Source organism: Leucoraja erinacea, chromosome 8 (assembly GCF_028641065.1).
Source record: "Leucoraja erinacea ecotype New England chromosome 8, Leri_hhj_1, whole genome shotgun sequence".
NCBI lineage: Eukaryota > Metazoa > Chordata > Chondrichthyes > Rajiformes > Rajidae > Leucoraja > Leucoraja erinaceus.
This window is the reverse complement of record NC_073384.1, coordinates 44,425,086-44,497,174: the sequence shown is the minus strand read 5'-3', so window position 1 is coordinate 44,497,174 and position 72,089 is coordinate 44,425,086. Positions and strand designations below refer to the sequence as shown.

Below are 72,089 nucleotides of genomic sequence, written 5' to 3'. Positions count from 1 at the left end.
TACTGTCTCCAACTACATTCTATCTTTGTTGCGCCCCCTCCCCTGACATCAGTCTGAAAAAGGGTCATGGCCCGAAACGTCACCCATTCCTTCTTTCCAGAGATGATGCCTGACCCTCTGAATTACTCCAGCATTTTGTGTCTACCTTCGATTTAAACCAGCATCTGCAGTTCTTTCCTACACAAAGTAATTTGGAACATCAGTTTGAAGAAGGCCCCCGACCCGAAACGTTATCCATTCCTTCTCTCCAGAGATGCTGCCTGTCCCGCTGAGTTACTCCAGCACTTTGTGTCTATTTTCGGTTTAGTTTAGTTTATTTTAGAGATACAATGCGAAGACAGGCCCTTCAGCCTACTGGGTGTGCACTGAGCAGAGATCCCCTCACATTAACACTACCCTACAGACACTAGCGACAATCTTTACATTTACAAAGCCAATTAAACCTACAAACCTGTATGTCTTTGGAGTGTGGGAGGAAACCGAAGATCTCGGAGAAAACGTACAAACTCTGTACAGACAGCACTCGTAGTCGGGATCGAACCCAAGTCTCCGATGCTGCATTCGCTGTAAGGTAGCAACTCTACCACTGCGCCATCGTGACCGCCCGCATGTGCAGCTCATTCCTACACAAAGTAATTTGGAACATGCTTTGATTTTCAATACATTACCCGCACTGTTCAGTTAGAGTTCATTTTTAACTGTAAACACCTTGGGAGTCGATGGATGGATAATAGCCCAAATTCCTTAAAAAGGAGTAAGATAAGATCAGTTATTTGCTGGTGGTAGAAAGAAAGATGAAGATCATCAACGAACCAGCCAGTTACCTGTTTGATCATACTGGTTAATTACTTCCATATTTTGCTTATCCTATTACATAGCAGTCAGGCTCAAGACATCAGAACTAAAACTATGCTGGTTATCCCAAATTATTGCAGTGAATTGTTACCAGTTAGTTTCATCAGTCATCAGCCCAAATGCTATTTAAAATATGGCTGAGAATTCCGCCTCTGGGTCAATCTTACTTTTTGTTTCTGGAAGCCGAACATCAGTGGAAGCAAATTAAAGTACCAAGTACCAAAGCCTCAAGCACCAAAGCATGCAGGTAACCGTTTTGCTCTGATAATTGAAATAGAGAAAATAATTACTTTTGTATTTCATGGGGCGGCACAGTGGCGCAGCAGTAGAGTTGCTGCCTTACAGAGCTTGCAGCGCCGGAGACCCGGGTTCATTCCCGACTACGGGTGCTGTCTGTACGGAGTTTGACGTCCAAAGACATACAGGTTTGTAGCTTAATTGGCTTGGTGTATGTGTAAATTGTCCCTAGTGTGTGTAGGATAGTGTTAATGTGCAGGGATCACTGGTCGGCGCGGATTCACTGGGCCGAAGGGCATGTTTCCGTGCTGAACCTCTAAACCAAATAAACTAAAAAAACGGGTCAACCAGAACATCAACTAGAGAGAAAGGGAGAACAAACAGGAATCAGCAGAAGCAAACATGTGCAACAATAACAGCTAATATTCATGTAGCCTCGGAAAAACATCCCTAGGCACCTCAGAAGTGTATTACCAAACAAGAGATGGCACTGAACAAATGAAAGAGAAGGCTTTAGGAAGGAACTGAAAGAAGGAATGTGAGGCAGAGAGGGGTAAGAATGTAATTCTGAGCTTAAGGCCTTAGAGCTGAAGGCATGGTCGCTGATAGAGATGCAGTTGAAGAAGGGGATGCAGAAGGAATGCAGATATCGGAGGGCTTGAGGGCTAGAAAATGTTGTCGATATGATGGACGGTATCATGTTCAGCATAAACATTGTGGTTTGAAGGGCTGTGTTCCTGTGCTGTACTGTTCTATGTTATATATAGAATATTTGGTAACAAATTTTTAGGCTCACCCTCATATAAATAGATATTTCTCTCTGTACACATACATGCACCTTGTTTATCTGTCGCTTTCATTGTTTGCATTTCCTTGTTGTAAATGTGAGTTGGTTGGGTTAGGTTGAGCAGTAAAGGCTACAGACAAGATCAAGCTTGAGAGATGCATAAACGGGATAATTAAATTAAAGTATATAGAAGGTTCACGCACAAACAACCACCCAGCCGCATTCTCACAGAAACAATTAGAGCAAATCCAGGTGTTTGCATGCACACAAGTACAGACAACCTGTTTCAGATAAAGTTACAGAGAGAAAAAAAGGAAATGCAAACAATGAAAGTGACAGATAAACAAATTGCATGTACGCATACAGAGAGAAATATCTAAGTATTTATGAGGGTGAGCCTAAAGATTTTTTTTCCAAATATTATCAAGAGAGAAAGGATGCATAAAGAGAAAGCAATAACGCTCATTAAAGCAGACATAAATTTAAGCTGACAAATAATACTTAATAAAACAAATAATACAATTAAGAAAACGTTGTACTTTCTGTAGAGGCTCTGCTCTTTTAATGTCTGCAGTAAGATGCTGCTGATGTTCTATCAATCGGTGGCGGCCAGTGCCATCTTCAACGCTGCCGTGTGCTGGGGTAGCAGGGCGAAGGCCGTGGGTGGCAACTGAATCAACAAGCTCATCAGGAAGGCTGGCTCCGTCCTGAGATTAGAGTTGGGTTCATTGGAGGTGGTCTTGGAAGGGAGGATGCTCCTCAAACTGCATAGCATCTTGGACAATACAGCTCACCCCCTCCATGACACACTGGTCAACCTGAGGAGCATTTTCAGCAACATACTGGTTCCACCAAGATGCAGCACAGAACACCACAGAAGATCCATTTTCCTTGTTGCTATCAAACTGTACACCTCCTCCCTCTGTCGTGGGGTAAACTAACTCTTTCCCGCCTCTCCCCCCCCACCGACCCCAGACTATCCACTCGTCACTTTAATTTCATGTTTCATGTATTTGGTTGTGTTTTATGACTGTTGGCAGACCAATTTCCCTCCTGGGATAAATAAAGTCCTATCATATCGTAATATTTTTCTGACGAAAACCTGTGTTAATAAATTGTACTGCATGCAAAAATAAGGGGAAAAAATGTGGATCTGAAAGAACAGTGAGCAGAGATATCTCTCTCTAGACTTCCTCTGAAACTCTAAACGGGGTAGCAAGAAAAGAAGTCACGACTTGGGCAGAACGCATCAGATCCGCCCTCCTGTTGAAGAAATTGTTGCCTGAACTCACATCATTTTAACAGTGTTCCTTCAGCTCAATGTTAAGAGCTTAACAGTGTTAACTGTATGTATTTATTAGTTTAAGGCACTTTCCAGCTTCTTCTCTGGTAAATAAGCTTCCAAGGCTGATGCCAGGCAAACATGGAAAATGTAACCATGATGTCAGGGTGGCTCAGGGGACTAATTATCCGCCTGGTCTCAAATCAGAAATGTAACCCTTTCACAACTATTTCTCCCTGAATGACTTATATAGCAAACAAAGTCGATTCGGAACACTGGACTACTGATACTTTGTAGGCCCGGTATCAGCAGCCACCATGTCCTGATCACCATGTTATAGGAAAGATGTTGTCAAGTTGGAAAGGGTGCAGAGAAGTTTTATGAGGATGTTGTCAGGACTCAAGGGCCTGATCTATAGGGAGAGGTTGAGCAGGCTAGGACTTTATTCCTTGTAACGTAGGAGGATAAAGGGTAATAATATAGAGGTGTACAAAAAATCATGCAAGGAATAGATCGGGTAAATGCACAGAGTACTTTGCCCAAAGTAGAGGAAGCAAGAACCAGAGGACATAGGTTTAAGATGAGGGGGGAAAAATTGATAAGGAATCTGAGGGGTAATTACACAAATGGTGGTGGGTGTATGGTATGAGGTAGTTAAGGCAGGTACTATCGCAACGCTTAAGAAACATTTGGACAGGCACATGGATAGGATAGGTTTAGAGGAATATGGGCCAAATGCAGGCAGGTGAGACTAGTATAGATGGGGCATGTTGGTCGGTGTGGGCAAGTTGGGCCGAAGGGCCTGTTTCCACTCTGTATGACTATGACACTATTAAAGTGATCTCAGGGAGGCCCTTATATATAGAGAGGCCTTTACATGGAGTCAAAAGACAAGAGTGTTGAATAGTAGGAACAAGAAACTGCAGGTACTGGTTTACCAAGGAAAAACACAAAATGCTAGGGCAACTCAGTGAGTCAGGCAGCATCCTTGGAGAACATGGATAGATGACATTTTGGGTCGGGAACCTTCATCAGTCTGAAGAGAATTTGCAAAGAACTGAGAGATATGGATCCTATCCAGGCATATGAGAATAGTTCATCATCATTGCCACCTACCCATGTTCTCCAGGGATACTGCTTGACTGCTGCGTTACTCCAGTGCTTTATGTTTTCCCAAGAGTGTTTAATAGTAAGATTAAACGAGAACTTACCAGTTTGAAGTTTGATCTGTATTTTATGAAGAGTTACGATGAGGGATTACGTGAAGAAGCCCGCAACGACGCATGCGTGTCATTCTTCAAAGCAGCGGTGTGAAATCACAGATAACTAATGACTAAACATAGTAAGATTAGAGAAGAGATACCAGTTAAGTATATGATCAAGGGTGGGAGCGGAGGGCACATAATCCCTCATCGTAACTCCTCATAAAATACAGATCAAACTTCAAACTGGTAAATTCTCGTTTAATCTTACTATTTTACTTCGGAATCACGTGAGTGACTACGTGAAGATTTTAAAGCTCTGTGATTTCATGCCGTGGAAACGAGTCCATGCATCACGTCTGCCTTGATGACTGTAGGAGGAATTGTGTTAACATAATTTGGACATGAATTCGACATTGAAATCATAACATTTATTAACACAAAATTATAACCCCTTTTTATGGGTTTAAATTAATTTACAGAACTTAAAATTGTTTCTGCAAACGTTCCAGGTTTCATTACTGGTTTGTTGTAAAATAATTGGAATGTTTTTTCCCCAGACCATCCTGCAGCCTTGAGGATTTGGTCCATTGGTACATTCAACTGTATCGCTGCCGATGTAGCTGCAGCCCTGGTGGAATGAGATTTTAAAATATTAGTATCCACCCCAGCCTGTGTTAGCACCTGTTTCAGCCATCTTGAGATGATCTGGACCGTCACTCTTTTGTGTGGTTGCTTGTGGCTGACCAAAAAGTGCCTTCTCATTGCCTCTTAGGATTTTCGTTTTCTCCATGTATAACAACAGATGTCTTACTATACACAGACGGTCATCTGTTGGGTATGACCTAAATTGTATATTGAGGCCTGCTGATCCCTGTCTGTTCTGCTTTTCTAACTCATAGATATGAAACATAATATTTTCTGTTGAGGAAGTTATGTTGTCCAGTCTTAGTTTATGCAGTGACTATCCTCTGTGCCGTGACCAATGCCATTAGCATGACTGTTTTTAATGTCAGTCTGTGTAGGGACAGAGCTGTTGCTGGATACCAATCCCTGAGCATCTTCAGGACAATACTTACATCCCATATTTGGGAGTACCTGGTTCTTGGGGGATTAGTATTAACATTTCCCCTCATAAGTTTTGTTACCAGTGGGTGAGTCCCAACAGTGTAACGCTCTGTCCCCTGTCATAGGTAAGTCGATAGGGCACTTCTGGTGCAGTTGATGGCACTGTAACTGAGCCCCTCATCATAGTGGAGGCCTGCCAGATATTCCAGAACAGACAGGATGTTCATGTCTCTGTAGGTGATGTTGTTTTTATGGCAGTACATCTCCCACTTCCTGATATAGACCAGATACTGTTTTTTGGTTGACTGTCTTTGGGCCGCCGAGATCATGTTCACTGTTCGATCCGTCAGTCCCAGTTGTAGTAGAGGTGTTTTTAAACTCTACAAATTAATAAGTTCAAATGTTTATGGCATGGGTGGCTATCCCTTGTTACGGGATGTAGCAATAAATCTGGTCTATGTGGGATGGTGATACATGGTTCTAATACCATGTTTAATACCACTGGGAACCATGGTTGAGTAGGCCAATCGGGTACTACCAAAATACCAGACGCAGAGTCTTGGTGTATTTTCCTTAATACCCGACTGATGAGGCAGAAAGGAGGGAATGCGTAAATAAACAATTTCCCCCAATGCAGTGAAAATGCATCTTTCGCCGCTGCCCCAGGGTCTGGTTCCCATGAAACATAATTTGATTAATGGTGGTTAAGTCTGGATGCGAATAGATCGATATCTGATGTTCCATATTTTGCTGTAATATCAGCAAATACCTTTTTATTCAACATCCATTCGGTGTTTTCATTAAATTTGAGTGACCTGGTGTCTGCCACTAAATTTAGTCTTCCTGGAAGGTAAGTGGCTGATATCCAAATATCTCTCTGGATACACCATTGCCAAATTATATTAGCCAGATTGTCACATGATGTCAATTTGTTTACACCCATGTGGTTAATGTATGCTACCACGGTGGTATTGTCTATCTGTAGTCTAACATGCTGGTGATATGACCCAGTACAATATCACTTTAGGCCATGGAATGCACCCAACATTTCCAGGTAGTTTATGCCCAGTGTGAGTAATAATGATGCCTCCTGAGCAGTCCATCTACCTCCACAGCTGGTGATGGTATTGGTGGCTCCCCACCCAAGTGCACTGTCATCAGTTTGTAGTACCATAGAAGGGTTACTGACAATGATTGGATTGGAACAAAGCAAGGTGTTATCTATCCACCATTTTAGTTCCATTTTAGCTTTGATTGGTAGTTTCATAGGTCTGTCAAAGTGACCTGCATTAATTTAGAGTGCTTGTATTTTTGCTCTCTGTACATTTTGGTAATGTAGAGGTCCAAATTGTGTGGCTGGAAAGGCAGCCACCATTTTGCCAATTACTTTTGCTACCAATCTGATGGATGGTTTTCTGATGTCAATGAGGTTATTGCAAGCCTCTATTAAATCTCTAGCCTTTCCCTTGGGCAGAGTCACCGACATGTGAACTGAGTCAATGGTGAACCCCAAATAGTCCATAGTAGTGGAAGGCGTTAGTTTAGATTTAACTGGATGGATAATAAATCCCAGTTTTTCAAATAACTGTTTTGTGGCTGTTACAGTTTGTTTGGCCAATTCCAAAGTTTTGCCCACAATGAGTATGTCATCTAAATATGCCATGACCATGTGTTTACGTTTCCGTAGAAACGCTAGGGCTGGTTTCAAAATTTTTGTGAACAGCCTGGGGCTGATGATAATGCATTTGGCAGTGCTTTATACTGCCAGTGTTGTCCCATCCAGTTGAATTTTAAGTAACATCTGTGGTCACCTCGTATAGGCACTGAATAGTAAGCATCTTTTAAATCGATGCTGGCCATGAAGTAACCTTTGGAAATTAATTGTTTAGCAGTAACAAAGGTTTCCATTTTGAAGTGAATATATTGTACAAATGTATTCAATTTTGTCAGATCTATGATGATGCGACAACCACCATCTTTTTTGTTTTTGGTAAATATATTGGACACAAATTCTAATGGTTCGTGTTGAGTTTTCTCAATTACACCTTTTACGTAAAGCCGCTCCAGTTCAGCTTGCGCTTTTGATTTTTCTTTATCAGAAAGCACGAACATTCGGTTCGGTATATGTTGAACTGGAGGGCTGTACTTGTGTATAAACTCTATTGTATATCCCTGGATACTGCTTAAGATGTAAGTATCGGTTGTTAACATGCTCCATGCATTCAGAAAAGAGTGTAATCTCCCCCCAACCTCCATGCTCCCTGTATTTTGTAGGGAACCAGACCCACCTACCTCCATAGTTACCAGTGGCAAGTTTACTTCTTTTTGTAGGTTCGTCACTGCTGTTGTTGCGCTGGTGTCTGGATTTTCGGTTTGGTTGGCGTTGGAGGTCCCCGCATCTTCCAAGAAGGCCGGCCTGGGCCATGGCCTAAAAAAGACTCATGTTTTGAGTACCGGGCCTTCGAGCTTTCACCAGTTCTGCTGGTGGGTGTGTAGAGGTGCTGTCTTTGGCTGTAGTGGGTTTTTGTTGGAGTCCCTTTTATTAGTCCAGTAGGTTCTCTCGTTCCTGCATCCCTTGCACTCTTGTCTTTCCTTCTGCGGACCCCTCTTCCAGGTCAGCCCAGAACTGACCCGCAGTGCTCCCCTCTGATGAGGTAGAAGCACTGTGCAGCCCTCAAAGAGGTACTGCTGTGGGTTTATCATAGGGCCCACAGTGACCCGACTCCATCTCCTGGAGTCTGTCACGTTGGAGCAAATGCTCCACACACCGCTCCATCCGGCTCCAGCGCTCTCGGTCGCTGGCCGCCCGTGGTTGTTCAAAGTCGGACTCCTCTGAGTCCACGACCTTGTTTGTTTTTGTGTCTAGCCTTACCGCCCGGCCGCGTGGATCTGGCCGGTGCGAAGGCGACATCAGGCACAGCTGATCCCACTATCGGTGATCCGAGTGCCGCTGGCTGCTGCTGGCTGCCCGCTGCTCCGCGGTCCTCCCTCACCAGCTTTGTCGCAGGCCTTGTCTTCTGCACCTGTAATCAGCATGGGAAAACACAAAAAGACCGCAGTTCTTACCTGCAGGTCCTGGTTTAAATTGTCGCTACGGGGGAACGTCGTTCCACCCCGCCTTCTGCCGTTATCGTCAAAAGTCGACGGCCCCATTCTGAATAGTCTCCCGGCCGTGGTGTTCTGGCCGGCGCAGGATCAGAAATCGGCACAGCTGATCCCTTACGGGGCTTGTGCCTTCAGCTGCTGCTGGCTCCCTCAACTTCGCAGTCCTCCCCAGCACTTGTGGACACTATTTAGTCCAGCTTCCCCCTCCCCTGTGTAAAACAGCATGGGACCAAAAACTACCGCAGAGTAAATCACTTACCTGCAGGTCACGATTTCAAACTTACCGCTGCGGGGGAACGCTCCACCCCACCTGTCGTTTCGCAAGCGTGAAAGCGATATGACATGCATGCGTCATGGCGGGCTTCTTCACGTAGTCACTCACGTGACTCCGAAGTAATATTGTCATGTATGCCAAAACGGAATAATTAAATTCTTACTTGCAGCAGCATAACAAGCAAGCAAACGCATTGCTCAATAGACAACATAATAAATAAATAAACAAAACAAAAGTTCAGTAAATTAAAGAATGATATTAGTGCAAACCAAAACAAAAGCACTAAGTGCCTAGTGCAACCAAGACAGTTAGTAGTTGTAACTTTAGTTAGTGTTTGTAGTGTTGTTGGGAAGAAGCGGGGCAGTGTCCACCATTTTTTGTAATCTTCTTCTTCCTGGGCATTCGAGTTACTGACCAGTCCATGATGCAACCTGTTAGGGGGCATTAATTACAAGGAGAGATCAGACAAACTTGGATAGTTTCTCCAGTATGCTGAAGGTTGAGGGGAGATCTGATAGAAGTATATACAATTATGAGAGGCATAGATAGGGTAGGCAGTCGGAACCTTTCCCCAGGCTGGAGATGTCAAAGACTAGAGAACATCATTTTAAGGCGAGAGAGGCAAATTTTAAAGGATATGTGCAGGGCAAGTTTTTTTTTTAAACATGGGTGCCTGAAACACGTTACCAGTGGTGGTGGCAGAACAGATTCAATAGTGATGTTTATAAGGTTTTTAGATATGTGCATGGATATGCAGAGAATTGAGAGATATGGATCATGCGCAGGAAGATTAGATTAGTTTACCTGACCCAAAACATCACGTATACATGTTCTCAGAGATGCTGCCTGACCCCCTGAGTTACTCCAGCACTTTGTGTCGTTCTGCTTGTCACAGGTGTTCCCTTCAGGAGGTTTTCTCTGTGATTCACTTTTATTGCTTTTCAGAATGTGCTGTACTTTACAGCTCATTGGAGAGGTGATGTCAGCAAAGTAAAGTAATAAAAGAACAAAGTCCAACACAGTAATTGTCAGTCTGTACTTCTGTGAGGGTTCTTACAGATTTTAGATGCAATCAGCAGAAAAGCCTGTTTATAGCCAGGATACATTAATTTAAGCAGCGAAAGTCAGTGTGCAAAAAAGATCTCAAGGAAATGAATGGAATCAATGTATTATTTAGGTTGGGGTTTTTTTGGTCTGCTTTAATATTAATAGCCAAGGACCAGTATTGAGCAAAAATGCACTTTTGGTGAAACTCAATCAGTAATTTGATTTGTATAATTGCTGGATATTTCATGCTGTTCCTTCATTGGTCTGAATCCTGGAATTCTCTGCCCCTAATCGTTGCATGTTCTGTCACATTATGTTTAAGTTGCAGTGCAGGTAACCAGAACACATGAGATTTGATCTGGACATGAGTTCAAATCCTACCATTGCAGCTAGAAATTTTAAATTCAAGTAATTAAATAAATGAATTAAAAGTTGTATATGTACTAGTGCAGTCCAGTTTAGTTCAGTTTAGAGATACAGCGCTGAAACAGGCCCTCCGGCCCAATGAATCCGTGCTGACCAGCGACCCCCTATACTAGCACTATCCTACATACTAGGGACAATTTACAATATTTACCGAAGACAAATTAACCTACAAACCTTTATGTCTTTGGAGTGTGGGAGGAAACCGAAGCACCAGAGTAAAACCCACACAGTCACAGGGAGAACGTACAAAATCTGTACAGACAGCAACTGTAGTCGCCATCGAGCCCGGGTCTCTGGCGTTGAAAGACAGTAACTCCACCGCTGTTCCTGCCTTATGCTGTGTCACCGTGCTGGTACTCATGAGGATACTAGATCTGAGAAGATGGAACTGGGAGATGTGACTCAGTTGCTGGATTAGCTGATATTCGATTAGAAAAAGGGGGTACTAGAAAGGCTAATGATACTTAAAGTACATTGTTTCAGATATAGCAATATATCATGTCTCCTCATTACTGAAATGTAGCACCTCATATTTTCCTGCATCAACTTTTATTTGCAATCTGCAATGAAAATGTATGTATCCACTTAAGTTTTCTAAAACAACCTTCCTCACGGTCCCATATGTTTCCAGGTTTTGTGAACCCTGCAAATTTGGACATGGTGCTTTGCACATTCACGCCCGAGACATTAATGTATATTCAGTACTACAGTAGCACATGTAAGGTCTTCAGCAGTAGCACTAGCTCTCATTGGACTATTTCTGTACACTTTGCTAATCGGGGATTGTGCTTAGGTATGGCAATATTTAACTGAACTGAATGTAAGAAAAGAATTACACAGTGCGTTTGCACATGTGATAAATAAAGCACCATTGAACCATTGGATTGCTTGTACATAGTGCTGGCACAGACTGAATGGATTGATTAGCCGTTTTCTGTGCTGTGATCTTTCTGTGATTCTACTCCACAGACAGCACCCGAGGTCAAGATCGAACCCAGTTCTCTGGTGCTGTGAGGAAGCGGCTCCACCAGCTACATAACTAGAAGATGAGAAAAAGACCAGGTGAAAGAATTTCCATGGCACCTTGCACTATATGTTAAGGTAAACCCCATAAAGATTGTTATGCCATGGAGGCTGGACCGAGCAGTCAAGCCCTGCAACGCCGCCAGGACAATGCCAGGCCTTCGTGGTCACGTTAAGGATTCTGCACAACCACTGGGAGTTGAAAATAGCGCCAATCTGGTGACTCTGGATACTGTCTCAGTGTACTACTACTATAGCGGAGTCAGGGGATTATGGGGAGAAGGCAGGAATGGGGTACTGATTGAGGATGATCAGCCATGATCACATTGGATGGTGGTGCTGGCTCGAAGGTCCAAATGGCCTACTCCTGCACCTATTGTCTATTGTCTATACACCTGTGCTGTATCTGTGAAGCTTATCCAAGATATATCCAAGTGGTTGTGTATAGTGATGCATACAAACATGAACACCAAGTCCACACCGACCAGCGATCATGCCACACTCTAGCACTATTCCACACACTAGGGCCAATTTACAATTTACAGAAGTTTATTAACCTACAAACCTGAACGTCTTTGGAGTGTGGGAGGAAACCAGAGCACCCGGAGAAAACCCAAGTAGTAATAGGGAGAAAGCAAACTCCATACAGGCAGCACCCATAGTCAGGATCGAACCCAGGTCTCTGGCGCTGTAAGGCAGCAACTCTACCGCTGCGCCACTGTGCCACCAACTGACGTGGGGGTACCCAAAGGATTTTAAAATGGCACATGTGGCAAATAAATTGACCATTGAAAATGCAATTTGCACTCTACAGTAATTCAGAAACAGCAATAACCAGATGATGCAGGAAGGTTGAGATGTACATATTGGCCCACACATTAGGGGAAAACTGCAGCCTTTTACTTCCAGCTAGGGGGGTTGTTAGGGCCTCAGTTTACTCAGCTGAAGGATTGCATTTCTAACATTCTCTCGGTATTAGATCATGTGCTCCACGCAGTGACTCAGTAAAAAGTAATGAAGTGATGCAGAAACAGAGAGAGGTAAAGAGATGAAGAGATATGTGGAAATGGTGAAAGGACAAAGGTTGCTCAGCTGTAACGCTCGACTGGGGAGTGATGATAGTACAATAACCGACATAAATAGTACATTGTATTTCAGAACTTGTCTGGGGTAATGCAACATGTGTGCATCCAGTGAAGTACGTTCAGCCTGTTTAGTATTTGGATGGGAGGCTACTTGGGAATACCTGGGGCAAAAAGCTTGAAGCCTGGGCAAACTGATGATTTGAACAGCAAGGAAAGACTCAAAATCCTAGAGTACATCAGCAGGTCAGGCAGTATCGCTGGAGAACATGGAGAGGTGATGTTTCATGAAGGGTCAGTCTGAAGAAGGGTCTTTTTCCTATGGGGAGGTCTGAAACATTGACCACTCCGTGTTCTCCAGAGATGCTACCAGACCTGCTGAGTTACTCCATCTTTCTGGGTCTTCACTTGGTATACCAACGCCTGCAGATCCTTGTTTCCAATCTGAACAACAAACAGATTGTTCATATTCTAGCATGAATTAGTCACACTGCACACCTTAAAACTAAGTGCTTGATTCCAGAAAAAATTGAAGCGCTATTTATAAATAAGTAAAGGGAACCCAGCCATCTTGGTTAGAGGATATTGTGATTTATTGGCCACGTTCATTCTTCCTTCTGGAGTAAGATGCTTGTTTGATGACAGCCTATTTCAGTTGCCATGTGACTTTGTGTGGAAATTTGGCTGTAATACAAGCACGGCGGCTAGTAATCTTCATACCATTCTGCCACCCTATTAGCATTCATCATTCAAATAATATGAGATTTAATCTTCACAGCTCCAGTGATAAATAGCCAGAGAGATAGGCTTACATGTACACCCTGGTTTCCCACAGATAATCCTTGTTACGTGCAGGGCTGAAGCTGCTTGGAATGCCATGGAAAGGACAGGTGAAGCTTAATCTGACTGTCATGCAAGCAGAATGTGAAGTCTGCATCAAGCTGCCTCCCAAATGTTGTGACAAACTCAATCACAAACTCAGCCCAAAGTCAGGAGTCGGAAATAATTCCCGGAAATCAATGATGCCAACCCAAAATGTCGCCAATCCATGTCTTCCAGAGATACTGCCTGAGCTGCTGAGTTACTCCAACACTTCGTAGTTTTTTTTTGTGGTGAAATTATAAAGTTTGATTTATTCTGTAAATGGTGAGAACATGATGTTTCTTTGATACCTGGTGTTTTTATCTTCGGTTAGGTTTGGGAGTCCGGATCACAAAGTTACAAGCTTTTCAAGGAGTGTAAGATTTAAAAGACCACAAGTACTTCGAGGACTTGAGGAATGAGGGGGAGGTTGGATACAGAATGGTTGTTCGCAATTAATAAGGTGGTAAGAAGGGGTTCTTTCGAGAAGCAAACTTTTGGAGCATGGGGTTAGTTTTAAGGTACCTAAGGAAGTCATTCACAACATCCAATACCATGAAAGAGGAAAGAAAGTGGAGCAGTTCAATAGCAGGAAAAAGGAAGGCAAATGGAGATACTGGACTCAGAAAGAATGTTCATACATTCATGAGTTCATGTCATTGGAGCAGAATTAAGCCATTCGGCCCATCAAGTCTATTCCACCTTGTAGGAAGGAACTGCATATGCTGGTTTAAACTTGGAGATGGATACAAACTCAGAGTGTCAGACAGCATCATTGGAGAAAAATAGGTGACGTTTCGGGTCAAGACCATTCTTCAGAATTCAGACACGAGAAACATAAATCTGAAGAAGGGTCACCATAAGTAGAAATGCTCCCACTGTTTTCCCATTGCTATCACAACATTGACTTTGAAAATACATTTTTTTTTTTTTTTTTTTTTTTTTTTTTTAATGGCTGCATCCCGCAGTTGCTTACTTTCAGCAAACAATTTTATTAAATAGGATTTGGTAAAAATAAAATACATTCATAGAATGAAAAACCTTTGTACTTAAAATTGCAAGATACAACAGGTAAAAGCACAACATGTTGGCATTTATCATATACAACACAAAGGTACAGTAAAAATACAGTATTAACCTATCAATACATTTTCACTGCTTGATGGATAGAACGGGTTTTGAGGGAGTTGGGCCAAACGCTGGTAAATGGGATTAGTTTAATATGCAAACTTCATCGGCATGGACAAAGTGGGCCAAAAGGCCTGTATCATGCTGTACAGTTCTATTACTCAATGACTTCCTCCTGAGGACATGGATTGGTGATTGTGATGTGTCAGACCAGTTACTTCCTGGACCCCTGAAAATATCTCTGAGGTGTCAAATAAAAAATCCAACCCAGAAACCTCTATAAATGAACTTTTACTAGACAGTACATGTAATTCTGAATAATGGAGGCGCAAGAAACTGCAGATTTCTGTCAAAAAAAACCCAGACAAAATGCTGGAATAACTCAGCGGGTCAGGCAGCATCTCTGGAGAACATAGATAAGTAACGTTTCAAGTCAGAACCCTTCTTCAATCCACCTCAGCTGAACCAAGAGAAGATAATGATACGCCTTTGAGGTTTAATTAAAGGTATAACATCATCTTCCATGGTTTATGTGTATTTTGTGGATAAGGCTTCTGGCAAATCATTTGTGATCATCACAAGGGCACTCTCCTCCAGGATACAGAGCATAGAAAGTGGACTTGAACACAGTCAGTCTGCTCATGTTGCTTGCGACTCTGCGACTTATCCTGCAATTAAGGAACGTGTAGGAAGGAACTGCAGATGCTGGTTTACACCGAAGATAGACACAAAATGCTGGAGTAACTCTGCAAGTCAGGCAGCATCTCTGGAGAACAGGAATAGTAAGGGACGCGAGTGTGTTCCAATGAGTTTTGGTGATGTGCATGACCCCGGTGAACAGCTGGTACTGCAGGAAAGCAATGTGATGTGGGTGTTGGTCAAGGAATGGTGTTAAAAGTACCTCGATATAGTGCGAAATGCATGTATCGTATGTTGGACATTATTGCTAGGTGAACAATAAGAATACATGATATTAAATAAGGTGTTTCATGCACTCATACTAGATTTAGAAATGCAGATTAAACTGCCTTAGTTGACCTTGATTCTGTTTGTTATGAAGACACCTTAATCTGTTTTGGCAAGGTTATGGTACTTCTACCTGTACAAAAAATAGATTCTTGGTGTTTGCTTCCTAGTTTACTTTCTGTACAGCCATTTTCTAATATCACCTAACAATACAAAATTCTTAAGGGGTTGGACAGGCTAGATGCAGGAAGATTGTTCCCAATGTTGGGGAAGTCCAGAACAAGGGGTCACAGTTTAAGGATAAAGGAGAAATCTTTTAGGACTGAGATGAGAAAAACATTTTTTTCATACACAGAATCTGTGGAATTCTCTGCCACAGAAGGTAGTTGAGGCCACAGTTCATTGGCTATATTTAAGTGGGAGTTAGATGTGGCCCTAGTGGCTAAAGGGATCAGGGGAACGGAGAGAAGGCAGGTACAGGATACTGAGTTGGATGATCAGCCATGATCATATTGAATGGCGGTGCAGGCTCGAAGGACCGAATGACCTACTCCTGCACCTATTTTCTATTTCTATACCCCCCCCCCAAAGTAATTCCTGTTCCCCACCCCCATCCTCTTGAAGACATTGCTCCCCTTTTCCACCCATCCACAAATGCCTAAGGAACAAAGTCTATGGAGAGCCGGGTTAGGAGAGGCCCACTTCCATCGACAGTTGGCACAGTGGCAGGACTGGTAGAGCTGCTGCCTCAGAGTGTCAGAGATCCGGGTTTGATCCTGACGTCGGGTATTGCCTGCATGGAGTTTGCACGTTCTCTCTGTGACTGAGTGTGTTTCCCCCAGGTGGTCCGGTTTCCACACACCTCGCAAGAACGTGGGGGGTTGTAGGTTAATTAGCCTCTGTCAATTGCACCTAATGTGTGGGGAGTCGCAAAACATGGAACTAATGTGAATGGCAAGAGATGGTTGGTGTGGACTTGGTGGGCCGAAGGGCCTGTATCTGTGCTGCATCTCAGACTAGACTAGTCAGCCTTCAGATCAGCTGCAATATGTGGAACAATTGGCAACACACTTATTTAAGAGATATAAGATCTGACTAACCACCAAGGAATTAAGGAACATGAACGAGAGATAAGGAGAGCAATTGTGTGGTTTAAGCTATCTCTCAATTAGTTCTGAATGAATATCCCGGGCATAATTCTCTCCCTAAAACAGAGATTGTGAATCCCACTCCCATATCTAATGTTATCAGGTATCTCCCCATAGTGCCTCACTTATCAGTGAAGAAAGTGTTACCCAAAGTTAGAGGTTGGGCATACCATCCTTTCTAGCGAGATCGCACATCTGTTTTGCAGCACATTGGGTTACTAGCTCAGTCTTGCTCTAAATGGACTCTTGACAATTTACCTTGGTAGCCTTCAGCTCCGTTGCCTTTGGAGAACCAGGCAGGAGGAGAATGACTCATGGTGGCAAGTGCCTCATGCCATGAAGCATTGGATACTGTTAAAATGACTAATAACACATAATTAATATTCATGTTTCCCTCCGAAGAGTCTATCACCTGAGGTCATGGTCTCAAAATAAGAAGCCAACCATTCAGGATAAAGATGACATAAATCTCTGGAAGACAGTGATTCCTTGTAACTTTCTTCCCTTGAGGTCCATGGAGGCTCTGATGTGGATTGTCTTCAAGGCAGAGTTTGATATGAAGGGAATCAAGGGATATAGGATGCGAGAAACAATGTACTGCAGATATCAGTTTACAAAAAAACTCAAGGTGTTGGAGTAACTCAGCAGGTCAGGCAGCATCTCTGAAGGACATGATTATGAGATGTTCCGTGTCGAGACCCTTCTTCTGTGATTGTAGTGGGGTGGAGAAAGTTGGAAAAGAACTTGGGGTGGGACAAAGCCTGGCCACTCCTAGGCAGTTGCAGGTGAGGGGGATGGATTGGCAGATGAGTAAACAAAGGCTAAAGGTGAAGTGGAGTGAACTGTGAAGCCAGAGGAAGAGATATAAGATTAGTGTATGAAACTGGAGTTAAGATATCAGTCATGAACCTACTGAGCGGTGGAGCAGATGTTAGGGTTGAATGAGCTACTCCTGATTCTATATCCTACTTTTTAAAAGTCAGAACATACTGTGCCTCCATCTTAGGTCTAATAGACACAGGTTGAGATCAGGAGAAAAAGAAACAGCAATATCATATGCTGCTTAATATCAATGTTAAACTAGAATACAGAACAGTGCACCACAGGAGTAGGCCCAAAATGCTGGAGTAACTCAGCTGGACAGGCAGCATCTCTGGAGAGAGGAATGGGTGACGTTTCCGTTTAGCCTACAATGTCCGTGCCAATTATGATGCCAAGATAAACTAATCTGTTCTGCCTGAACATGATCCAAGTCCCTTCATATCAACGCTCCGATCCAAAAGCCTCATAAACGTCACAATTGCATCTGCCTCCACCATTACCCCGTTCTAGGACTCACCTGCTCAACACCATCCCAGTCCCAGTTTTTTAACTCCATCCAGTTGAGCTCCCTGGCTTCCTGACTAAAACTGACAGTTGTGAATCATTTCCAATTATTTTGTTTCCAAACTTCAGGCTTCCAGCACTTCTTAATCACGCCAACCCCTGCCAATCACCATGGCAATGTAATGCGAACAGCAATGAAGCCAGTCAAGCATGGCATTGAAGGCAGATTTCATTCGAAAATAAGAACGTCTGCACTTTCACTCTGGAATCTTTAAACATGACTTAATGGAAATTTCAGTTGTCGTGGGAATTAACGACACAATCGCAAGGGCAGGCCTGTGAACATAAAGTATGCAATTTGAGTGAAAATTGACTGTCAAAGTCTGAATACATCACTGGGCTACGCGGATGGGAGGACAGGATACTTTGTTAATTCACTCCCCTCTCCACTTACCACTCAATACCTCTGTTTAAATTGGGTCGAGAGAACATAGCCTATGAATGGCAGGTGAATACCGATTATGAAACACCCTGATTCTTTGGAACCATTCCCAAGATAAAGCCCCGTCCCTTACAAATGGCTGCTGCAGTCATCAGAAAAACAATAAGCGCCATAACTGTAGATAAGAGTGATCTCCCGAACCGCACTCACTCAGGCACAAACCCTGAATGACAGCTGGTTGACAAGCAAAAGGAAGAGATAGCGTGGACCATAAACCAAAAGCTAAGAATTTTTGTGATCATTCATTTCAACAGAACTCATGAATAAACACTGATTCATTAGTACCGAGATTGGCCAGGTAACCTTCTTTGTATAATCTCGTTACAGGCCTCGGTGACAATTTTTTGGATTTGCATTTCTTCAACAGAGTACAATGATTTCAGACTCAACGAAAATTCAAAGAATCAAAGTAAAACCATAAGACATAGCAGCAAAATTGGGCCATTCTGCCCATCAAGTCTACACTGCCATTCCATCATGGCTGATCTATTTATCCTTCTCAACCCCATTCTCCTGCCTTTTCCCTGTAACCTTGGATGCCCTGACTAATCAATAACTCCTCGCTTTAAATATATCCAATGATTTGGCCTCTGTCGCCATCTGAGGCAATGAATTCCACAGAGTACCACCCTCTGGACAACAACATTCCTCCTCATCTCCATTCTAAAGGTATATCCTTTTATTTTGAGGCTGTGCTCGGTGGTCTTAGACTCACCCATTACTCTGCACATCCATTCTATCCAGACACAGAACCTTGGAGGAGGCCGTCTGGCCTTTTTTACTTCTGACGATACCATGCTCCTTGAGTGCTGGACTAATATTTCTTTAAAGATATAGCAAGGAAACAGGCACTTCGGCCCACCTAGTCCATACTGACCATTGATCACCCGTTCACACTAGTTCGATGTTATCCTACTTGAATTTACAGAGGGCCAATTAACCTGCAAAGTCGCACATTTTTTGGATGTGGGAGAAAACTGGAGCACCCGGAGGAAACCCACGCAGTCCTTGGGATAACATGCAAACTTCACACGGACAGCACCCGAGGTCAGGATCGAACCCAGGTCTATGGCACTGTGAGGCAGCAGCTCGACTGTTGCATCACTGTGCTGCCCCTAAACATAGCTTACTTTGTGTAAATAGATTTTGGGCTTGAATGTCTGCAGACTTCACACCAAAAGCATGGCCCACAATTATGCGTCCAAAGTAAAACATAAAATGCTGGAAATTCTCATGTTAAGGAATATCTATGGAAAGAGAAAAAATAGTTAAAGTTTCCGGTTAAAGACCAACAGAACTGGTGGAGTAAGAAAATGAGGCTGACACAGTGGCGCAACTGTAAAGTTGCCTTATAGTGCCAGAGACCTGGGTTTGATCCTGACTACGGGTGCTGCCAAATGGAGTTTGTACGTTCTTCCTGTGACTACATAGATTTTCTCTGGGTCCTCTAGTTTCCTCTCACACTCCAAAGATGTGCAGGTTTGTAGGTTAATTGGGTTCTGTAAATTGTTACTCATGTGTTGGACAGACTAAGTGCATGATTGATTGCTGGTTGTCATGGTCTCGGTGGGCCATAGGGCCTCTTTCTACACTGTATCTCTAAGTTCGATTTAGGTTGCAGTTGAGTGATTCCATTGATGTTATTATATCAGATTTTCTGCACCTGGAGTTTTTGTGATTTCAATCTCTTTATGTTCAGGAGAAATATAATTGCAATGGAGGCAATGTGGATAAGGTCCACTTGATTGATGCTCGTATGTTGTTTTATCAGGAATGTTTGAGCAATAGAGGCCTTTGCCAATTGAAACAGAATCAAAAAATGGTTGCAATCCAAAGGTTTCCAAAAGTTTCTAATTCCCTTTTTGGATGTCATTATTTAATTTGTTTCCACTGCTGTGCTTCACGGCACAGTCCAGGTCCAAACCACTCCCTGGGTTTAAAAACAATTCTCAGTTAGGTTTAGAAGAATGAGGGAAATTTTAATTTTAATAAAACATAAAATTCCAAGAGGCTTGACAGAGAAGATGCTGAGAAGATGTTTCACTCCCCCAATAGAACTTTCAGAGTAGAAGCAAGGAACTGCAGATGCTAGTTTACACTGGTTTATACTGTACGGTGGTGCAGCAGTAGCTATATTTAAGAGGGAGTTAGATGTGGCCCTTGTGGCTAAAAGGATCAGGGGGTATGGAGAGAAGGCAGGTACAGGATACTGAGCTGGATGATCAGCCATGATCACATTGAATGGCGGTGCAGGCTCGAAGGGCCGAATGGCCCTACTCCTGCACCAATTTTCTATGTTTCTATTTGCTACCTTACAACGCACAGAGCCAGAGACCTGGGTTCAATCCTGGCTATGGGGCTGTTTGTATCGAGTTTGTACGCTCTCCCCGTGACCTGCGTGGGTTTTCTCCGAGAACGTTGGTTTCCTCCCACACTCCAAAGGCGTACAGGTTTGTAGGTTAATTGGCTTGGTATAAATGTAAAAATTGTTCCTAGTGTGTTTAGGATAGTGTTAATGTGCAGGGATCGCTGTCGGCGTGGACTCGGTGGGCCGAAAGGCCTGTTTCCGCGCTGTATCTCTAAACCAAACTAAATGGACACAAAGTCTTCAAATAGCTCAGTGGGTCGGGCAGCATCTCCGGAATAACATGGAAAGGTGATGTTTCATGTCGGAACCCTTCTTCAAAGCTTTAGAGTCTGAAGGAACTGCAGGGTCACAACTTGAAATGTTCTCTATCTATGCCCTTCAGGCTTGCTGCCTGAACCACTGAGGTGCTCCAGCATTTTGTGTTAAACTTACAGGACATAGCTTCATATAAAGGAGTCATTTATTTAAGGTGTAGTAAATGGGATTTTATCTTTTTTTGTTAATCTGTGGGCTTCTCTGTCCCAGAGATTTCCGGAAGCTGAAACATTAAATGCACTCAAGGCAAAGTGGAAGATTTTTGGACGACAGGGGACACAAGGGTTGTATCAGGTAGGAAGATGGAGTTCAGGTCAAGGTCAGATCAGCCATACCTTATCCTCTCACTTCTAAATCTTACATTCCCATGACTGGACCGATGCTTGAACCTGCTATGGTATGAGGTAGAAGCAAATATAGAAGTCATTTAATTGGGAATGTTTGCATTTAGCTGATGTTGGGGCCCTTAGGTCAAAAACTCCAATTAGTACAGGCAGAGCTGCCACATCAGGTCCATAGGAGAAAGGTAAGATAATGCTCTCCAGACACAAGTACATGCACAAAGGGATGTGTAATTTATCTTCAAGTAAATGTTTCCTGTCATATCACCACTATCCACCCCAAAACTGGTGGCCAACACACACTTTCATCATTCACTGTTGTCGCTGTTGAAAGCAAAAGCTTTCAGTTCTTGTGACCAATCAACTTCTGGGCAGCACGTTGGCGCAGCAGTAGAGTTACTGCCTTATAGCACTAGAGATTCGATCCTGACTATGGGTGCTTGTCTGTACGGAGTTTGAATGTTCTCCCAGTGATCAGCGTGGGTTTTCTCCGGGTGCTCTGGTTTCCTCCCACACTGCAAAAGCGTGCACGTTTCTAGGCTAAGGGGCTTGGTACGATTGTAAATTGTCATTAGTTTGTGTATTATAGTGTTAAATCATGGGACGGCATGGACGTGGTGGGATGAAGGGCCTGTTACCGCGCAGTATCTCTAAACTAAACTAAACTACAGCAGACGTTCTCCTGTGGTAGAGTCATACAGCTTGAAAACACGCCAACCAACATGCCCCAACTACACTAGTCCCACCTGTCCGCACTTTTCCCATATCCCTCTAAACCTATCCTATCCATAGATGAGAAGTAATTAAAAGTTACCTCTTTTATCTCTTTCATACCCATTTGGTTACACCATGGTAGACACAAATTGCTGGAGTAACTCAGCGGGATAGGCAGCATCTCTGGATAGAAGGAACGGGTGACGTTTCCGTTCATGACCCTTCTTCAGACTGTACACTATGCCGTTTTCTTCATGGTCCAAGGTCAAATCTAAGGCAACAGGGTTCTGGACACGTTTATAAATTATCAAAGAATCTGAACAAATCTGATGAGCACCAGGATCAGCTATAACGATTCAGCAAAACATCTTTGCTTTAGTACTCTGGTGATTTTTCCTCCTTAATCTTCACTGTGGTAGTTGAAGTAAGTTCACAGAAACTATTTTGTTCAGTTTAGCAACCAAATTGTTCAGTCTGTTGGCCATATCCTGGTCTCCACTATGGCTTCCTGACGGGCTCTTAAACCTGTCAGATCACGCTAAGGAATTCAAGAGGTACGTTGTATTGGAAAGTTTTATGTTTGCGAACTTGAATGAAATCTGTTGCAAGATTGTGTAGATTTAAAATGTTTAATTAGTAATAGAGGTAACGGGGAGAAGCTTTGGTCCAGCTTGGCATTTGTCTGACAGTCTCATATGTTCCTGGTCCTGGCGTTTTCTGTAAATACATAGAGAATGGATTAAGCAAAAGCGCTGGGCAGCCGTGCTGGACAGGGCCCGGCCGCCGGCAGAGCAAGGAGAGACGTTGGCAAGCGAGAGGGCGGTCAGCGGGCGAGCACGGCCGTGATAGAGTGAGAAGGGCAGCGGCCAAGTACATGTGATAATAAAGTAACAATCAATCGATCGATCAATCAATAAAACAATAATCTACCTTAACTCACTGTTTTATAAATTGTTGGGCCCGAATCAAAGATAAAATCTTTTCTCACTCTGCTGAGCCGGTCCGAATGTAACATATGAATGTAAGCAGTCAAGAGTCTTTAGAGAGATACATTGTGGAAACGAGCCCTTTGGCTCACCGAGACTGCGCCGACCAGCGATCACCCCGTACACTAACCTACACACACTATGGAGCACTCGGACAGACACACGCGGTCACAGGGAGATCATACAAACTCAGTACAGACAACACCCGTAGTTATGATCGAACCCCGGTCTCCGGTGTTATAAGGCAGCAACTCTACCGTTGCACCACCGTGTCACCCAGAAAGTCAAATGTTATGTTTAGATTGGGTAAATGCACAAGATAGGGGAATCAAGAACCAGAGGACATAGGATTAAGATGAGGGGAGAAAGATTTAATAGGAACCTGAGCAGCAAATTTTGTACACTGAGGGTCATAAGGTCACAAGTGATAGGAGAAGAATTAGGCCATTCGGCCCACCAGGTCTACTCTGCCATTCAATCATGGCTGATCTATCTCTCCCTCCTAACTCCATTCTCCTGCCTTTTCCCCATAACCCCTGACACCCGTACTAATCAAGAATCTATCTCTGCTTTAAATATATCAATTGACTTGGCGTGCACAGCCTTCTGTGGCAAAGAACTCCACAGATTCACCACCCTCTGACTAAAGAAATTCCTTCTCATCTCCTTCCTAAAGGTTAGTCCTTTAATTCTGACACTATGACCTCTAGTCCTAGACTCCCACTAGTGGAAACATTCTATCCACATCCACTCTATCCAAGCCTTTCACTATTCCGTACATTTCAAGAGATCTTCCCCTCATTCGTCTAAACTCCAGCGAGCACAGGCCCAGTGCCATCAAACACTCATCAGGTTGGTATCTGGAACCTGGTGCCAGAGAAAGTAGTTGAGGCAGGTAATATAACAACGTTACATAGATAGATACCTAGATAATAAATGCAGGAGTAGGCCATTCAGCCCTTTGAGCCAGCACCGCCATTCAATGTGATCATGGCTGATCATCCACAATCAGTACCCCGTTCCTGCCTTCTCCCCATATCCCTTGATTCCACTAGCCCTAAGAGCTCTATCTAACTCTCTTTTGAATGCATCCAGTGAATCAGCCTCCACTGCCTTCTGAGGCTGAGAATTCCACAAATTCACAACTCTCTGTGTGAAAACATTTTCCCTCATCTCAGTTCTAAATGGCCTACCCCTTATTCTTAAACTGTGGCCCCTGGTTCTGGACTCTCACAACATTGGGAACATGTTTCCTGCATCTAGCATGTCCAATGCCTTAATAATTTTATAGGTTTCTATAAGATTCCCTCTCATCCTTCTAAATTCCAGTGAATACAAGCCCAGCCACACCATTCTTTCATCATATGACAGCCCCGCCATCCTGGGAATTAACCTCATGAATCTACACTGCATTCCCTCAATAGCAAGAACGTTAATTAAGATTTTGGACAGGTACATAGATAGGAAATATTTGGAGCTGCTTATGTAGATGGAGTGGACAAATTGGGCCAAAAGGCTTTTTTCCACACTGGCCGACTCTATGACACCTTCCCTCTGTAATAGGATGTGCATGTCCCATTGATAATTCTGGGAACTAGCTCATCTCCCCTGCAGCCTCGGCCTTCTCTTTGAGTGGTGTTTCTGCTGTCTGGCTGCTTTGCGGCCTAAACATGGAGGCAATTTTCACACAGCCAGATATACAGCATGAGATGCATGGTTGAGATATTAATGTTAATAGGACACTGGGGAAAACTCTCTTTGCTCCTTTAGATAATGCCATAAGATATTATACATCCACCTGAGAAAGTAAACGGGCCTTGTTTTAACATCTCATACCTGATGCACACACTGTACTCTCTGTGTTGCTCTGGAGGGTCAGTATAGATTTTAGTTTATTGTTACTATTATTGTCATGTGTACTGAGGTACAGTGAAAAGCTTATTGTTGTGTGCTATCCAGTCAACGAAAAGGCTATGCATGATACAAATCAAGCCATCCACAGTGTACAGATAGAGGATAACGTTTAGTGCATGATAAAGTCCAGCAAAATCTGATCAAGACTGCTCTCAAGTTGGTGAGAGGATGGATTAGTTGCCTGATAACAGCTGGGAAGAAACAGTCCATGAATTTGGAGGTATGCATTTTTAAACTTCTGTACTCCTGCTCAAGTCCCTTGAATTCAATGTCAATGAAACTCATGTTCTGAATACCCGTACAATTTGGGGTATGTATACATTTTTATTTTGCCCCCATGAACCATTTCCTGGTCCCATTGTAATGCGGCCTTTTATTTGGTTTCGCCAATCCCTGCATTTGCCTTCAAGGCTGTAAAATATGCTGAAAATATCCAAAACTAGAAGAAATGTTGGGGAAAGAAAAAAATGTGGTGCTTTCTGTGTTTCTGAGGATATATCCCTTTAAGTGCTCCTGGCATCCTCCGTGACTTGATTAGCAGCCAGCTCATCTGAAAATTTCAGTTGGACTGACCATGGAAAACTCAGATCATTCAGTTGCAGATCAGCCAGCGTTGGCTCATTACAGCCCAGCTTTCTCTCCTCACATTGGAAAATGTGTCAAAAGTGTTCCTTGTCAGTGGCAACATGCATTGAAATATGACATACTCTGTGCAGGCTTCAGCCAACCATTTGCATGCTTTAGTAATCCGATTACACTTGCTTTTGAAGATGCCTTGTCACATTTTAGGCTTTCTTTTCCAGATCAATATGTAGAGCTGTATTTTATTTAGAAACAACTTAGAGGCTATCTTTTCATACTCACGCTGGTGCTAGGTAAAAACCGAGGCACTTTGGATTGAAAGGGGGAACTCATGATCTGAGTCAGAGTCTGATCCTTCACGTCGTAGTGTCCTGGTGCCGGCCCTTCTTTCTGCAGGGCAGAGAAGAGGCAATCAGTGAATGATCCAACTAAATGGCAGTCAAATTACTGGCTAATCAAAGGCCTCATGTGTTGTGGTACGGGCCCACAATTGTCAGCAACCCATATCAACACACTCAAGTAACCATTCTTCATTTGTGTGAGTCCAGATGGTCAATTATTGGCCGCATTATAACAATGCGGAGCTGACCAGATGTCTGGGCAAGGCATGTTACAAAGCAGTGCATAGCTCAGGAATTAGTCCTCTCAGTCTACAGTGCTTTCATTAATCCTTAAGAGGGACTGAATACAGAATATTTATGGATTCACTTTCTCAGTAAGAAAACAAAGAGCTTAATTTGTTATTCATGGCATCCTTTCTTATTCACCTCAAAAAAATGTTTTTCAATGAATGAGCCAAGAAAAGATCAAAAGAGTAAAAAAAAATGAGAAAGCAAGAAAATGAAAATCCAGACATGAAGATTTTATGGAGGGAGGAACCCATGAAAGATCAATCTTCAAAGATGAAAAACGTTGCCCAGACATGACAGATGCTGCCTCAACCGAGGGTCTAGGAACCAGTTCCTTCTTGAACTAAAAATCTTTAGTCAATCTTCAGTCTGAAACGGCACGGAAACATGCTCTTCGGCCAGAACGCCAACGTCAATCCCCCGTTCACACTAATTCTGCTCCGGCGCGACTCGTCAGCAGCGGCTCTGCCTCACCGCGTTGAGTTTTTCTCCTAGTATGTTTTTGTCTACCTTCGATTTTGGGGTGGGGGGGAGGGAGGGGGAAACTTTTTAATCTCTGCAGTTCCTTCTTAACGAGGAGTGGCCTCCAACTAAGAACCGGGGGACTTTAGTAAATGTTTGCCGATTCCGGAGTTTAGAGAGGAACGGCTGCTGCACGGAAACACGGCAGGTCTGTGGACTCTTCGGCCCGCGGGTCCCTGGAGGGAGACCGCTTTTCAGGGCTCCCGCAACGTGTCCGAAGAGCTCCTGGAGCGGGGCCAACCATCAAATCACCCCGTTCACGCCACGCCAATTCTGTGTTATCCAAAGAGTGCTTTTTTTCACCCCACTCCCTGCACACTAGGAGCAATTTACAGAGGCGAATTAACCTACAAAACCACACATCTTTGGGATATGGGCGAAGAAACTGGAACACCCAGAGGAAACCCAGGAGGTCACAGGAATAATGTGCAAACTAGGCACAGCCAGCCCCCAAGGTCAGGATCCAACCAGGGACTCCAGTACTGTGAGGCTGCGCACTGTGCACTCTGCTGCCAAATTCTTGTGGATCTCCAGTTCCCTGCACTTGATAAAAACAATATAAACATAAATTAAAGATAGAATTCTTTAATTTGTCTTTTGCTTTTATATCTCAAAGTGCAACATTTTGCAGACAACTATGCATGCACGATGATGAGAAGTCGCATGTCCAGTCTACCCGTAGATGCTGCCTGGCCTGCTGAGTTCCTCGAGCACTTTGTTTTGATCAAGGTTTCTATATCTGTAGGCTCTTGGGTTTAGGTTTATCATTGTCATGTGTACTCAGGTATAGTGAAAAGCATTTGTTTTCATGCTATCCAATCAAATCCGATAATACTTAAATGGAATACAATCAAGTATAAAAGATACAGCGAAGAGAAAGAAGATAAGATACAAAGTGACTCCATGTTAGAATCTTCACGATAGATTGTCTCTTTTAGCGATACATTTAATGGTTTACTTAAACCCCTAAAGAATGAATGGGATGACCCTGCTAGTTATTTTAGTGGGTAGTCATTGTGATCTGACCTTTGGCCTGAACCCCATGGCTAAAATCACATTTGCCATCTTTTTTCATTTGTGAAGCTGGTGGTCACAATATCTCTTCCTTGTGCAGTTCAACTAAACATCATTGAAGCCACAGGGTTCTGCTTTTGTGCAGTGATGAGCTTGTGGTTATTTATCCTATGCGTATCCTATAATTGCCTTATTGGAAAAGTGGGTAAATATGAACTGCATAAAAGTTATGTTTAGATGAAGGGTCTTGATGCGAAACATTGTCTGTCCATTCCTGTTCAAAGGGATTGTCTGATCCAGAGTTCCTCAAGCTGCGTTCCTTATTTGCTCCAGATTCCAGCATCTGCAGTCCCTTGTGCTTTGCTGAATATTAACTGCTGTTTCCCAGAATATATCTGATTCATCAAATGAAAACTTGGGAGCTATAGCAATGGAGTCATATAAGTGATGTGCAGTCTTGAGTACTCTGTAGATTTTACACCTGATATTCAGCATAAGCGGGGCAGGGTTCAGTGTGCTCTGGAGTGAAGAGATATTAACAGATAGCCACAACACTGCTGTGTATTGTAATATATTTCATTTTTTAAAACAATTTCTGTTATATTTTTCTTAAAGGTTGCCTCTATATGTAACTTCTCTGGCATTTGTCCAACCATCTGCCTATCAAAAAAGTCTCGTCATCTCCATCAACCTATTACCTGCAAGGCCTCTTCTCCCAAAATGAGTCTCAAGAAGGGTCCCAACCCTGAAACATCACCAATCCATGCTCTCCAGAGATGTTGCCTAACCCGCTGAGTTACTCCAACACTCTGTGTCTGCCTCCATAAGACCACAACACATAGGAGCAGAATTGGGCCATTCAGCCCATCGAGTCTACTCCACCATTCAATCATGGCTGATCTATTTTTCACTCTCGACCCAATTCTCCTGCCATCTCCCCGTAAATCTTTAACATCTTTACTAATCAAGAATCTATCAATCTCTGCTTGATACCCAATGTCTTGGCCTCGACAGCCATCTGTGGCAATATAGTCCACAGATTCACCACCCTTTGGCAAAATAAATTCCTTCTCAACTACATTCCGAAGGTACGTCCTTTTATTCTGAGGCTCTGTATATACCTTGGACTGGACCAAGCACAATAATATATTCAACAGCACAATAACATTCAACAATATCAAATACAGTGAGTAAATGTTTTATATTTAAGGAATTTTGATCCATTTGGCTATCCTGTCGGATGTCAGGACCTTCATTGAACTGTTGCTTTAATTCCCTGCCAATATTATTCTACAAATGGGAAACCAGTGGGTGCACAGTCGTGGTGCAAACTTGTGCCTGTTAACCTGAACAAGGGTTTCTATCTGCTGTGACACTGATTATTTTTCCAATGTTTTTTTACCTTGCCCCACTTACTACCATTAAATGCTGAACTCACAAGGTAATAACAGATTATTCACAAAAGTAAAGTGAGCCTAGAACATTAACCAAAACATTATTGTTTATAAAGAGACCATGTGCTGGTAAATGGGATTAATATAATGGACACTTAATGGTCTGCGTGAACAAAGTGGGTTGCAGGGCCTGTTTCTGTACTAGTCATAGAGCTATACAGCATGGAAACAAGTTCCTTGGCCCATCTTGGTCATACTGACCAAGTTTGCATTCTGGGTTAATCCTATTTGCCTGCATTTGGCCCATTTCCCACTAAACCCCATCCAAATATCTTCTCCATGCTGACCAAGATGTCATTGCGGGCTAGTTCCATTTGCTGTATACTGTATATCTGTCCAAATGTCTTTTAAGTTGTAAATGTGTTTATTATATTGTATGTAACATAAAAAAGTCGTACTGTTCAACTGTGTTACTTAGTAACTTGAACATCTATCTATAAAGGGTAAAAAAAATAAAGCAATTTCCTTACCTATAACAGCATCCTGCAAATGAATAAAACTCTATTCAAATGGCTGGAGGCGAATAGCTAACTCGTTATAGTGACTCACTAACCTCTTGCATTTTCCTGAATCAGGCATTTAAAATAAAACAAAGGCAGACAAAAATGCTGGAAAAACTCAGTGGGTGGGGCAGCATCTATGGAGCAAAGGAAATAGGCAACGTTTCAGGTCGAAACCCTTCTTCAGACTGATGTGAGAGTAGGGGGGGGAGGGGGGGTGCGGGAAGAAGAAAGGAAGAGGAGGAGTCAGTGGGCTGAGGGAGAGCTGAGAAGGGGAGGAGGAAGTAGGGACTATCTGAAATTAGAGAAGTCAATGTTCATATTGCTGGGGTATAAACTGCCCAAGCGAAATATGAGGTGCTGCTCTTCCAATTTACGGTGGTCCTCACTCTGGCCATGGAGGAGGCCCAGGACAGAAAGGTTGGATTCGGAATGGGAGGGGGAGTTGAAGTGCTGAGCCACCAGGAGATCAGGTTGGTTATTGCGAACCGAGCGGAGGTGTTCAGCGAAGCGATCGACAAGCCGACGTTGGGTCTCACCGATGTAGAGCAGCTGACACCTGGAGCAGGGGATGCAATAGATGAGGTTGGAGGAGGTGCAGGTGAACCTCTGCTGCACCTGGAAAGACTGCTTGGGTCCTTGAATGCAGTCAAGGGGGGGAGGTAAAGCGACAAGTGTAGCATTTCTTGCGGTTACAAGGGAAAGTGACAGGAGAGGGGGTGGTTCGGGAGGGAAGGGGCGAATTGACCAGGGAGTTACGGAGGGAGCAGTCTCTGTGGAAAGCAGACAGGGGAGAAGATGGGAAGATGTGGCAACTAGTGGGGTCAATGCTTTGGCACTGCATTTGTACCTACAACCTTTTGGCTGAGAGGTATACTAATCGGTGAAGGTTTTTTTGTTAATCGTGCACTCGAAAGAAGAGAAAATCCTTTAAAAATTAGAGATTGGAGCCTTACGCAAGTTGGTTGGAGGTTGCGAAAATGTCGGAGGATTATTTGTTGTATGTGACGGTTGGTAGAGTGGAAGGTGAGAACAAGGAGGACTCTGCCCTTGTTACAAATGGGAGGATGGGGAGTGAGAGCAGAGTCACAGGGCATAGAAGAGACCCAGGTGGGAGCCTCATCTATGGTAGAAGAGTGGGACCCCCGTTCCCTGAAAAATGAGGACATCTCCGATGCCCTGGTATGGAACACCTCATGCTGGGTGCAGATGCGGCGTAGACGGAGGAATTTGGAGATGGGGATGGAGTCCTTATAGGAAGCAGGGTGCGAAGAGGTGTAGTCCAGATAGCCATGGGAGTCAGTGGGTTTATAGTGGATGTCGGTCAGTAGTCTATCACCTGCGATGGAGATAGTGAGGTCAACAAAATGTTAGATAAATGTCGGAAATGGTCCAGGTGTATTTGAGTGCCGGATGGATGTTAGTGGTGAAATGGGTGAAGTCAGTGTGTGGGTGCAGGATGTAGCACCAATGCAGTCGTCTGCATAAAAATATAACATCTTGCTTAATGCTCCAATCTCTCATTTTTAAAGGATTTTCTCTTCTTTCGAGTGCACGATTAACAAAAAAACCTTCACCGTTTAGTATACCTCTCAGCCACAAGGTTGTAGGTATAAATCCAGTACCCAGAGCACATCATTCAGGCCTGCAGCCACAAAGGAGCATTGCACTGTCAGAGCTGCTGTCTTTATTAGATAGGGTGCTTAATCATAGCTCTGTCTGCTTTCGATCCCATGACAGTTCTACAGAAAAACAGCGGAGCTTCCAAACCCAGATGACATCGCCAAAACAAATTATTTGATCATTAACATATTACTCTTCGCTGGAGCCTGAAATCTGGACACAGGATTTACTATCTAACTGCGACCAATTTCCCTTCTGGGATAGATAACGTTCTGTCGTATCGTGTCCATGCTTCAAAATATATATAATTGGCCACAATGCCCTTCATTATGCCCTGACAACTTATTTGTACTTTTATTTCTTTCACTCGAGCAAAGTAAACAAATAGAACTTGAAAACATATTATATCAGTACAAAAAGTGAAGAAACAAATGAAATGTATGTAAGGGAGGCACAGTGGTGCAGAGGTAGAGCTGTTGCCTCACAGCACCATAGACCCAGGGTGGATCCTGGCAATGGATGCTGTCTGTGCAGAGTTTGTACATTCTTCTTGTGATCCCATAGGTTTTCTCTGGGCGTTCTGGTTTCCTCCCACATTCCAAAGACTTGCAGTTTTATAGGTTAATTGCCTTCCATATATTGCCCCTAGTGTGGAAGATAGCACTGTTGTATGGGTGATCGAGAACCAGTGGACTCAGTGGGCCAAAGGGCCTGTTTTCACATTCTAAACTAAAACAAACTAAATACATAGCATCCATTGTAACTAGTGTATTTTCTTCCAGAAGTAACTTTAATTTTTATCTGGATTTGAAGACAATATTTTCATGAAAGAAAGAATGTAAAATGAAGAATTTACCATAGGAAGCGATGGTGGGAACAGACTGAACACATGCTTGAGGGCATTCAGATTTTATCTAGCTGCACTGGTACAATACAAATTGATGTCGTCTGGATAATGAATCTTCTGAGCTTTCACAAGAGAGCAGACTTACATATTACATTAATAAATCTACTCAAATGTCAGGACTGACTTCTCTTGATGTAATACAGCTGCAAAATTAACCCTAACCTACAATACGAACATCACAAGAAGGTAAAATTCAAACAGTAAGTCATGGTCATGGAGCATGGATTCGGGCCATTCGGCCCAACCTGCCCATGTCGACCTATCTATACTAGTCCCACATGCTTGCGTTTGGCCATATCCCTCGAAACCTTTCCTATCCATGTAATTGTCCAAATGTTTTTTAAATGCTGTGATAGTATCTGCCTCAACTACCTCCTCTGGAAGCTCGTTCCATATACCTACCACCCTGTTTGTGAAAAGGTTGCCCTTCAGGTTCCCCCCCTCATCTTAAACCTATCTCCTCTGGTTCTTGATTCCCTTACTCTGGGTACAAGATTCTGAGCATTTACCCTATTCCTCTCATGATGTTATGCACTTCCAGAAGATCACCCCTCATTCTCCTGCACTCCAAGGAATAAAGTCCTAGCCTGCTCAACTTCTCCGTACAGATCAGGCCCGAGTGAAAAGATTGTAACTAGTACATTTCAGGCGTTCATCTTATGTTGCATTGCCATTCCTCCACAAGTAGGGAGATGATTCTGTGTCTGTGGAGGACAGTTGGCAAGAACATAGGATGAACGGCAGTAATTTACCAATTATGGCTCATCAAGAACTTTGCCAGAGGTCCAATGGGATTTTCTCAGAAAAATTACTGGATGATAGCTGTGCAGATCACTTGTTTAAACTACAATGTTCCTTTTAGATTTGTACTCGGGGTGTTGGGAAAATCAGTGGCATTTTCTGCACATTTGTGGTAACACTGAGAGCACTGGGGAGAAACCATACTGTGCAGAACTACAATCACCTTAAACAGACAGTAACACAAATCAGCTGGGGGTCGTGGTAATCAGGTTTTATGGTGGCCAAAGAATTTCAAACTTTGCCACGGTGATATTTGGATTAAAAAAAAGAGGCATAGTGTTAAAGAAAGTCAACATGTCAGGGCAGCATCTTTGGCGAAGATGGATAGGCGACATGTTGGGTCGGGATTTTTCTTCAGACTGATTATAGTAGGGAGGAGAAGACTGGAAGTGAGGCGGGTGTAGGACAAAGCCTGGCAAATGATAGATGGCTACTGGTGAGGGGAGGTTTTGGTTGGCAGATGGTTGGTCAAAAGGCCGAAGATGAAAAGACCTGGGGAAGGGGTGGTTTTGGAGGGAAGAGATGAGTAAACCAAGGAGTTGCGGACGGAGTAGTCGTTTTTTTAGAGATACAGTGAGGAAACAGGACATTCGGCTCACTGGTTCCACACTGACAGGCCTTCACCCCATACACTAACACTATCCTACACCCTAGGGACAATGTTTACAGAAACAATTAACCTAAAAAAGCTGTATGTCTTTGGAATGTGGGAGGATACCAGAGCACCCAGAGAAACCTCATGAGGTCACGAGAACATACAAACTCCATACGAACAGCATCCGTGGTCAGCGTCAAACCTGGGTCTCTGGCGCTGTAAGACAGCAGCTCTATTGCTGTACCACTGTGCGGAAACCTAAAAGGAGTGGGAATGAGAAGATGTGACTGGTGGTGGGATCATATTGAAGGTGGTGGAAATGTTTGAGAATGGAGAGTATTTGAATTCAAAGGTTTAGATAAATTGAAATCTTGCAGCTTCGTGGTGAGCCTCAGGAGTCTTACAGCTGGGTTTTCACATAGCTGCTGGAAAATCATAAACTGAAGATCAGCAGCAGCTGTTAGGTAAGGCAGTGACTAGGTTTCAGGTCTGAAGTATTAACTCTGCTTCTTTTCAGAAATGGAGCCGAATAGCATTTTGTGTCTATGTTTCAGATTTCTAACATTTACAGTTTTTTGTTTAAATTTGAGAGGGATCAGTCCAACATGGATACTGAACACCCCACCTCAGTCAGCATCATCTAGGACCGACACCACCATGGCCGACACCACTCATTTCACTCCTGCCATCAGGAAGAAGGTATACGAGTCTGTAAACCATGATCTCTAGGTTCAGACTCTAGAACAGCTTCTTCCCAACAACCATCAGGCTCTTGAACTATAAATATCAACTAAACTATGAACTACAAACTGTCTTGATTGCACTAGGGTTTGGGGGATTTTTTTAAGAAAGGAATATATATTTTTAATTTATTGATTTTTATTATGCCATCTATGTGTACTGCGTTTACAGACATCTTATGCTGCTGCAAGTAAAAATGTCATTATTCTGGTATTGGTGATATGACAACTAAACACTCTTGGCTCTTGAGATTATTCTTATGGCCCTATCATTTGCCAGTATCCACAGTCTGTTAAAGGATCCTGGTAAAACAGTAACAGACATCCTTTATTTGAAAATTACCCATTTGCCATCCCTGGAGAAGCTTTTTAAGGGTTGCCTACTCTCTGAAGTTGTAACAAGGATTAGAAACTGGAGTCATTTGACGGGACTTAGATAAAGCCCAAGTCTCTGGATCACTTTCTGGCTGGAAACCTGCTGACGTTCAGTCACTCTACAACTTCATTCCACACCAGGAAGTCCTTAAAGCACTCCGTTTCTTCCTCGACCGCAGAACCAGCCAATTTCCCATTACTAACACTCTACTCCGCCTAACGGAACTGGTCTTACTCGCAACAACTTCTCCTTCAACTCATCCCACTTCCTCCAAATCACACTCGCATGAGGCCCAGCTATGCTTGCTTCTTTGTAAGCTTCCAGGTCCACACTGGCCCTATCTATGAACTTTATTTCTGCTACATTGACCACTGCATCAGTGCTACCTCCTGCACCCATGCAGAACTCAGACTTTTTAAAGTCACTACCAATTTCCACCCTGCACTGAAATTCACTTGGACCAACTCTGACATCTCCTTCTCTTTCTTGATCGCACCGTCTCCATCACGGGAGATAGACTATCGACTGATGTTTATTATAAACCACTAACTCCCACAGCTATCTAGACTACACATCTTCCCACCCTGCCTCCTGCAAAGACTCTAGCCCCTACTCCCAATTCCTCCATCTATGCCGCATTGGCGCCCAAGATGAGGTGTTCCACACTGACCTAATTCTTTAGGGAACAGGGATTCCCCTCTTCAATCATAATTGAGGCTCTCACACAGGTCTCCACGGTATCCTGCAGCGGGTCCCTTGCTCCCCCTCCTCCCAGTCACAACAGGGAAAGAGTCCCCCTAGTCCTCACCTTTCACCCCGTCAGCTGTCACATACAGCAGATAATCCTCCAACATATTTGCCATCTCCAACGGGATCCCACCACTAGCCACATCTTCCCATCTCCACCCCTTTCCGCTTTCCAAGGAGACCATTCCCTCCACAACTCACTAGTTAACTTGTCCCTTCCCAACCAAACCACCCCCTTCCCAGGCACTTTCCCCAGCAACCACAGGAGATGCAACACATGTCCCTATACCTCCTCCTTCGACTCTGTCCAAAGACCTCGACAGTCCTTTCAGGTGAGGCACAGGTTCACTTGAACCTCCTCCAACTGCATCTACTGTATCCACTGTTCTAGGTGTGGACTCCTTGCTTTTCCCCCTCTCTCCGTCCTGCCCCCACCCTAGTTCTCATACTAGTTTCAGTGTCCCGATTCATTTTATTGTTCCTATGCCTCGTTGTCACCTTCCCCTCAGCCAACAATGAAGCATTGTCCTTAAGCATCATCTGATATGATCTGTCCTTTTCACACCTTACATACTCTTTGTACTCCTCCCTAGCTCTAGTTTCCCTCTCCCCTGACTCAGTCTGAAGTAGGGTCTTGACCCAAAACGTAACACATCCCTCCTCTCCAATAATGCGGCCTGTCCTGCTGAGTTATTCCAGCGTTTTGTGTCTATCTTCAGTGTAAACCAGCATCTGCAGTTCCTTCCTACACATAAAGCCAATGCCTTTGATTATTTCTCCACTGTATTTTGCTTATAGTTCTGAAATCACAGACTCTGGCAATTTGCTCCTATAAATTCTACACCTCAGCCAAGGACTTATTATTCACTAGTTAGTCAACTCCCAAACACAGGTCTTTCCAGAACGTGCATCTGGTATGTCAATGTAACACCAAGTTGATAGTGATCATGCGATTGGTGATATGTGTGTTTCATAGATCACTCCTGGTTCAGGAGAACGTTTTTGTTTTATTTATCTTACTCCACTGCAATTTGACTCCCATAGCAACATACAAATATTTGTCTACTGTTAGTGGGAAGAGTGGAAAACAGGAAAATGAGTCCAATCTCCAGTAATTGAAGAGATCAATTTTTGGCGGTTTATCTGCCAAACCCCAAATGTCCATTGGTTTCCTACCATGCATGGGAGGGACAATTTACTGCACAATTTTATATTCACTTACTAGCAAAATAGTGAATTATTTGTTTTTAAGAGCTGGGAGCCTTTTAATGATTGGTGGATGTTTTTAGCTTTTCCCAGTGGTGACATCACTGCCTTCATGTAATCACTTCTAACGAACCATGTGCAGATGAGGTTCTGTTTGTGCTATCCCTGTCCTTTCATAAAGCAGCAGTCTGTGTACAAAACAAATTAATTACAAGAAGCTGCAGACACTGTGTACTCTAGGGCCCAGCTTGAACAGAAGAATGATTAGCTTACCAAACTTGTTTTGGGCAGTGTGAACTTCAACAAAGGTGGAATTATTTTTTTTAACCTCACATTTAACTGCTGAAATGCTCAAAGAATGGTTGGTTGAGTGGTGGCAGTGGGGCATATTCTTGGTGAGAGCTGATTTGGTGTCTTTCTGAGGGACCTTGTTGGTTGAAGGGCCTGGTGGCCTAGACGGGTGTGGTGTTCTACTGCTGCTCCTATTTTCTTATGTTCCTGAGTGTGACTGGACACATCATATGATCTGAGCGTGCCCCTCCTCCCAAGGGACTGGGTAGATAAAGATTGAACCAATTGCTGGCACTCAGACTGCTTCACTGTTTCTGGAGCTGAATGGGCTGGCAAACTCATAATCTCAAGTGTCTATCCATCTTGAATCAGCTCTCTGCACAATCTGAGCAGGACTCTGGAAATGAATTCACATTCACATTCCATTCACATTCACATTACCTGCTGAACCGGTTTGTTGTCTTTCTTGGTATCATATAAAGGACCCAAAAATGTCCTTATATTGTAGCTTCTGCAGTCTAGGCTAAGACGGCATTGGTGCAATAGCTTATATATATTTTAGGCTAATATGCAAATTCTTAATGTATCTTTGTAATTCTTTGTACTGCTTGATGTGTATATGGACCTGTGTCTGAAATAAAGCTATAATAATCTTCACTTAACCGGTCACCATTTCATTGCAGAGGAAGTCTCCAAGTTAGGACAGGTTTCTGTTCCAGAAAAATGTTTGTGACGCAAACTGTTTGTTTGTACATTCGGAGATGAACAAAAACATTGTGTGGGAGAGGATTGTAGGAACGACTGTGATCGGAGAGCAGAGGCACAGGAAGAGTGGCCTGCACATAGTCTCACAGAGTCAGTGAGTGAGAGAATGAGCCTGTCAGCGCTCCCTGCTCTGATGCAATCAACCCAATCCCTGTTGTTGCCATCGGGGAGAGAGATACTGGTGAGGTGATAAGGCAGGGGAGTGTCTTGTCCCCACTTGCTAAAGATACCTGCCAGACTGCAAAGGATGACATTTCTTTTGCCTGAGATGCTGAACCAAGGAACTTTAAAACGTCCCATAGCACTATTTCAAAATTCCTGGATATTACCCCTGATGTTCTGGCCATACTTTTCCCTTGATCAACAATTCAGATTATATAATATATTTTATGGCTGTTAACTGTTCGGAACTTGCTTGCCATTTGCAAAATGGCCGTATTTCTCTTATGTTGCAGCTTGATTGGATTTCAAAATGCACTTCATTGGCTGTAGAACATAGATTTGGAATAAATCCAAGTCTTTCTTTCTCCATGCAGAAGGTGATAAAAATTTGAGTCTTTGTTCTGCATAAGGCATAGTTAAGGGCCTCACTTAGATGATTTTTTTAGGAGACTACAGGTGACTAGGTTGTCGCCACATGGTCGGCGAGGTGTCGACTGTATGATCTCCTCAGTCGCCCAAAGTGTCCTAGAGTCTTTCTGGTCGCCGCAGAATTTTGAAATGTTCAAAACCTTTGGGGCCCGTTGTCTTGATGCCAATGGGGGTAGCCTGATGTAGGTGATGTCACCAGGATGATGTAGGTAGTTGCTGGTGATGACATCGGTGAATTCCATTAAAGTTATATTATAGATAATCCAAATTTTAATGTTATTATAATATTTTTGTATGCACTGTTGTATGTCGTAGGGGCATACAGTCGCCCGTTTATCGGCGACCTTCAACAACTATGACAGTCGCGGCAGTCGCCTAAAAAAGCCCATAAAAGTGGGCCAGGCCCTTTACTGGGTCAGTTGTTAATTCTAAATCTGAGATTAATAAACTTTTGTTAAATAAACGTATTATAGGAAATGGTACAAAGGAGTTAGGTCAGATCAAACATGATCTCATTGCATAGTGGAAAGGGGTTGACAGGGTATGTGACCTTCTCCTGGTTCTAGCCCCATGAGCAAGAGAGCTGAAGACATCAGATTAGTGACCAGGTAGAGGCTGATGGGGATTGAACCTAAAGATATTGGTTTAGTTTAGTTTAATGACACAGCGTTGAAACAGGCCCTTTAGCCCACCGAGTTCCTGCTGAACAATGATCACCCATACACTAGTTCTATCCTACCCACTGGGGTAAAGGAAAGAGCGTTCACGTCGCGGCCCTGTTTCCACCAATCTTTCCACCACCACGCACAAGAAAGACACCATTGTATGGAGATGCCGAGAAGTGTGTTCAGCTCTGGCTGAACAACTTCTAATTTTGTGTGTGGACTTGATAAGAAGAAGATCCTACCCACCAGGAACAATTTACAGAACCAATTAACTTACAAACCTGAACGTCTTTAGAATGTTGGAAGAGACTGGATCGAACCTAGGTCTACCACTGCGCCACTATGTCTAATAAGTAGGACGTGGGAGCAGAAAGCCAGATGTATGACTATACTAAGATGAAGGATGGGGGTTGAGCTGTCAAGATCATAGCAACAGATGGTCGGACCTTGACCGAACGTAATGCGAGCTGGCTCGTGACCAAGGAGTTGGAATGAAGCTAGCAGTGGACCTATATCTGTCAGTAGCAGGGGACACCAAGGAGCGTCGAGACTGGAGAACAACCATGCAAAGATAAAGAATGACCCTAGCAATGGCTAGAGAAAGATAACAACAGACTCAGGACTGTCACAGATTCTGGCCAGTTTGAGTTTAGGGAATTGGTAATAGTGTGCAAACCACAATAATTCACCCGAAACGAAAGGGATGTGTGTATGTTTAAGATATCTGCAGAAAGGAACTGCAGATGCTGGTTTAAACAAAAGATAGACAAAATGCTGGAGTAACTCAGCGGGACAGGCAGCATCTATGGAGAGAAGGAATGGGTGACATTTTGGGTCGAGACCCTTCTTCACTAAAAGATATTTGTAGCTCCTTCTGACATTATTGCCATCTATCAGGAGGTTACAATCTTAGACACCAACGGTGCTCGGTGCTTGAGGTAACAAGCTGATGAACTGTAATTCAGATGAAAACCATACAAATATTTATTTCTGTTCTCACACATGAAAAATAGTTAGGATGCTGAAACGTTGTTGGTATCTGTGGAACTGTAGCCCAGAAACAGAATCTGTTGTCAAGAGAGAAGAGGGGAGGAGACAAGGAGAGCTTTCTCAAAGAGTTTGCCCAACTGAATACACTTAGTGTAGTATGTGTGAGTGAAAAGTATTTTGAACATTAGCATTCTTGTTCTTTCCCTTTATGATTTTTTCAGGTGATGCACGGAGCATACATGATGAACAAATAAACAGCTCTTCATGAGTGTTAGAAAATGAGTGTCAGCAGGTTATTTAACAATGATGTACAATTAAGCTTCATCCTCCTTTTGTGTGACCTGCTATTCAGCAGGGTTCACTGGATGGTAACTGGGGAACTAGTCCCAGAGATTCAGCTGCTGGCAAGGCTGAAAGCTTAATTTTCATGCATAGCTGTCCCATCATCTATATGCCACTGTAAAGACATTTAATTCCACTGTCAGCTTTTGCAACATAGCCTTGTAGGTTACAAAATGTATAGATTCATTTGGTTATGCAGCATGGAAATAGGCCCCTCAACCCAACTCATCCATACTGACCAAGATACCTATTTAGGCCAATCCCATTTGTCCATGTTTTGGCCATTTAGGACTGACATGAGGAAAACTTTCTCACCCAGAGAGTTGTGAATCTGTGGATTTCTCTGCCAGCTTTTAGCTTTTAGGGCAAACGGAATAAAAGGATATAGGGAAAAAGCCGGAACGGGGTACTGATTGTGGACGATCAGCCATGATCATATTGAATGGTAGTGCCGGCTCGAAGGGCCGAATAGCCTACTCCTGTACCTATTTTTCTATGTTTCTAAGATTGGCAATCAGTTTGTTCTCAATTTTATCTATCATTGGAACTTTAATTAAATGAGTTGCTTCACATAATTCAAAGCAGTATGTTTTTGCTTCTCACCACCACAATATAGTATAATGGTAGACACAAAATGCTGGTGTAACTCAGCGGGGCATTCAGCATCTCTGGAGAGAAGGAATGGGTGATGTATCAGCACTAGACCATTTCTTCTGACAGTATAGTGATACGTATGCTAGCATTGATCGATGGTAAATATGACTGGCCTGGTAATCCAGATAAGTAAATCAATGATCCAGAGATATGTTCAAGTCTCACCAAGTCAACTGGAGAAGTTATATTCATTAATTAAATACAATCTTATTAGTGGTCATAGGTGACATGAAACTACTAGACTGATATTAAAACAAAATCTAGCTTTAAACATCTTTCAGGGAAGGAAATGTGGCTCTTATGTGATCTGGCATGAAACCAGGCCTTAGGAACATCTGCCTCATGAAAACAAATGAAATAGCTAAGCAAGCCACTCATTTCAAGAGAAATTAGAGGTGGACAACAAAGACTGGTCCTGCAAACTCAGCAATTTCTACATCCCATGAACAAATTTAACAATCCTTGATCATTTTTGAAAAGTATACATAAAATAAATTGCTGAGTTTATGATGTAATTGTTAGGCAACTTTACTCTTAGCTTGGTGCAAAGGACAGCATGTTTATACTTACTGTATGGTACACTTTCACTTTTTAAGAAAAGGTGGAGTAAAATGTAGGCCAAAGGTGCACTATCTATTTTCCATTAACTCAATTTTATTATATCTATAGCACTTGCCCTTTTAACTTTGTACAAAAGACCTTTTATGATAAGAAATAACTCGCTCACTTTCACCTCATCATTTTATCTCCTTATCTCCACATGATCAGAATTGTGGTCATTGCTGCTGTGATCTATCCTATTCCCAGGCTGCAAATGTATCATAATCTACACACCCTTCCACCCTCAAAATGAAATAAAAACTCATTGTACATGGCCCACTTCAGCATATGAACCAGTCATAACGTTATACAGCACTGAAACAGGCCCATCGGCCTACCTTGTCCAAACCCAACAAGATGCCTTCCCTTTGTGCTGCACAAGAGTATTCATTGCTGATTTTAATGTTCAATTCATCAGAAAAGATTTGACTCCAAAATCCACTTACTCAGAATACTAGGACAGGGCCACAGCGCAACTTAAACACTAATACACTAACCACGGTACTAATTTCTAGCTTAAGCAACCTCATATCTTAAACTAAATGTTTGCCTACTTTATATTTCTTCACAGCTACCAGGTGCAGCAGAATCTGCTATGAGCCACCCAGCAATGATACACCCTGCATTAATTGATGACCCATTGTACAATAGTGATAAATGTCCTTGCAATCATTCAAACTGAATTTTAACTATCTATGTCCTAATAAACTGATGAAGCAGATGATGCACAACTATTGATTACTACTGAATAAATCTGAGTTACTACAGCACACTGCGTGTTTTACTCAAGAAAAAGCCTTGTCCACTTCAAACTGATCATTAAAGTGAGCAACTGGTGATATTACATGGTACTCACAGGAACAAAGTAAATGGTTGGAAAACGCTTGACAGACGATCGAAATGAACCTTGACTGGTTGGTGAAAAGAAACCGCCTTTACTAACCCTGCAAGAAATGTACAAGATTGTTAACTATCATCGTTAATTTTAATGCTCAAATCATCAGAATCACCAAATTACCTTTGTTGAATTCCAACAGAAAATACCAATTTCCCAAACAGTAGAGGTCAAATTGTTTAGGATTATCAGCAGAATTGTATCACTGAATTGAACAACTAAGTAGATTTTACATTTAAATGATCCAGAGCTACTGCTGCAATGAAAAGAGCAGAAGACATGTGAAGCTAAACTCATTGATAATGGTACTTCATTATTTGCAGAATGATATCACTGAGTCACTAGTCAAATGAATTCATCATTTTAATTTAGCATATATTTCAATGAATAATGTTTAATATCATAATAAACATTATAACTACAATTGTGGATACTCTTTATAGGAATTATCATAAAATCAACCGGGCTCACCAATGTTCTTGAGCGAAGGAAATCTGCCATCCCTTCGATTCGGAGGGATATAGATCACATGCAGGCAGATGAGGGCAGTTTATCTTGGCATTATGATATTATATTGGCAGGAACAAAGATCGCAGAAAGTAGTGAACACTGCCCAGTGCATTATGGGTACTCATGTAGATCCCTACCATCGAAGGGATCTACATGAGTCGCTGCCTCAAAAAGGCAGCCAGCATCATCAGACCCACACTACCCTGATCACACTCTCATTTCACGCCTGCCATTGGGAAGGTATAGGAGCCTGAAAACAGAAACATCCAGGTTCAGGAGCAACTTCTTCCCTATAACCATCAGGCTATTAAACACTTCAGCCTCCAAATAGACTGAACTATGTCATCTCGGGGGTATTATTTTTGACTTTGCACTTTTATTGGAGTTGAGTGGGGGCGCCCCTGCCTGCAACTCTTCGTCCTATAAACCTTTTTTTATTTTTAGTGTGTTAGTGTGTTTTGGCTTGGAGGTTTTCTAGTCTTTTTATATGGGGGGGGGGGGGGAAGGGGGAAATTGTTTTTTCTCAGTCCCTTTCCTCCGAGCCACATCTTCGCCTCTTCCTCACGGCCTACCAACGGGACTAGACCAGCGTTTCCTGCCGGGAGCGGCCAGAACTTCAGCTTCGGCGGCGGCGCAGCGCTGAAGCACCATCGCTGAGCGGGCGATGCCTTACCGAGGGCCGCCGTGTGGTAAGCTCCAGAATGCTGAGACCACCGACTCTAACATAGCGGAGCTGTGGTCGCGGAGCGTCCAGTCATGGGTGGCACTGACTTTTAAACACCGCGGAGCCTGTGATCTCTCGCAGAGATTACCAGTGTTGGAGCTCTGACCAGTGCGGCCTGTGGACTTCGGGAGCCGCGGTCTCTGGTAGACAGCGTCCGTTCCAGACACTCCAGGCCGCTGAGAGTGTTCTTCCGATGCCGGAGCTCCATCATCCGGCGAGAGGGCCTGAAACATCAGGCCACCTTCGCAGCGACTGCGGAAGCCTCAATAGGCCCGACCATGGGTGAACAAGAGGAAGAGGACGGGACTTTGCTGCCTTCCCACACAGTGGGAACCATTGTAGTGGGATGTTTTTAGTTTTAATGTTAAATTCTTTAATGTTGCGTTTATTTTATTGGTGTGCTGCAATGGCAACTCAAATTTCACTACACCAATTGGTGTATATGACAATAAATGTCCTTTGTCATTGATTTATTTATCTGTGGGGTTTTTGAAAAATATATATTGAACTATTTTGATGTTTATTATGGGTTTTTCAGAGTACAATGTTTACATATCTGTTGTGCTGCTGCAAGTAAAACTTTCATTGTTCCGTTTCAGGACATATGACAATAAAACACTCTTGACTCTTGACACAGACTTTGTGAATCGAAGCTGTACTGTGCTCTGATCTATGTTCTTACCCGTCTGGCCATTATGTTACTAATATTTATGTGGCCCATTGTGCAAGCCACAGATATCTTCTCAAGGATATTCAGGGGACGGAAATAAATGTTAGTTTTGCCACTGATGCCCACTTTCCATAAATGTTTTTTTTTTTTTTTAACTTTGGGATAAAATTATAAAAGTTTACATTTAACAAAAGCTTAAGATCATTCTCACTGCAGAATTCACTTTAAAACTCAGATCCGCTGATGTTGGTAAATTATGGATTGAGGTAAATTATTGTTTATTGTGTAATCATGATTTAATTAGAATGAGGTTTTTTTTTAAATGAATGGGAAACTATGGCTAAACCAGGACATATGATCAGTATTAGCAAAGGAGGCAATAGTGGTTACATGAAGCAAGGCATCTTGAGAGATGGCAACAGCAAGATGATAGTAAATGATGGTATCATTGCTTTCAAGGAGAAAAGAACAGTGTAATATGTCTGAAGAAACCAAAATTTGATCTATCTAAAATGACTTCACAGCTGTAACTTGTTTAACCCTGTTAGCTCTGTACCTTTCTTGAAGAGTGAAGCCACACTTACTTGGCTGATGGCTTTTCAAATATAGGAGATCTTAAGTTGTATGATTGCACGGAAAGATTGTCCTGCAAAAATTCATTGATAAATCTTTACAAAATGGAAGATAAATTTACCGTGTTATTAATAATTCCTATTGTCTAAAGTTGTTTGGCTTACTAAATGTGCTATTATTCATTTCCTGCAAGATTTTACTTCCTGTACAGTTTCTGTTTCATTCTTGACTATAGGTAAATTTGCATAGGTTCCAGTTTAATTTACTCCACCAGCAAAATAAACTAAAAGTAATTACAATCTTCAAATGAAGTGCAGATATAAGAAGGTCTAAAGTTACTTCACAGTAGTTCTTAACACTGGAACAATTCATTTTATGCACTTTGACAGATGCATTCCAATGTTGACTTGCAGTGCTTTTGTGTTGCCTCTAAACAGAGCCTACAGCCACCACTGATTAACAGGTAAATTAATCAAATAAAGCTTCTAATCTACAAATTAACAATTTATTTCAAGAATCACCAGATTTAAAGGAAATTACAGCTACATTCTGCTATATATGGTATAACATTTTGTTGCCTTTATAAAACTCCACATCCTATGACTTACTGTGGAAGGACATTACAGGAAATTCACCAGTGTTCGACTAACAACGTTGCATGAACTCATCCCAGTGACAATGTAGTAATGTCTCTACCATGTAATTGCTTTGTATCAGAGCTTCTTGTAGATCATCCAAATTTATTCCAAAGAAGTGAAAGACTTATAACCATGTTCTGAATTGAGCTTATTACGTACTTCTCATTCAAATTTCTTAAACACAAATAATTTCTGTGCTTATTTCTTAGTAAAGGGAAGGTAACCAGTTAGATCACTAAAATTGCTGAGATGTTTTTGTCTCCACACTCTGTAAAGCTAGATAGGGTGAAGATAACAATTGACTAGATGTGACGTGACCCTATGGTCCCAACTGAAAACACCAAAATTGGTGGGAGAATTAATCGAAAAATAGGAAAAGCTTGTAGGAAATAAACTTGTTCTCAAAGCTACATTTTCTTGTTATTAACAGGAAAATGTAGCGTTTGAGAACAAGTTCATGGAATTAATTTGGGACCGTTTCTGGGATCAATACATCATGGAATTAACTGGTTATTTTGGACCTTATCCAAATCTGGTGACAAGGATAGATTTTGTTACTCTTAGTTTAGTAGCAGTGACTGTAGATCAAGGATATGGGGGTGGCAGAGTTGCGCAATGGCAGAGTTGCTGCCTTACAGCACCAGAGACCTCGGATCAATCACCAGAGACCTCGGATCTGACTATGGGTGCTGTCTGTTAGGAATTCTCCCTGTGATTCCATTGGTTTTCTCCGGGTGCTCCCAGATTCCAAAGTGGTGCAGGTTTGTAGGTTAATTGGCTTCAATAAATTGTTTCTAGCGTGTAGCATAAAACTAGTGTATCATTGGTCGGTATGGACTTGGTGGACCGAAGGGCCTGTTTCTATGCTGTATTTCTAAAAGAAATATGGAAAGCTAGAGTAATGGTATGTCCTCCTGCCAGATGTGGGAGATCAGGGACACTTCCAAAGATTCTAGTGATTCTACCAGCTGGAACTGTATCCAGTTGCAACTCCTTTCAGACTGTAGAGAGCAGCTGAGTCTCCAGATGGACTCACCGTGAAGTATCCGGGATGTAGAAAATATGATAGATAGTACGTTTAGACAGAAGGTCCTGCCATTGTTATAGAAATAATTAAGTTGGATGACCATCAGGACAGGCAGAGAATGCAGGAATCCCCTCTGGTCATTCCCCTCTCAAACAGTTTATGGTTTGGATACCGAAGATAGACACAAAACGTTGGTGTAACTCAGCGGGTCAGGCAATATCTATGGAAAGAAAGGAATAGGTGACGTTGCGGGTTGAGACCCTTCTTCAGACCGAGAATCAGGGGAGAGGGAAAGTAGAAGCATGATAAGGTTCAGTACAAATCAGAGCCGGCACTGATGACCAAGGAAAGGTGGAGCCCACAATAGTCCATTGTTGGCTGTGGAAGGAGTGATAACGAAGGGATATATGGATGCAAACAATGGAGCTAGCAGGACGACTACTGTGCGAGTATGGGGGGGGGGGGGGGCTGCGAGTGAGGGAATACTATTGCAGGTGGTGGTGTGTCTCAGAGAAAGGCAGCAACTGTAGCCAAGTTAGCAGCACCACAGGTGGCTCTGATCAACAACCGGGGTAAATGTAAATGTGGGACACTGAAGAATGTTCATGAACAGAGTGACCTGGTGTCCAAGTCCATCGTTCCCTGAAATTGGCAGAACAGGTTGATGGAGTGGTGCAGAATATAAGAGCTTAGATGTTATGTTGCAACTTTACAACATAAAGTTAGACCACACTTGGAGTACTGTGTGCAGTTCTAATCACCACATTATAGAAAGAATGTGCTGGAGAGAGTGCAGAGGAGATTCATCAGGATGATGCATAGATTGAAGGACAATTTTGGGGGAGAAACTGGATAGGCTGAGCTTGTTTACCCGGCAAGTAAGAATTTCATTGTTCTATCTGGGACATATGGCAATAAAATGCCCTTGACTCTTGTCTCGACTCTCAAGGGGTGATAGATATTGGCAATGCGTTAGCTAGAGGTGGTGGAATCTGGCACAATCACTATGTTTAAGAGATACTTAGACAGACACTTAAATAGACAAGACATTGAAGGATACAGACCTAAGGTAGGCAAATGAAATTACAGCAGATGGACATGGTGGACCAAAGAGCCGATTCCTATGCTGACAAACAATGTCCTTTGACAAAGAAATTACATATCAGGGTTAACATATGAGGAGCGTTTGATGGCTCTGGGCCTATGCTCACTGGAGTTTAGAAGCTTGAGGGGGGAATCTCATTGAAACCTACCAAATAATGAAAAGCCTAGATAGAGTGGATGTGGAGAGGAGTTTTACACTCGTGGGAGAGTTAGGAGCAGACAACACCGCCTCAGAATAAAAGGGCACATCTTTAGAATTTAAACTCCTTCATCTCACTTCAATGCCTAATGTTTGATAGCCCTACCACAGGAAAAAGATTCAGACTATCTACCCTATTTATGCCTCTTATAATATTATATACCTCTTCCAGTTTACCCTTAGCTTCTTTTACTCCAGGAAAACTAGCCAAGCCCATCCAATCTCTCCCACAAATAAAGTCCTCTGATCCAGGCAAACCCCTCAGTATTCCCCTTATTACAACATCCTTCCTAAATTTGGTTGACTGGAACTACACACGGTACTCCAAGTGCATTCTAATGAATGTTTTATGCACTGATGCATCTGATCTTGGCTTATCAAATAAAGCAAATACCTCCAATTTACTGCAGAGTTTTCATACCGATAAATTGTACTACACAATTGCTTTAATTAAATATGGAACCCTATCCTATCGTGGCTGTAAATCCGTAATGTTCACTTCAATCCAATTCTGTTCCTACCATGATGCTTTTTCCAAAACATGACAGCACAAGACTCTAGTCAGAAACAACATAGTATTTTTTTCTTGATGAAGATGCCTGTGAAGGGTTTACTTCTACTGCAGCATATTATTTTTCTCTGCTTCTGGATGACTAAATATGACAGATGCTGCAAATTAATGCATGTCAGGCTTGTCCACTGTGGAGCTTTGGGCTGTGTATCCAGTCATTAAAGAGAAATTGACTCAACTTACAAAACAGCTCAGTATTGCCCAAAGTAATATGACAATCTTAATTCGCACCAGACCACAGTATGTTTAGGACCTATCCATGTTCTCCAGAGATGCTGCTGACCCGCTTTCCAGCACTTTAAAAAAATTACAGTATGTTTAGGAGTGAGTCTAATCAAATGATCTGCTATTCTGAAGTGACCACGTCTCAAACATGCATGACAAAATAATTATAAATTATATATTTTACAGTACCAAAAAATTACTCATTCAACTGTGTAAGTGAATGAAAGCTAATTGGCAGCTCCAATATCTCACTCTCATTAAAATGGATTAGCCAAACTGAACCGCTACAAATTTTATAATATGCAACATGGTGAAAACTCTTGCCCTGTGAATTAGAATCAAAAATAGTAAAAACAAAGGTTACATGTTTCAGCTGAAAACCAAAAGGCAGAAAGCCGAAAGCACCAAGATCCAGTGGGTGCATTTTAAAACATTGCACCATGAAAGGAATCATCAGACTCTGCAGTGTGTGGGGTGGCTCTATCTCTCCATTTTAATGTTGAAATACAGACGCTGCTCCTTTGACCCGTCCCTGCTTACTTCACTTATGTTGTGGCAATGTTTCCATCTGGAGTCCCGGTCCAGCACAGTGAATCAGGTGGAGCCTTGAATAGAGAAATGACATCCTAGTTCTATCTGTTTCTGATGGATAGTGGTGTGTTCCCACCAGATGGTGTGTTTAGTGAGTTTAGAGTAACTGAGGCCCAAAGCTTGGTTGTAGCTGACCTTGCAAAAGATAAAACACGCAATAATGGCAATGGAAATTGGTGACTATTCCAGGGACATAGGCATTAATAAACAGCCACTTTGTTTTATGGAGAAACAGGCTCTTAAAAATACTGAATAACTTTGAAAATACGATGAGAAGGAAACATGGATTGTCTTCAGCTTTTAGAATGCTGTGTTAGCATAATAAATATGTGACAGTGATTTAGGGTTTATCCTCAGATGCAGATATAATTGCAGAGAAATAGGTTGAATAATCCATTTCAAAAGCAAAACATTGCCGATGCTGGAATCTGAAGAGAAAATTCTGAAATTGTGCAACAGGTCAGGAAGCATCTGTATGTGGTGAATCAGAGTTAACACTACATCCAAAGGACTAGAGATTTGCTTATAGTGTAGAATGATAATGTTAATTAACTGTTTTATAAAACAGCTATTCAACTTCAGATAGGAAGAGGTTCAGATAGGTTGATTATTGGATACAAGGTAGCAATGGAAACACTGTTATTCCTTCATTCCCAATCCAAAGAATTATTGCTACCTAGTGATCTTTGCAAGGAAGTGACACTGGATGAGAACAGGATTACGCGCTGATTGCTGTTTTTCCTCCTCAGATGCTGGGAAAAAAAGTACAATGACGTTCATCATACATGGTCACACCTGAAGAATGGCTGTTTAGCACAATGGAATTGAAGCGAGGAGTGACTGTTTAGGAGAAACTTAAACAGCACCAGTGAGCCAACACCTCTAGCATCCATTAGAGAAAATATAAAATACTTAAGAGAAAAGATTACAGACGGGAAATAATTATTCTATGAAAAGATTACAAATGGGAAATAATTATCTTCTGCCAAATTCTAATTAATAGAGGCCAAGCAAGAAAGTAATAAAAGAATAATTAGAGACTGACTAGAATATTATTCACTTTGTTGCAACTCAGAATAAATAGGTAGTACTAGTATAAATATCAGCTGCAAACCATTTGCTCTGAGTTAACAGGCACGTCTTTTCTTGAGGTTTTGATAGTTCACTTTTTTTCCCACAGACTATAACAGCTGGATGTATAATGAAGATATGCAATGCAAATGCTGGTTCCTTTCAGAGGCCCGAGAATTTGTAATGCAGAATAAGAAATGTCAGATGAATTAAACACCTTCACGGTAGAAGACACCTACTACTTACCAGAATTACCAGAGACAGAGGTTCAAGTGAAAATATGAAATTGGAGAAAATAAGTGTTAGTTAAAAAGTAGTACTAGGAAAAAGTTGCTGAAGCAAAAAACGGATAAATCTAAACCACTGAATGATCTGCATCCCAGAAGAACAGAGTTAGAGAAGGTGAATGTTCTGGCTATTATCCTTCAAAACACTATAGATTCTGGAATTGTTTCTGTGGAAAAGGAATTTAGAAAGTAAGATTAAATGGAAGATAGAAAGTAAGACCCCATTAGTTAAGGACCTGATAGCTAACACTATTTGTATGGAAAATATTGGAATCTATATTACAAGATACAATAACAAAAACATTGAAATGAACGATAGGAATGAGGAGGGTCTGTCTGGCTGGATTAATAGAAAAACAAGTTTTGCTAATCTAATAGAGTGGTTTGAAGATGAGACTAGTAGAATGGATAAGTGGGCCCAGCATATATGGTGTATTTGGATTTGTACAGAGGTTTCAATAAAGGCCCACACGAGATGTTGGTCAACAAAGATAGAGCACATAGAGATGAGATTGACCTGGGATTGAGAATTGATTAAGCAAACAATAGGAACAAACTAGTTGGGTGGAACAGGGATTGATAATGCAGCAATTCACCACCTATATCAACAATTTGACTGGAATGAGTGAATGCTATATTTCTAGATTTGCTGACGATACAAAACTAGTTGGGGTTGTGATAGCTGTGGCTTGCTGTATGAGGAGAAGAATTCTGTTAAAAGTCCAAAACTTGCAGACACAGGAAGGATATTTCCCTTGGCTGGGGTCTATAATCTTAGGTGGCATTCTCAGAATAACAGATTTGCCATTTAGGCCTGAGATGAGGATGTGGATAGTGTGAATCTTTGTAATCCCCTACCTAGGAGTGCTGTGGAGGCTCAGTCATTGAGTTCACTTAAACAGCGAATAATGGAATTCTAGATAGCAAGGGGATTGAGGGATATGGGGGAAAGTGCATGAAAATAGGCTTGAGGTAGGTCAGATGTGATCCTGATGAATAGGCTCGAAGGACCAAGTTACCTACTACTCTTGTTTCGCATATTTATTACAGCAACATTAAGTTGATTGAAGAATAAATTCATATGTCCATACCTTTTGAGGTACAGGGTGCACGGTTTTCTGTCTGGTAGTGCTTCTAAGAACTCTCAAAGGAGACGTATTCCTCCGCACCTCAGTTAAGGGTAATGGGCTCGGAACAGAATTGGTCAGCTGTGCACCTGACTGTGATGTTGATGTACTGGAACTGCTCTTCTCTTTCCTTTCAAAATTAAATGTTCGTTTCACTGGATTTAGAAGTCCTTCTTGGGTATAAAGTTTTGAGGAATATTTTCCAGGAAATGGCGTCTCCTGGAAGCAAATAACATGAGCTGAATTGAAGCTGTCAATACAAGAATTTATACTAAAGATCTAAATTAGATTTTAAGAAATCCATGTAGAAAATATGGAAATAGAAACAGCATTTGTTGCAACCACACCATAGGCTAGTAGAAGAAAATCAATTAATATTTTAACTGGAATTGGATGTCAGAACTAAATCTTACAAGCAGACATAAAATCCACATTTGGTATAATATAATATGTATGCCTAAATTAATAATTAATACTTAAATCATTTTAAATACAATTACTTTAAAAGTCCAGCAGCTCCGAGGTCGTTTCATAATGCAATTCTACTCATGGGAACTTTAAGCTCTTACTCTCACGACCTTTAGAACTCTCCTCAAAACTCAATTTCTTCAAATATACTGCTTTCTGATTTGTTCTTCATATATTCTAACTGTATTCTTTGTACTAACATTCCCTTTTAACCTTAATAGCTACTATTCACTCTATATCATGACCTCACTTTGCCTAGAGATCACCGACTTGAAACATTTCTTACTCTGCAGTTGCTGTCAAACTTTCTTTCAGCATATGAAAACTGAATATTTTCAGCATGTTCGGCTTTTTTATTACTTTCAATTTGCAACGTTTCCAATACTTTGTTTTTACTTAAAACATTGCCTGTGAAGCTCAGTCAATGTAAGATTTGAGGTTCTGCTGAAATACATACTCGCATTTGGGAAACCAGGGACTTATTAGGGAAAGTCAGTAGAGTCTTGCGTAGATTTGGGGGGGGGGGGGGCATATATTTGATTGCTTTTTGAGGAAATGATGAAAATGGCAGTGTATGTTTTCTACATGGACTTTTGTAAAGCTTTGATAAAGCCTCCCCCCATAGTCCAGAAGCACAGATCAACTGGATAGCATCATAAAGAGGGTGTACAGCGTGTATGCCTTCATCAGTCAGGGCATTAAGTACAAAAGTCAGGAAGATAAATGGCCACTGTATAACCAAGAGTATATTTAATTGTCATTTGGACAATTAAACTTCATTTACTATGAACTAACACTTCATTTAGGCTGTATTTGAAGTATTGTGTGCAGTTCTGGTCACCACACTAAGGAAGGATGAGGAGGTTCTGGAGAGGGTGTAGAAAAGGTTACCAGGATGTTGCCTGGATTGCACAGTATTAGATGCAAGGAAAGACTGGAAACATTTGGACTGTTTTGCTGAGAGGCAACCTGACAGAGGTATATTAGTTACTAGACTAAGTGGGACCCGTTGGGTCCCATGTTCACACAGGAGAGCTGGTCCCCAATGCAATATTCCACCTCTCCATCAATTCCAATATGGATTCTTGGGGTGGCAGCTCAGTCACTCAAGCCTGATGTGCTGGCAGCTCACTCACGGCTGGTGGGCTGGCAGTTGGCTCACGGCTATTCCTTGAAACTCCATCGCAAGCAGGGTGCAAGGCAACCAAATTCAAATGCAGTTTCCAACCATTTCATGCAGGGTGCAAGGTCACCAAATTCAAGTGCAGTTTCATGCCACCAAGCAGGGTGCAAGGCCACCAAATTAAAGTGCAGTTTCATATCATTTCCTGCAGGGTGCAAAGCCACCAAATTCAAATGCAGTTTCATACCATTTCATGCAGGGTGCAAGGCCAACACATTCAAATGCAGTTTCATACCATTTCAAGCAGGGTAGCTCTTCAGGAAGCTCTTTTATACAGCAAGTGGTATGTGCCTGGAATGTTGAAGCAAATATGATAGCAATATTGAAGAGACATTTAGCCAACTACATGAATAAGTAGGCAAAAGAAGATTACAGACCATGTGTGGGTATTTGGGACTAACTATATTATAGTTGACTCAGATGTTGTGGACAGAAGGGTCTCTTCCTTTGCTGCACTATTCTATGAATGATCTTCACACATTAGAAAATTAGGGTGGACAGTTCAGGTGACCATACTATATAATCAAACATGAAGACATTGGGGACAGTGCAGGGAAGATATACAAAGATAATATGAGAACCTCAAAAGTATACTTTTCAGTGAAGGATGAATGGACTCTGGTGGAAAGAAAGCTGACTCGGTTATCTTTAAAATAATATAATATTTTGGCAGAGTCAGCTTTAAAAGTTTCCATTTGAGGTGAGCAGCATAACAGACAATAACCTCTCAATGTCAGCTAGATGAAAAAGCTAGTTATGGACTTTTGGAAGCGTGGAGTACATGCTCCAAACAGGATCAATGATGCCGAACTGAAAATGGTTTAGAGCCTTAAGTTCCATGGCGTTAATATCACTAATGAGCTGTTGCGGACCAGCCTCATTAATGTGGCAGCCAAGTAGGTGCACCAACACTGCTACTTCCTGAGGAGACGGAGGAAATTCGGTACATATCCAATAACTCTAACAAATCTCGACAGATGCACCATCCAAAATATACTGTCAGGTTACATCACAGTTTGGTTTGAGAACAGATCTGCCAAAGACTGTAAGAAATTGCAGAGTTGTAGTTGGAGCCCAGTCCATCGCATGGACCAGATTCCTCACTATTGATCAACTACATTTCTTCTTCTCCCTGCACCCGTCCAGCTGAAGGCACAGAAGCTTGAAAGCACTCACCACCAGACTTAGGAACAGCTTTATGCCCTCTGCTATTGGACTTCTGGACAGACAGGCTAAGGTACCGTCCGATTCATTTCTACCCCATTGTGAACATTGGACTCTGTCTGTGGAACCGATGTGCTACAATGCTGAGAACTAGATTCTGCACTCTGTATCTTTTCTATCATCATAAGCTGTCCTATTATCATGTCACAGGAGCAGAATTAGACTATTTGGCTCATCAAGTCCATGGTTTATCTTTGTGCCAGATTTGCATTAAATGGTCTTTGAGATATTGTATAAATGACAACCTTACTAATATGCAGATTTGGTTATGCTCACTTACATGTTCTTAGTTCTATTTCCAATGCCTTCTACACTTACATTAACATTTTTTTGCCACCACCCTCCTTTAGTTGCTTCCTGGTCTTCTGTTCGCGAATTACTCTTTTGCTGGAACGATCAGTGAAAATAATTTGAGGGTTAATGAATTTCTCAAATGAACGTAGCATTACAATCTACCCAAAACTTTGCCTTTTTAGAAAATTCATAATTTCCTATTACCTTACGATTACGATTGTTTTTAACGTTATTGACATCTTTGGGTTTTACTTTCAATTTGTTGTTTAAATTGTTTTTTTTCTTCGTTAATTTTGCAGGAGGAGGGTTGGAAGCGACTGTATTCATGTTCATAGCATTACCGAGGTTCTATTTACAAACTCAGCTCAACTGGTTGGGTTTTCCTTATCCCCAGACTGAAGCTTCACTGCCAGTTTGGGAGCATTTTTGTTGTTAATGACCACCAATGTTCAAACAAAAACAATCGCAAGAATATGCTGATTAAAAATAATCGGCGATTAATCTGTGATAACAGTCCACAGTCCTTTCGTATAATCGTCGGTTTAAAATAATTGAGTTTGCAGTGTTGCCTTTAAACATGGCTAAGAAAACTCACTGCTGTCAGCGATGAACCCATTGTGACGCGTACTTGCAACTTTTTATGGATACAATTACTTCTGCCAGCGGTCTCCTCCCTCGCCAAGTAACCTAGACTACGATCAGCTCCTGTCCTTGTAGTTTCGTTTAAAATCGAATTACCAACATCTTCCTCACACTGGCCACTGGTTAGATGAAATTATTAAAACTCAAAGTCTTAAACAATTATTTTTCTTGCAGTGTTTATAGATGTTGCTTCGAGAAGTTTAAGGACTGTTTTCTTGTAGTGATGTAAATGCTCCTTCGAAGAGTTTCTTTAAGGACAACATAGACATTCACGACTTGCTCGGAGGATTTGGCGCCAGAGGATTTCCGGTCTGCGCAACTGAACGCACACTTCCTCGTCGCAATGAAAGTAGAGTGTGGGTCAGTATTTCTGTAAATGACACGAAGCGCGACTCAAACCCCAAAGACGATCGGTTGCATCAAAAGATCTGGTAACTGACATCAAGTAAAATGGCTCAGTTATATGAGCTATCAACAGAAAAAAAGAGACCAATCTATTTATCTTCAGTTTACTACACTTTCACTTCGTATACGTAAAATCTGTTCAATTATTAAGAGAATCGGTAATCTTCCCATTGACTCCAGGGAAACCATTATACATCTCCCGTCACTTGAAAAAAGCCCGTTCAGTTTCGATGTTCTGTTGGCCAACATTATTCCATGGCCTTTAGATCTTGAAGCAATCTTATCTGATCAAATGCATTAAATGCCCACATATAACACAACTATATTTCTCTCATTGACCCATTATTTCATATACTGCCTTTTACCAGCTGGCGTTCTCTGATCATTTCACATTTGGCCTATTTTTGTACTTGGTTTCTCGAACTCTTCCCATTGCTCAATTTTAATTAATTGGGTTGATCACTACTTTAACAAAAATCTGCAACCTTTCAACCCTCAGCTGACACTCCAAATTTAGATGTTCGAAAGATTACCCTGACTGCTTGCTTTTCTCAGCAAACTGTGCTGCTTCTCATCTATAATCAGGCAATGTATCTACTAAAGCCAATCATTTTTTATTTATCACCGTGGATAGGACAGGTTTAGAGGGATGTGGGCTAAATGCAGGTAGTTGGGACTAGTGTAGCTGGGACATGTTGGCCAGAGTGGGCAAGATGGGCTAAAGGGCCCACTTCCAAGCAGTATAACTATCTAAAATCTCAACTAAGACTCTCACTGCACATCTTCCTTTCTGAATTTCTAGGAAGAGGTAACAGTAGTGATTGGACTTTGATAAGGTCCAAAAGGTTAGGGCCCCACAATTGCAGGGCAACTTAGTAAATTGGATCCAAAATTAGTTTGGTAATAGGTGAGAGGGTGGTGGTCAAGGGTTGTTTTTGCGACTAGATGCCTTTGATTAGTGTTCCACAAGGGTCAATGCTGTTATATACATGAATGATCCAAATGTGGGTGCAGCAGACAAGTTTAGTTTAAAGATACCATGTGGAAACAGGCTATTCGGCCTACCGAACCCACACCAGCCAGCACACTTGGGATACTTTTACATTTATACCAAGCCAATTAACTTATAAACCTGTAGGTCGAGTGTGAGAGGAAACCAAAGATCTGAGAAAACACACGCACGTCACGGGGAGAACGTACAAGCTCCACAGACAGCACCTGTAGTCAGAATCGAACCTGGCATCGAACCTGGGTATCTGGCACTGTAAGGCAGCAACTCTGCAGTTGCAACACTGTTACAGATGAATTGTTAACAGGGTAAAGACTAGTTTTAGTCTGTGAGATTGGTCAACAATGCCACAGTTCCTTAGAAGTAGCAGCACAGTTGCATAATGTTAAGGTAGTATATGGGATGTTGCTCATTATTCGACGACTGCTGGCACCGGTCATAGGTCGTTGCAGGTCGCCGAAAACTTTCAACATGTGGAAAATTCAGCGGCGACCAGAAAGACGCTATGACTCTTTGGGCGACTGAGGAGACTACTCACGACCATACAGGCGACACACGGGCGACATGTCACAGGGTGAAGCCTGTATGGTTACGAGTAGTTGCCCAGAGTCGTACCTTGTTCTGGTCACCGCTGTATTCAACATAATAATAATAAAAAATCTTTTATTGTCATTGCAGAGGTAGGAGATTTGGAATGCAACTTCCATCCGATGTAATAACTTAATTAGCTAAAAATGTAGACACCCAAAGAAACAAGATTAAAAAGAAGTTAACAGTATAAAGCGCAAATAGGTCTGTGCTGGGTCGACGTGACCATCCGAGGGAGACAGTTCATGGGGTGGGGGAGGCACTCAGCAGGACCAGTTCAGAGCAGCTATAGCTCTGGGGATGAAGCTGTTCCTAAGTCTGGAGGTGTGGGTGTAGGCCTTGTAACGTCTGCCGGATGGTAGACTTTCGAACAGACTAAGTTCAGTAGACATGTTGAAAAATTTCGACGACCTGCTGCGACTATGATGGATGTTGGCAAGTCAGCGAAAAAAAATTGCGTGTGGGATAGGCTCATTAGTAGGCGAATTGAATGAGAATATGGAAGGCAATGGTTTAACTTTGTAAAGCATTGGTAACACCTCAGTTGGAAGTATTGTATGCAGTTTTAGTCATCGGCTGTTAGAAATATTGATAGCCCTGGAGTGTGCAGAGATGATGCACAACAATAATGCTTGGGATGGAGTGTTTCAGTTGGAGGAGAGTGAACCATTTTCCAAGCAACAGAGGTAACAGGAGTTGTGATGCAAGCCATTTAAAATTATGAGGGGTATAACAGCAGCAAACAAGCTGGATCAACATGGTTTGCCATTTACATTACGGTATTAACGGTATATCCCACCAGGGGTACCGCACGATTGGTAGCCCCACCAACAGTCTGTGTTTTATTGACTTTTTAAAAAAAAATGTTTAGTGCGTGTTAAAAGTTTATGTAAATGTTCTCCAGTTTGTTTTACGCGAGGGGGAGTGGGTCGGGGGGAACTTTTCTCTGTTTCTTACCTTGCCGGAGATGCGATTAATTTTCGGGTCACATCTCAAGGACGCTCTACCGCCTACCATCAATGGAGCCGATCTCTTGCCTGGAAATGTTCCAACTGCGGCTTGACCATCAAGAGCTCGCAGTCTCGGGAGAGGCTGGTCAGGAGCTCCAACGACGCAGAGGCTCAACCAGCTGACATCCCCCCCAATGCACGAGCTGATCGCCCCGATGCAGAGGGCCCCAATGACGTCTATGGGAGTCAAGATCATCCCGTCAACAGAGGGCTCCAGGCCCCCCGACACCAGAACTTGGAAGGGATTTGAACTTTTTTTTCACGTTCCATCAGTGAGGAATGTGGAGGAGTCACTGTGGTGTATGTTTATGTTAAAATGTATTGTGTGTTCCGTTGCTTTTTATTTGTATGACTGACTTGGCAAATAATTCCTTGTATGTTGCAAAACATACTTGGCTAATAAAGTATTATTGTGATTGTGATTACATTCCAGAGGATGTGCAAAATTTATTGCAAGAGGTTCCCCACCACATCCAAAAGATCCACAATATATTGCTGGTGTGTTGTACAGACGTGGGGAAAGTGGGGTTTGGGAATCCTCAAATATTAAGCGCCATGAAACCATGTGCTCAGGTCACAGAAACCATCTGCTAACTTGCTGTCTAAATGGTCTGAGATGGAAGGAGAAACCATAGCATCCAGGCCGAGAATAATACAAAGACAACACCCCAGACTGGATCAAACCTAGTTATTGGAGTGCACAGCAACACATACAAAATTCTTGGAGTGGCCAGGGTAGATGCTGGAAAAATATTCCCCAGGCGTTGGGGGGGGGGGGGAAAGAGAGAAGAGTCCAGAACCAGGGGTCACATCTTAAGAATAAGGGGTAGGCCATTTAGGACTGAGATGAGGAAAAACATTTTCACCCAGAGTTGTGAATCTGTGGAATTCTCTACCACAGAAGGCAGTAGAGGCCAACCAATTCACTGGATGTTCAAGAGAATTAGATTTAGCTTAGGGCTAAGGGAATCAAGGAATATGGGGGAAAAGCCAGGACGGGGTACTGATTACCCTCTGGCAATTTTTGGAAGTAAATTTACCCCTGCCCTGATTTGTTCGGAAATTTGAGTTTACACTTCTACCATAAATAAAGCAACCAACAAAGAGGAAAAATGTAAAATACTGTTTTTAACAAATCCAGAATCAAATGTACAAATTTATTAGGCGAAATTTACCCCCTGGGGTAAATTTACCCCAGGTTGGGAACCCTTGCTTTACACCATCTGATGGAATGTGATGGAATACATTTAAGTAAGCTGCCAACCACCTAGTTTGACAAACCAGTACAAAGCAACCTTCTTGTCTGGCACATCACCCCAAGCATTCACATCCATCAATAGTGCATTGTACACTATGACATTACCTTTGTTACCCACAAGTATAATCCTTCACAGACATCAAGTTCACAATTAAAAAAGCTTCGTAAATAAACTTGTCAGTCCATTTTTACTGAGAATTCATGCCAGTTAATTATTCCAGAGTAGACACAAAATGCTGGAGTAACTGAGCAGGCCAGGCAGCATCTCTGGAGAGAAGGAATGGGTGATGTTTCAGGTCGAAACCCTGCTTCAGACTGATGTCACAGGAGTGGGCAGGACAGAGATAGAATGTTGTCAGAGACAGTAAGACTGGTGGGAGAACTGTGTAGGAGAGGATATGGAGAGAGAGGGAAAGCAAGGGCTATTTGAAGTTAGAGAAGTCAATGTTCATACCGCTGCCCAAGCGAAATACGAGGTGCTGTTCCTCCAATTTGCTCCGAGCCTCACTCTGACAATGGAGGAGGCCCAGGACAGAAAAGTCAGATTTGGAAATGAGAGGGAGAGTTAAAGTGCTGAGCAACCAGGAGACCAGGTTGGTTACAGCAGACGGAGCGAATGTGCTCAGCGAAATGATCTCCGAGCCGGTGCTTGGTCTCACCAATATTATTTAAATTTAGACTTAGTACTAATTTCAGATGAAAATCACTAAACCTATTGTAAAAACAAATACTCAAATCAAATTTCATGTGGTTGAATTCTGTACTATTCACAGAATTCAAAAACCCACAGCTCATAGGGGATTGTGCCACTGTCAAAGAACCCAAATTTTTCAATACATTAACTAAAAAACACAATAAAGGCAAACTAACATTAGCATTAGAGTATTTAACATCACCATCATTGTATCAACTAGTGGAATGCAAGCAATCCTAAAATAATCAACGAGTTCAATAGAAATTCAGCACATCATTGATCAACTCCATACATCAATTATACAATTACATTATAACCTACGAATGCAAGGCTAGCATTTGGTTTTGGCAGTTCCTTGACACAGATTAAAAATGAAAATTCTATCTATAATTCCTAAAATGGACTTAAACACTAACAAAATGGTAATCAGAGTTACCTCCACAAATTTAAGACAAATTGGTATGACAGCAAATAATTTACCCAAGATCACAAGTAATTAGTATAGCAGATTCCAAAATTTACTGAGTCACTGAATTTCAGGAATAAATGTCAATAACAAGAGTGCTGTTTTGGGTAAATTGTAGTTTTATTGGAAAAAAATATACAACTTGGAATGGATTTCAGGCATGTTTTGTGCCAAAGCAGATTTCAGAGAGAACTCAATGGCTAAACAAAATTTTGAAAGCACAGTAAGAAAACATGAATGCTTCCTTGTATGGAACAGCAAATACAAAATAGGTTTTAGTGTACGAGTACCTGGATGATACACCCGTTTTGCAGTAGTGCAATGCTGAGAGATTTTAAGCTTTGTCCTCATTCCATGCAGTGATAACTCTGCATTTTAACAGCAATGCATCACGTGTCAGCCATTTCCTCATAGCAACATATCCAGATGATCCCTCGTTAAACCACATGTTCTTTTGTAGCTTTGAATGTGTAGAAGAGCTTTGATGCACTTCAAGATAAAGCCACATGCAACTTGTTACACCAATAGTCTTCTCAAATGCAAAGGAAAACAATGACAAGATGATAATGAAAGAAAGTAACGGACTAACTCTACCCACTATACATGCAAATGTTTTACAGTTAGGGCAGGGAGAGAAACGTTACAGAAATTACAAACAAAGGAAGGCAAATAAACAATGTTTTTTTTTTACAAGAAAATTAACAGTTTTCTGTACAAGATCTTCACTTTGCAGTCATCATCTGTACGAACTCTGTAAAGGAAGGAGGAAACATCATGAGTTGCTCAAACAGCAAGACCCAAGTAACCTAATTAATGCCTTGTTTGAGTTTCAACTTGCCTCTACATTACCACCTCAAAACCCATTTCAAAAAGTCAGATTTACAATCTCCCAATTAGTTTTAAGTGCCACAAAGTACCTTGGGGGAAGAAAATAGTTTTGCAAACTTCATCTTACCAATAAAATCAAGGGAGAATTTGTTGAAAATTTTAAATCAGTTTGAAATTAAAATTGCAAGACATTGAAGCAGTCTTGCTCCTGGTTTATTATAATCAATCCTATTGGTTGCAAGGTACTCACTCAAGTACAACAGTTGCACACAATACTAGAATGTAAATTTGCAATTTTAGTTAAATTTTCATTAAAAATTCCAATGCAACCAAGAAAGCCAAGGGGTATTACTGTTAAGATGCATCAGTAAAAGTATCAGTTAAAGCTGATTGGGATGATCCATGCAATCCAACATGGTTAGTAAAATGAGTTTAAAATGTTATGGCAAATAAATATAGTACAAGCATAAAATGCATCATTCTACTACTGACTTCATGGCCTAGAAAGCAAGTGATGAAAACTCTTTCCCATGAAACACTCCAGGCATTAAACAATATATTTTACATTGAGTATCCCATTACTAATTTCCAAACAACCTCAGTCGAAGTCAACAAGTTATTTAGCAAGTTTCACAACTCGACACGTTTTTTAACTTGGTAAAGAATGCATAGGTAGTCAGTTACATTTTCAAACAAAATCCAATGCTCACTTCCTTACACTACCAACATATTTAAGTTGATGAGCCAATGATAGTTTGGGAATCCCCTTGATGCATTCTCAAAGCACAAAAGCAGTTAAACAAATTGAAATATTTTATTGATTCAAGGAACTTTTGGGGGTTAATGTAAACTGCCTCATCATAGAGTTCAACTAGGAATACCTCAGGTTACTTGGTTGATAGCGATTTACATTTGGCAATCAACATCAGATAGTAAAATATTATCCTCACACCTTAAGGGACTACTGTAAACATGCAAGTTAATGATAGTCAGCACAGACTCGGTGGGTCATTCTGCCAAAGGTTGCAGACCATCTGAAACAAATCATTGCCCAAAATAGGAACCTGCAAACTCACCTTCATAGTTCACTTGACCATCACCATCTATATCTGCTTCTCTGATCATTTCATCAACTTCTTCATCTGTCAATTTTTCTCCCAGGTTTGTCATTACGTGACGGAGTTCTGCAGCACTGATATACCCATTACCATCCTGGAAACAGAGGTTACATAAAGATCATTCTAAGTTTAAAGATACAGAACATATCAGTACTTAATAGTCTTAAGGGAAAGGGTTGAAATGTTAAAAACAACTTTCTACAAGTTAAAATCCCATACCAAGTGGCAGTATGCCAGGTGGAGCATACGTTATAATGGATAAGATCATAGCTGATCCCTACCACAATTCCATTCCAATCATGTTCAAAAACAAAGCCTTCAGTGGTAAAGAACTAAAATCATAAAAAACCAGTCCTCAGTGGCTAATGTCAATTTTGAGGCACTGCCCCCCCCCCCAAATTGTGTATTCTCTAGTCAACATCCATGTTAAGAACACCAAAAAAAATCTAATCAATTGGTCTCTGTCCAACACATATTCATCTATCAAATTTGTTAAATGCCTATAAGCAATCTTCCTTGTGGTTCTGATTTCTATATCCAAATTACCATGCTCAAGAGCTTGAAATTACACCACTATTCCCAGCGAGTGCAACACAAACATCCATCCAGACTTCTGTACCTGAACATTAATAGAGCTTTGTCCACAAGAACAATGTAACTGATTTGTACAAATTACCCACCACCTTTAAGATTAACAGATCCTATCTGCTCAAAAGGTCCAATGTTATTGTTTCAGAGCAAGGTTGCTCAACCAGGTGCTCTGGTTCTTTCAACCAGGAGTCTCCCATTACTGCGTATAACGGTTACCACATTCCATACCAATAACAACCACGTTTAATACATGGCTATGAAAACAAACCACCAGAGGCCTATATTGGAAGTATCCTAAAGTTAAGGCTCAATCCAAAACAAAGTGTGTACTCAAAAGTGAGTCTTGTATACCAAGAGCAACAATACAGATAAAATCCAACTTGTTAGCATTTTAGATATGCCAAAGAAAGCATAAAGAATCTTTAGTATGCAAGTTTAATACTTGCCCAATACCTTATCAAACACTCGGAACGCTTCTCTGATTTCTTCCTCACTATCTGTATCTTTCATTTTTCTTGCCATCATTGTCAGAAATTCTGGAAAGTCGATTGTTCCATTGCCTGTCCCACCCCAATAAAAAAGACATTAGTGAAACCAAATACTCAAGTTAACAATTAATTTGGTGTTCTTGCTCTTCTTGCTTACCATCAGCATCCACTTCATTAATCATATCCTGTAGTTCTGCTTCAGTTGGATTCTGGCCTAGTGACCGCATAACTGTTCCAAGCTCCTTTGTTGTTATGGTACCATCCCCATCTTTGTCAAACAGTGAAAATGCCTCTTTGAATTCTACAACAAAGCAGGAAAAATAGTCAATGTACAAAGACAGTCCAAGCTGTGTTTGACCAAGTGAACTTTAACCCATGCTTCAAGAAGTCTTTACATCCATGTTAACAATTGATATATCATTGGTAAATCTAATCTCCATCACTTAAATTACATCCTTGCACCAACTCTGAAGAAGAGTCACAACCCAGTATCATCTGTCTATTTCCCACCACAGATGCTGCCTGACTGGCTGAGCTCCTCCAGCAGTTTTTTTTAACCTCAAGATTTCAGCATTTGTACATTTGTGTGTATTTTGTCTCATTACTGTTAACAGTTAAAATGCTGTGGACTTCTTTGTGGTCCTGAATAATTAAAATAAAAATCAAATTGTACTACTGCAGCAGTTTGGGCCATACCAGAATTTTGATTTGTCAAAAAGCACTAAGGCCATCCAGTCATTCAAAATACTAGAGATAGGGAGACACAAAAAGCTGGAGTAACTCTGCAGGACAGGCAGCATCTCTGGAGAGAAGGAATGAGTGACTTTTCAGGTCAAGACCTTTCTTCAGAAATACTTGGATTATTGTTCATAGAGATATATAGCATGGCAGTACGCCCTTCAGCCCAACTCGCCCATGTCAACCAAGATGCCCCATATCCTTCAACCATTACAGGTACTGTCTATATGTTGACACTGTACTCTCGTCTCAGCAGATCCACACTGCCAATGCACTTAATCAATTATGCAAATGTCTTCCAGGAAGCTAAACTACACCAAGTAGTATATAGCACCAGAAATTCAACTTTCCTCCTATTTAATTATTCAATTTACCCAGTAAAGGTGAAATAAAAAACATTGTTCAAACTTCACCAGAAAATGCTTGGTACTGTTCCTTTCATAAACCCCAACTGAACTATACACATCATGAATCTCAAATAAACCATTAAGCAATAATTCAAGTCTAGGTGCTCAAAAACTGAGATATAATCTACTGATCCCATAATTCAACAAGACAGTAAAAACACTTCCTGGGTCACACATTTATTTAAGAGCATTCCTCTTCTCCTCAGATAGGGAAGCTTAATTAGACTTACCAGCAATCTGCTCTTCTGTTAGTTGATCAGCCTAAAAACAAACGTTTGCAAATTACACACTTTCCTTACGCAAGATAGCCATAATAGACTAACAAATTTAGAGGGGTCGAACAAATAAATCTCAAAATTACTCTCCATGGGGAATCTCAAGTTTACAAAACACTTAATAAAGTCAAACAAAAAGCTAAGCAGTGTTTAAGTGCAGATGCTGGAAAATCAGATGTAGACAAAAATGCTGGGAGAAACTCAGTGGGTGAGGCTTTTTCAGTCTGAAGAAGGATTTTGGCTCAAAACGTTGTCCATTTCCTTCGCTCCATAGATGCTGCCTCACCCGTTGAGTTTCTCCAGCATGTTTGTCTACCTCTAAAAAGCTAAGCAGCTTAGTTTAAAGATGTTGCACTCCAATTAAAGACACTAAAGTTTTAAGATAACATACTTTGTGTTAATAAATACCTCAACATTTACAATGAATTTTTCAGGATTTTCTTCAGATCACGTATTGTGATAATTTGACATTAAGACTAATTCAATAGGCAAAACAAAACCAGGGTGTAAGTTTCCAAAACCTATTTCTATACACATTAACCCTCTACCAACACAAAATTCTCTAGAAAACAGTTTCACCATAGAAGCATTGACTACCGTATACTTAACATAACATATTCAAATTAAGTTCCAATTCACTTATTGGGATTTTAAAAAGTTTGATCTTCATCACCAGTAGGGCAGTTTCAAAGCAGCTCGTTAAATACGTCAAAAGCCATTGAAGTGTAAATGGTCACTGAGGCAAGAGGAACAAAGCTTGAAACTGGAAAAGTAAAATCCCAAAATTCCACCCAGCCAGCAGTCAGACCTCAGTAGACTTCAATGACAACCTCGCTCATCCTCCAACCCCCCCCCCAAAAAACCCCATAAAATACAAGGAAAACCAAGCGAGGTGACAGAATCGCCACCTGTTGGGAGAGTCCAGAACCAGTCTAAGAATAAAGGAGAGGTCATTTAAAACCAAAGATCTATAGCGAATCTTGGTTTAAAACTGATATGCGAAAAAAACTTTTTTCACCCAGAGTTGTGAAATTCTCTGCCACAGAAGGCAGTAGAGGCCAATTCACTGCATGAATTAAAAAGAGTTAAGATAGAGCTCTGGGGGCTAGCGGAATCGTGGGATATGGGGAGAAGGCAGGCACGGGTTACTGACCATGGATGATCAGCCATGATCACAATGAAGGGCCAAACGGCCTCCTCCTGCACCTAATTTCTATGTTTCTATTTCTAACAGAAAAGATGTAGGACAAACGTTTCAGATTTCTTCACAAAACACCTTTAAGTTACATGCACATCAAAATTAGTGCGTTAGAGGGCAAGTTTTATTTTTCAAGAAAGTCAGTTCGCCAACATCATGCAGCGGGGCTGCAGATGACGGATCCAAGCGCTGCGGTGGCCACTTCCCTCACTTCTGCATTGCGCGTCTGCAGCCGGAAGTGCTGATAATTTAAAATCAGCCGTCATCGGAGAGCTAGCTACCCTCCCTTGTCTGCATCCCTCCTGTACCGTGTCCGAGAGCCCTTAACCTCACCGCCCTACCGGGCCGCGCTGGGGGGGTGGGGGGTCACCGCGCGCGCTCTCCGTGGCTGGCGCGCGCCCCTGCGGTTCGATCTCCCGCCCGCGGCCGTTGAGCTTTGTCTCGCGTTCGATTAACGGCCCGAACCGTTACCGCAGTTTGAATTGGAGGGTCGGCGAGAGCGGGCGGGCGGACGCAACCACCACCGCGGAAAAAAAAACACGGTAAGGTCACGGCGGCTGCATTAAAATAAACATTTAAAATAAAGATGTGACCCGAACGTGACACGCCCCGGGTAGTATCGGTTTTTTTTTAAAACACGCATCCCGGATATGTAACGACTCCCCGCTTTGCCCATCACCCGCCTTCATAGCGGGGACGGGAAGGCTAAGATTAGATTCGAGACGAGGCGAATGGGCCGCGGTGGGTTTTGCAGCGGTTCTCATCCTCCCTCCAAACTCCCAGCCCACGCCGCCGACCGGGAGGGCGGAAAAGCAAAAAAAAGTCTCGTCTATATATCTGCGGCTACGTTTGGAAACATCCACCTTATCCTGCCGCACCGCAGGGAGAGGAGGAGGAGGAGGAGGTGGGAAATAGTAGACTAGAGACTCCCGATGTGGAGCAGAACTCACCATTTTGCTACGTTAACTTATCACCGGTTGTTCGCTGGCGCCTTAACTCCTCAGACGTTCACGGCCACTGACTATAAACACCCCCGCTCACCGCGGCTGCTTAACTCCTCTCTGTCCCGTATCCCTCCGCCCAGGCCCCGCCCACCGCGATCTTCGCGGATCAGCTTCTCTCCCCACCCCCCTTCCTCCAACCGACATCCCCACTATTGCAGAAGCAACCCAAAGCTCCGTCTTTGTATGGGTTATACATCAAGTCACCAGCTCGATTCCATAATCCAGTTCTATCCTCGGCCGAATAAAGTGGCCCAATTCTGTAGCTGCCCCGAAGAGCTAGGGCGGATTATTTTACTCCTGCGGAGGCAGACGAAGCCCACATGACGCTGGAGCGGCCGGTGCCTCTGCGGCCGTTGATTGGCTGGGCCATACCTGCAATGCGTCAATGTGCGGGGTAGCGGCGTTGCCTGGCGTCCGCTTGCTTCCTTCTGTTATTCACTGCTTTTTACTGTCGGTCTTCACATGAAGGGGGTGGTTGCTTAGCGCACTACGGCGTGGTGTGGCATGGTTCGGCGCAGTGCAGCGCTTGGTGTAGTAAAGCGAAAAAAAAGGAGCGACTCAGACGTGATAGATGCTGATTTAACATGCACATTGCAGTATTAACATATTAACCTGTTCCTATTGATTTTCCTGGTACAAGCTACATAGAGGATTGTTTTAAAATGTTATTTTCTTCCATAATATATGACATCTGTATTAATTCACTTGGAGTAGTGACTTGAACGCAGAAATCTTGTGTTATACATTTTATTTTCTCGTAACAAAGTTTTCAGTAGTTTAACTTGGAATGGAGTTGGGATTAAGTTCATGTGGCCGTGGTTCCTGTTAAAGATGCACGTGTATATCTTTATTGTTACGGTTGGTATTCGCCAGTTGAAGATTTTTAATATTATAAACAATTTTTTGCCTGACGTCTTTGTAATTCTTTATAATTTTCTTATATAGTTTTGTAACTTCGGCCTGTTTTAATATGTGCACGGTTGCTGAATATTTTCTGGAGATATTTTAATATGGCACGATTAGTTTTATTTCCTTGAAGATTAAAACTGTTGCAGTTTGTAAGATCTCATTCCTTTAACTTTGTTGTTTGGCTTGGTTTACTGCCTAGTAATATTCTAAGCAGGTTTCTGAATCGATTTGTTTTAATAGCAAGACACCTGTTAAATGTTAGGAAATAATACACATCTCACAAATTGCTGTAATTTAACGTTTAGAAAAATGTAAAGTACTATTTAATGTTACAATTCTGCACTGTAGATATTTCATGTTTCAGCGCACACACATTATGTGGTAGTACAAGATTGGGGCCTTAGAATTGTGTGCCACAGATAACGGCAACTTATTAATGACTTGAGTCAAAACGAGCTGCTTCAACTTTGAGGTCCTAATATTATTGTGTCACAATTAATTTTAAGTGCATATACAGTAATCACATTTATTTAGGTAGTTAAGCATCTGCATATCTCCTTGCATAATTATCTTATTTTCTCCATCCACTGTATTTTCCTAAATTAATGTGGAAAGATTATTTAAGAGGGAGGAACTGAATATCTTGCTTTCTGTAACCAAATTGTTGCTTGTTAGCTATTGATACTTGTAAAGTTACAAAAAAAATACACTATATGCTGTTGAGTGATAGTCTGATGTTTTGTTCCTCACCTTCCTCCTATTTCTGCCAATAAACGTCTTGTAAGCAATGGGTTGTACTGTTGTAGATTTCCAAACAATATCTGTTTATGTCATAGAATTGAGTTGGACTGTCTCAATTCTGTTTTTTACAGTTAACTTACTTTGTTGTATGAAACATTTTGCATTCTTACTATTTAAACTATTTTTAAATATTGTAAATTTTAAACTTCTGCTGTCAATAACTCAGTTATGTTTCCTTGTTATTTCTTCACAGCCCTTTTGAACATGTATTCATTTCCTATCTAGAAGGCCACACATGAATGTACAGTTACCACATTTTGAGGAATTTTATTACGTCATAACTACCATCTGCATAAAAATATTTTCCTCTGGATATTTTGAATTCAAATATGTGACCACTGACTCTTGACAGTTTCTCTCCTATTACCCTCCCTAACTCTGCCATGATCTTTATAAAATCTCTCAACATTTGATGCTCTATGGAGGACAATGCCTGATTCATAAAATAACTTAAATTACAATCCCATGGATATTTCTCACAGATTTCTGACAATATTCCACTCATTTAGTTTTGGATTCAGGTGTCACAGGGGGTCGCAGTTTAAGGATAAGGGGGAAATCTTTTAGGACCGAGATGAGAAAAACATTTTTCACACAGTGGTGAATCTCTGGAATTCTCTGCCACAGAAGGTAGTTGAGGCCAGTTCATTGGCTATATTTAATGGTTAGATGTGGTTCTTGTGGCTAAAGGGATCAGGGGGTATGGAGAGAAGGCAGGTACAGGATACTGAGTTGGATGATCAGCCATGATCATATTGAATGGCGGTGCAGGCTCGAAGGGCCGAATGGCCTACTCCTGCACCTAATTTCTATGTTTCTGTGTCATCCTCTGTTCTTGTACTCGAGTCTCTGGAATGGAATCCACAATCTTGACTTCCAACTGATCCATGACTGTTACTTAAATGTGATCAGTGGCATAGAGGGCAAATAGATCAGAATTATTAGTCAAGTCAAGTTTATTCGTCACATACACATACGAGATGTGCAGTGAAATGAAAAGTGGCAATGCTCGCGGACTTTGTGCAAAAAGACAAACAAACAACCAAACAAACTCCAAACATTACTATGACCATTTACACTAGGAGTGAGCCATAATGCATAATCAACGTAACATGCAACTTAACATTTTTGCACATCTTCTCCAAATTTTTGCTTTGCAAGTTTGTTACTAAATTGAGTATTCATATTAATCTTTAACCACATTCAAAAAGTTAACTTTAATATATGGCATTTTGACATAAGACTTCTCCAACAAGGTTAGTTGGTGTGGCACTTCATTGTCTGATCTGAAAAAAATCTGTTTGTTTGGATGTCAGCTATTAGAATGTGTTACTTGGAAACTTGAATTCAAAAATTAGTAGCTGCTGTTCGTAACTTGTGTCATGCAGTGTTGAAAAGTTGCTGCAGGAGGCCTTCATCACAAAGCCATCCTTTAGTTGCTCTACTGAGATGAATATGCTCACATTTTATTTTAATTTTCTGGAGGAAGGAACTGCAGATGCTGGTTTAAACTGAAGATAGACACAATAAACTGGAATAACTCAGTGGGTCAGATAGCATCTCTGGAGAAAAGGAATAGGTGACATTTTGACCCAAAACTTCATACCTTTAGTTTCCCTCTCAGCTGACTCTTGGTCTGAAGAAGGGTCTCGACCCGAAACGTCTCCTATTCCATTTCTCCAGAGATGCTGTATAACCCACTGAGTTACTCCAGATTTTTGTGTCATTTTAGTTTATATTGCTCATTATGCATTTTGAAGGAGTTTTCACTCATTGCCTCTTAATAATGCACAAAACCTATCATTTGTCCAATGACCAACATGCTAATATCCACTTCTTGAGTAAGGAAGTAATCAATAGCTATCATAATGAGCATGTGATAAGACTGATGGTACAAAATTGGTGACAAGTGATAATCTAATACCAAAGTTAGGTAGATCTGCAGTACTTGCTCATAATCGACTGGAGTGTGAGTAATTGACAAAATCTGAAATGTATCTGTCATTTTGGGGTGACTGAAGAAAGGTCCCGACTCAAAATGTTGCCTGTCCATTCCCTGCACAGATGCTGCCTGAACTGCTGAGTTCAACCCCCCCCACCCCCAGCCATTTGAGGGTGGTTGTTTCTGCTGATCCACATCAACAATGTCATTCTTTTATTGCAGAGCCAACCCAGAGTGAGAGGTTTATGGTAAATCCTGAAATTGATAGCAATAAATCTGGCAATTTGTGGCTCTGTAACTGAACAGGAAAGTCATTGTTTTGTTCTAAAACATAGTTTGAAAATACCAGAGAAGAGACAAATCTGGGCAACAGTTCCAATCCTTTTGGACAAAATTGTAGTAAATTGACTGCTATCCAAAACCTAAGAAAAAGCAGTCAAAATGCACAAGGTGATGCACACTGGACACACAAGCTGATCAGTCAATGCATCTTATCCAGTTAACTGTCAGCAGTATATTGTGCATATGTTTTGGCTGATGCCAATTTGCACTAACATTTTCTGTATTTAAGTACGTTTGTTTGATTTGTATAAATATTTCATATTAAGGAAGCAGAGGCTCAAATTATGCAATTCATTTGGTAGGTTATCAAGCCTTAAACATAAAGATGGTGGTAATTGTCCCTAATAATTATCAATGAAGCTTACAGGTTTAAATAATCAGGTATTTTATGTGTTTACTATTCTGAAGTACTTTACTGTTTATATTTGTGAAAATTTCAAACAC

The 72,089-nt window shown here is 41.8% G+C and overlaps 2 protein-coding genes across 3 annotated transcripts; both read right to left on the bottom strand.

The window, feature by feature from the left end:
- Positions 1-16,004: 16,004 nt before the first annotated feature.
- stpg4 (sperm-tail PG-rich repeat containing 4) lies at positions 16,005-58,305 on the bottom strand. 2 transcript variants are annotated; one of them, XM_055639611.1, is made up of 7 exons: positions 55,137-58,305; positions 54,957-55,025; positions 51,728-51,982; positions 44,935-44,996; positions 42,408-42,495; positions 25,822-25,929; positions 16,005-22,774 (listed from the first exon to the last, which is right to left on the bottom strand). In XM_055639611.1, the coding sequence occupies exons 1-7, from the start codon at positions 55,263-55,265 to the stop codon at positions 22,691-22,693; spliced, it is 795 nt and encodes a 264-aa protein (XP_055495586.1). In that variant the 5' UTR covers positions 55,266-58,305; the 3' UTR covers positions 16,005-22,690. The 2 variants fall into 2 exon arrangements, with proteins under 2 accessions (XP_055495586.1, XP_055495587.1); XM_055639612.1 differs by lacking the exons at positions 42,408-42,495; positions 44,935-44,996.
- A 2,800-nt stretch (positions 58,306-61,105) lies between these two features.
- calm2b (calmodulin 2b, (phosphorylase kinase, delta)) lies at positions 61,106-67,724 on the bottom strand. Its single transcript, XM_055639610.1, has 6 exons — positions 67,598-67,724; positions 65,405-65,435; positions 64,187-64,330; positions 63,995-64,101; positions 62,909-63,044; positions 61,106-61,755 (listed from the first exon to the last, which is right to left on the bottom strand). The coding sequence occupies exons 1-6, from the start codon at positions 67,598-67,600 to the stop codon at positions 61,727-61,729; spliced, it is 450 nt and encodes a 149-aa protein (XP_055495585.1). The 5' UTR covers positions 67,601-67,724; the 3' UTR covers positions 61,106-61,726.
- Between the last annotated feature and the right edge of the window lie 4,365 nt (positions 67,725-72,089).

What these genes read in the sequence shown, in the direction of transcription:
- stpg4 (XM_055639611.1), bottom strand. Translation starts at nt 55,265, where the DNA reads ATGAACATGAATACAGTCGCTTCCAACCCTCCTCCTGCAAAATTAACG. An exon ending in AAAACAATCGTAATCGTAAG is followed by an intron (nt 55,026 to 55,136) that starts GTAATAGGAAAT and finishes TGATCGTTCCAG; the next exon opens with CAAAAGAGTAATTCGCGAAC. An exon ending in CAACCATTTACTTTGTTCCT is followed by an intron (nt 25,930 to 42,407) that starts GTGAGTACCATG and finishes TCTGCCCTGCAG; the next exon opens with AAAGAAGGGCCGGCACCAGG.
- calm2b (XM_055639610.1), bottom strand. An exon ending in TAATGAAGTGGATGCTGATG is followed by an intron (nt 64,102 to 64,186) that starts GTAAGCAAGAAG and finishes GGGGTGGGACAG; the next exon opens with GCAATGGAACAATCGACTTT. An exon ending in CGTTCCGAGTGTTTGATAAG is followed by an intron (nt 63,045 to 63,994) that starts GTATTGGGCAAG and finishes CTCTGTTTCCAG; the next exon opens with GATGGTAATGGGTATATCAG.